At 43.3% G+C, this 69239-nt stretch overlaps 4 protein-coding genes and 1 long non-coding RNA gene across 13 annotated transcripts; 2 read left to right on the top strand and 3 right to left on the bottom strand.

Annotated features, from left to right (window-relative positions):
* Positions 1–11149: 11149 nt before the first annotated feature.
* Positions 11150–13950, bottom strand: vgll3 (vestigial-like family member 3). The gene is given in 5 exon segments (XM_040202510.2): positions 11150–11735; positions 11832–12377; positions 12517–12853; positions 13587–13714; positions 13717–13950. Coding segments are annotated over 5 exon segments (1137 nt in total). The 5' UTR covers positions 13802–13950; the 3' UTR covers positions 11150–11694.
* Positions 13951–19815: 5865 nt separating this feature from the next.
* Positions 19816–24327, bottom strand: LOC120833973 (uncharacterized). Its single transcript, XR_005714409.2, has 3 exons — positions 24165–24327; positions 21195–21233; positions 19816–20672 (listed from the first exon to the last, which is right to left on the bottom strand). It is a non-coding gene; the product is annotated as an uncharacterized LOC120833973 (long non-coding RNA).
* Positions 22743–31958, top strand: chmp2ba (charged multivesicular body protein 2Ba). The gene is made up of 6 exons (XM_040201664.2): positions 22743–23068; positions 25448–25539; positions 27481–27675; positions 28591–28693; positions 29001–29107; positions 30272–31958. The coding sequence occupies exons 1-6, from the start codon at positions 23035–23037 to the stop codon at positions 30383–30385; spliced, it is 645 nt and encodes a 214-aa protein (XP_040057598.1). The 5' UTR covers positions 22743–23034; the 3' UTR covers positions 30386–31958.
* Positions 31959–33114: 1156 nt separating this feature from the next.
* Positions 33115–39736, bottom strand: pou1f1 (POU class 1 homeobox 1). The gene is made up of 7 exons (XM_040201663.2): positions 39396–39736; positions 38299–38460; positions 37485–37583; positions 35393–35656; positions 35093–35257; positions 34807–34867; positions 33115–34163 (listed from the first exon to the last, which is right to left on the bottom strand). Exons 1-7 carry the CDS (start codon positions 39529–39531, stop codon positions 33923–33925), a joined length of 1128 nt encoding a protein of 375 aa, XP_040057597.1. The 5' UTR covers positions 39532–39736; the 3' UTR covers positions 33115–33922.
* Positions 39737–49572: 9836 nt separating this feature from the next.
* LOC144388873 (uncharacterized) lies at positions 49573–56922 on the top strand. 9 transcript variants are annotated; one of them, XR_013453135.1, is made up of 4 exons: positions 49573–53203; positions 53400–53497; positions 54199–54640; positions 55274–56922. XR_013453135.1 is itself a non-coding variant. In XM_078091440.1 (4 exons), exons 2-4 carry the CDS (start codon positions 54272–54274, stop codon positions 56000–56002), a joined length of 1017 nt encoding a protein of 338 aa, XP_077947566.1. In that variant the 5' UTR covers positions 49573–53497; positions 54199–54271; the 3' UTR covers positions 56003–56922. The 9 variants fall into 9 exon arrangements, 7 of the variants coding, with proteins under 7 accessions (XP_077947566.1, XP_077947562.1, XP_077947563.1 ...); XM_078091440.1 differs by having other exon boundaries at positions 49573–53497; positions 54199–54280; positions 54362–54640; XR_013453133.1 differs by having other exon boundaries at positions 49573–54640; positions 55274–56291; positions 56384–56922.
* Positions 56923–69239: the final 12317 nt, after the last annotated feature.

The following is a 69239-nucleotide window of genomic DNA, read 5'->3' on the forward strand; positions in this document are numbered from 1 at the left end:
GCTGGAGAAGCCAGAAGGACAGCAACGGAGAGAGGAGAGGAGTTGAATAGAGACGCAGAGGACCTTCATCAGCGACCCTCGCGCTGCTGTCATTCCTGCAGCGTTGAGTCATGTGGGATGTTTCTGGGTAGTCTCAAGGCCCAGCAGCCCTTTTTTGGGAATGTCATGTTTTAACAACTCCGATGCCTTTTAATTCCCGCTTCTGAAAGTCTGCCTGGAAGTATCGGAATGTGTGTGAGGCCGCAGGCCAGACGCTCGTGTTTGGAAATAAACTGTCTGTCCAATCTGATTGGCCTTATTCTCAGGGACGTGGGAGCAGCATGTCTGAGAATACACAACACACTTACCCATGCATGCATAAACATGGACCAGCACGCTTCCAAACACACCTTACACAAATTGATCATCCACAAATGTTTTTACCAAACATGCACATGCACCATCCACTCATTTTAATATAGATGAAAGTATGATAAAGTACTAATAGTGGGCAAAAACAAAACTGCTCATGACTACAGATACAAGTTACACACATTGCTACAGACCAAGCAGAAATCTTGTGTGTTCAGAGGGAAAGAGAAAGGCTAATTCTTTTTTTTATACTATTCTTTTTTTTGATATTACCCCCACAGAGGTGCTGATGAGTCCGATGGAATGGCTTCCATTCAACTGCAGGAGGCTCCTCAGAGACTGGTAGAGTTAATGGACCATGTGAGTTCATATTATCATCTGTTTCCGTGCGACGGTGTGTGTGTGTGTCAGTGAGAGAGAGTAGTTCAGTCTAAAAAAGGAGGACCATCAGGGGAGGGTGATGAAATAAGCTCCAACAACATAAAAGGAATCAAATTGTTCCCTGAGGGAAATGTTAGAAAAGTGACAGGAGTAACGGTAACCTCCCACATCCCAGCAGAAACACTGGCAACAACTTGGATTGAGGATTGCTGTTTTTTTTCTTCTTTTTGTGTCTTTGAAAAAAGAAAAACATGAGTGAAAAATGGCTTGAGGTCAAGTATGTGGGAGAATTTGTGAATTATGGTAAATGAGATAAGAAATGGGCAAAGTTCCTATTGAACCATTACTGTTCTATCAAGTTCCAGCTTTGATTTCTGTTCTTCTGAGCTCACCACAGACTTTGGACCCTTTAGCCTCACTTTGCTGATGTTGTCAGCTCGAAGCCCTCCGACCAGCTGTCACCTTCTGACTTCACAACCTCCGTCGTTATGTGTCTTGGGTGTATCAAGCTTGTCTGATGGCCTCCCCCTTCAATCTGATCCATCTCACCACAAGATGAAGATGAGCTCCAGGCCCAATCTGGTCAGTCAGTTGCGAGATGACCCCATGTCTGATGAAACAGCTGCGCAGTGGCCCAGGGGGCTTATGGACACTTTAGGTTTAGGGTCCTCCTTGAGTTCAACATGGTGTCTACAGCCGGCAGTAAGTGGAACACCTCACCACTGAGGGTCACATCAGGGAGGTCATTTCACACTCAGATATTCATGTATACAATATCAGCAAAATGTCGGCTAATGATAAACCACCGTTTCAGCTGAGATTGTATAACTACAGGATTAATCTTATGGTGTACAGTATGAATCTGGAATTTAGGCGTGTATATTTGCGTGTCCATGTGTTGGCACCATACAGACTCAGTTAGGTATCAGACCTCTTCTATCAGCCTGCATGAAGAGGTTAGGCTTGCAAAGTCAGTACCGGTTCTCTAATAGCTGCTTAAAAACTGATATTCATAGATTGGCATTGAACAGGAGCAGCCAGAGTCGCCCACCAGCCCAAGTGGTCCTGTGTCCCTGAAGTTGCAAACAAGGCTGTTAACGGTCATAAAGAACAGAGCTTCTGAACCACATTCCAATGGAGTTTAACCAGAGATATCTGCATCTTATCAGTATCCAAGGAGTTATGTTCATATTTGAGATTGGGGATCGCTGCCTTTTTACATAAAAACACATTCTGTCTTAAGTTGCTTAAGACTATCCTTAACCCATGACAAATATTAAAGAAAGTGAGGTTTTAATGAAAGTTGACTTTGCTCCTACAAGTCTTTGTACTCATGAATATGCAGAATGGAGAACAGGGCAGAGCTGACAGATTTCTTTTCTCTCCAATGAAGAAAGGCAAACATTTTGGAGTATAGATTTAAATGACTATGAAGGTAAAAGTAAACCATAATACTTGCATCATACAGCTTTTTTTTCTGAACATACAAGAGAAAGTAGCTCTTCTTCATTAAAAAAGCTGATAATGTGAAATTGAATGAATGATTTGTTTGGCAGTAGAGAAATAAGCGGGAAGGAGATTTATGCATCAAAGTGGAGCATTTATTTTATTGGGGAAATGGTCCCATCCTCTCTTTCTTTATCAGATGGGACGTTATTATACGGCTAAACTCAGATCAACAAAACTCATCAAATCATCCACACAGCTACTTGAAATTGTATAAAATGTGGCAGCCAAAGTGATCCATTTAGGTAGAAACATGTAAGCAAACAGAGGGTCTATTCAACTCCGGAGCTCATTTGCATTATCCTTGGTGTGAGCAGCTCACTGCCTCACAAACTCTTTCCCCCACTTACATATGCAGACACACACACACTCATAGTGAGGGGTGTGCGTGGGCAGATGGAGAGGAATCCATGATAAGCCAGCAGCCTGGCGGAGGGCATAGAGAAAGGAATGGCAGCTATGTCGGGCATTCACAACACTGTGTGGTGTCACCAAACAAAGCCTTCCCTTCTCCCGCCTGTCAAAGACACCATTGTGGCGTGAGGAGAGAGCCTTTATATCACACACACATTCCGCACATGCTGCCCCCCTCCACCACGTACACACACACACACACACACACACCGGCAGAAAAAAAAATACCATGTAAACATTTTTACAGATAAAGATGCAAACCATTTATCATTTATATATTTCTCCTTACGATGTAAAGGATTTGTCCACAGTACATGCATGCACAGACACAACCTTCACATGAACAGCTTTGCAAAGCGGGAAAACTGTCGCCCCGCACAAACGGAGGCAAACACTCTCCCACAAGAGCCGCGTGTTGACAGGATGGAGACCTCCAGCAGAGAGGCTGGCATTCCCAGCATGCAGCCCCCGGTGAGAGTCACCTGTGAGTGGGTGGGAGCGAGGGGGGAAGCTTCCCCGCACACCGGAAGTCTGGGAAGTTAATGACAGCTGACAAACTCCCGGGGGGGTTGACGGCGAGAGTGTATGAGGGTTGTTCCTGTAAAAGAGAGGGGGAATCTGTCTGTGTGCGTGAGAGAGAGAGAGAGAGAGAGAGAGAGAGAGAGAGAGCGTGGTAGCCTCTTCCTGCTGCTCCGACAAGCTCCTGACTGCTTCTGCCACCTGCACATCAGCCACAAAGGACTCATGGGAAGGTGGACATGACAGGAGGGCGGGTCTCACATATGTCTCGCGTCCGACTTTGCAGAGTGACTCTGCAAACACCTGTCAATCACTGTCGGGAGCTACAGTACAGCTGGAATGTGTGTGCCTCTATGAGATTTAACAGTGGGATAATGGAGCGGGATCAAGCTTTGAGGACTTGAAGATTGGAGTGTGAGGGCATTAAAGTGTGTCGTGTGGCGGGAGAGAACATCTGGAAAAGAAGAGCCATTGTTTTGATGCTGCGAACCTCCGCCTTTATCGGTCCCTGCTTATTTTATTTTCAGATTTCATCGGAAGTATGTTTAGCGTTCAGTAGCCCTTTCTGACATTACATCAGTTAGGTAGATTTGACAATTGATCAGGGCGAGACATGTAGGTGGACAACGCTGTATCCCATTAAAAGATATTGGCAAAAGAATCTGCCTGATCGTAATTATTTTTCCCACTCTACTTTGTGTAGTTAGCCGTTGTGCGGAGAGGGGTGGGTGGGCAGCAGTTGCTGACAGGTTGAGATTGTTTGGGGCTGGCTCTCCTGTCAGCCTCGTGGAGGCTTCCCAGCATGAGGATAACCATCACAGAGGAAGCTCCCAACTTCACTTCCCCATGTTACTGTGACGGGGCCTACCAGGGCTCCGGGCCTGGACAAGAAGTCCTGCTGGGTGGGGGGGCTTACTGTCTGCAGGGTGCCTGGTTAGATTGGTGGATAAAGACCCAGACAGTAGGGGCTGGGTACACGGACAATAGAGGGACAGTAGGGGAGATGGGAATTACCTGCCAATTAGGCAAAGTTAATGTGAGGAATGATGGATGTCAACCTGTCAGAACCCGGGAGGTGGGGGGATCAGTTGGATAAGCGCCATGTTATCCCTCAGATTACACTCTCCACGGACATGATCACACACACTAACACACGCACAGGCACACTTTCACTTTATACACCAGTAAAAAATGCCGTTGCCAGTCTTATTTACATTAGCGAATACGTCCATTTAAAATAATATAAAGTTGCAGCACATGAGCAAATTCATCTGGAGTTTGGCATACAGTTTTTTATACCATACCATTTTTATTCGGAATATATTAAATTCTGTAGAGCAATCTGAAAAAGAGGCCTAGAATAATTGTTATGTCCCTTCCCTCTGTTTTTGGTTTTTCTCACTGCTTGTCACCTAATGCATGCTGGTATGGATGTATTTTCATAAACTCGTGATTTCAGTTGTGGGTTTTATGGTCAAATCGAACATATGAGGAAACCTTCAATCTTGATAAGCTTGGGAAGTTTATATTACGTTTTTGACATGACTAAAGATAAACAGAGAAATCATAATCAAAATGTCAGCCGGGCTCTTGTTTACACACAGTCACTCTGCTGTCTGCAGTCTTTGTCAAGCTGCACAGCTGGCGACTCCACATTTCCCTCAAGACGCAATCCTTTCAACGTCTCAATCATCAGTGGAGACCTGGTTTCACTGACAGCTTTAAAGTAAAAAACAAAACACGAAGCAATCTGGGTCAGTGGTTCAGGAATGTGCCTCGGTGGCTCTGGTATGTGTGGTATGGTCATTATGGGCAGCCTGGGACAGTAGCAGCAGGTAGGGTCAGTTAACACAGGCCAGGATGAGTGACAAGCAGATGTCAGACCAAGAGAATCCCCACTGCTGAGGAACTGTGTTTTCAGCTTCTTTTTAACCAATTTTCTTTGTAACCAACATAAGGTTTTACAAGGATATTATTGACATTTTAGAAATTGTAATAATAATTGCTTCGTACATTTAATGTTATTCGGTACATTCATTGGAAGAAGATGTACCTCTTTTCCTACAGATTGATTACTCATCATCATGAGAGAGATCCAGGGGGATTAAAACCTGCAGCTGTGTCCTTGAGAAATCCCATCATCTCAACACCGCTGCACCCTGACCTCTCCATGGGTTGAAGAGAGAGAGGCTCAAAAAAAGAACACACAACTTAAATCAGTTTACCATTTCTTCGGCTCCTTATACATGTTCTCAAAACAATATAATGAGTGGAAAGGAAAAGCTGATTGATTAGTTTAATCAGCAGATGGAGGCCTTACTGAAGAATTCCTCTTTGTCCAGTTGTAGTGCCTGTGTTTTCATAGACCTAATACCAATTTATGCTAACAGATAACATCCATAACATACTGCGTGTTGAGGAACATTTTTTAAAACCTACATCACCCTGCTTCATGAGCTTGTTTTCTAATTACACTGTTATTACATGACCCTGACTTACCAAAGCAACTGCTTCTGCTGCTAAGCGACTTGGCTAAGATTTGCTTATATAGGCTACTAGATTATACACTGACCTTCCCCTTTAAGGAGTCGCTGAATCACCCCCTAAATGTCATCCAGCTCTCAAGTTCAACATGTTATACAATTTGTTGTGATGGCTTGGAGTATAATATACCAATAGGCCTATAAGCTGAGTATAAAAAAAAGTCCATTAACTGCATTCCAGAAATAGCGCTCTGGGCCCACGACAGAGTCATAGGAGTTGAACCCCCCACTGACGGATGCAGGCAGAGCTGTGACGAAGCAGCGGACAGTGGAGACTGAGCAGGGGAAACAGGTGTTGGTTGCTTAATGTGCTTTCAGTGAGCAGAGGAATGACAGCTATGTACTGGCCTCTGTGGTTACTGGCACGTTACCCAGAGTGGAGCCAGCAGGGAAAAAAAAACCTTCTGCTGCTGCAGCTACTCGGGCCTTTATGAATGGAGCGCCTTTCCCTCGGATGGGGAGAACAGATTGTAGGTTAGTAAATGGACTGGTTTTATTATCTCTCTTTCCCCCCCCGACTTTGAATCAATCATTCATTGTTGTTAACAGTGTCAAGTGTAATCTGGATGTGGGATATTTGGAGTCGGACCTTTTTAAAACGAAGAACTCAAAATCCATCCTCAGAGATGTGTTGAAGGGAGGGGCCGCTCAGTGTGTGGGCAGGCTGAGGAATGTCGCTGGCTTGTGCTACTGGTGGATGTTTCTTGCTGTACATTGTAAACAGGCGTACAATGTTGATCCCTTCCTGTAGTGTGCACGTGTACTGAATTTGGGATTGAACGGCCCGCTCGCGGCTCTCTGGGATCCAACACGCCCGATCCTCGCCACGCTCGGGATCGTGGACCTGTGCAGATCTGGCCTCCCTCGTGCCAAATGAAATCCCCTCGAGCGAGCGAAGCGGGCGAACCAAGTAGTGAATGTTGGCTCGCTGTCCCGTCAAACCAACAGTATCGGACATTTTACATATTCACCTGTGCTGGAGCAGCTGAAATAGAGCGGCAAGTAAATAATGGAGGAAAGAAAGATGGAAGCAAAGCAAGCAAATCAGTAAAGATTTAAAAAGCAATTTAAAAATTTCTTTCACATTACATCAATTGATGTGTGATGAGAAGGGGGTAAAAGATCACCTGATAGAACATCGAACAATTTCAATTTTATGGCCTTTACGGTGAAAGGATGAAACAAATATTTCATATCTTTAAATTTTCTAATCCTTTTGTTAACTTTGGGGGACCCATCATCTGCTCGATATTTCTATTTGTACTGACAAATAGGTTACTGCAGACTTTAGAAAAATCCATGATATTTTCAATATAACGGCAAGCACATTTATCAGCTGAAAAAGAGCACCAATGCATCATCAATGCATCCCTGTCAATCATCACCCCTTTACATAAGTGACTTCTGGCCTCAGTTGATCAAACAAAAAAAAGCCTCTACAGACATATATGAGTCTTAAGTAAAGAAAAGGAAATAGACCTTTAAGGAAAGTGGCTACTAGACTAGAATATACTAACATAATCACCACTGCTTTTACATTTAGCTGTAATGTACCTGCATCACATGATTTGTTCACTGGCCCTGCAGCATTAGGTGGCAAATTGGTTAGAAAACAGGAAATTTGGGGCAATAATATACAACTATTATAGTTTGAATTCACATAATACTGATGTTAAACTGGCATCTCCTCTCCCTGGCTGTTCACTTTGCAATAAGCAACCAGGTATCATTTAACAAAGAAGACGTTAAAGAATCAGGCCTAATCAGCAGGACAAGTGTTCTCTGACGCTCCCAGCGCGCTTCATTAGGCCGCCCTGTTGACACAAACAGCGGTGAAAGCTGAGCCTCTCACTAATACCCCTAGTAACCCTAATACTCGCACGAGGAGGGCAAATTAGCTCTAATTACCAGAATGATTTGTAGGCGGGAAGCGGGCTCTCGAAAGTAAGAGGAAAATGGGGAAGAAAGGGGAGTGAGGTTGTGATTGCCGTGCGCCTCTTTAACTTGCCTTTGCAGTATTTTCTCCTCTAATTTGCCCTCCTTCTCCTCTCCGTCCCGATCTGTGTTTTCATATAGTTTTGTGTTCAGACAGCTGGTGTTGTGTTGCTGATTGTGAGACTAATCATCCGCTCAATTACTCTGGAATGCGTTGCTGCGCCGTGTTATGACTGATCAGCTTTCCCTCTCGCTCCCACTCTTTCTTTTCATCTTTTTGGGGGGGAAGCGGACTCTTTCCAATTTGGAACTCTCTCTCTCTCTCAGCATCAGTGTTTCTGTTTAAAGGTCTCTCGCTGTTTCTTCAGCATTCAGTTCAATTCCATTTGGTTCCGTTCAATTTGATTCAGTTCATTTAAATCCATTTCAGTTCAGTGGCTGGCTTGTCACAAATTATCTCAATACTCCCACGGGACTTATCAAAGGGAATTTTGAATCAAATTCATGCAACATCAGCATCTGTCATTTCGAACTCACCCCATGTGAGAAAGCAAGATGTTGCTGTTTTTGTAGGTAAAATTAAGGCTCATTTAAAGTTATTTCTCGCTTTTCTTTTTGTTTCCCTCCTAATGTCTAGCAACTAAAAATAAACTTAGGTTAGGTTTTGTTCTAAGTAAGCACAGTTAGTTACATCACAACTAAATCAACAAACCTCAGATGTTTAACTTGGGTAAGAGAAGGCATGGGAACCCCCCCCCCCCCCCTGCAGCTTTCCTCTAGCCTTCCTTTGCCTGAGAAAAAATGACACTAAACTATAAAACCACGCAGAGGGGTTTAGAGGATCATGAAAGGTTCAAACAGGGCCGGTCAGGTCAGAAGGAAATTTGAATTCCGAGTAAATAAAAGAGAAAATAAAACTCTCCTTACAATTCATGGAAGTAATGCCATTTCCTGTTACAGAGATGGAAACATATTGGTTACAAAAGAGCCAATCATGGCACTGAAGAGATGAGGACACTAAGTACCAGATTGGCCTGGGGCTCATCCTTTTTTCATTTGGTGTCTTTTGTGCATGGAAACATGGTTGTTTGTGTGTGTGTGTGTGTGTGTGTGTGTGTGTGTGTGTGTGTGTGTGTGTGTGTGTGTGTGTGTGTGTGTGTGTGCGGATCTGTTTATGACCATGTGTGTCTGGGCTTTTACGTGGCTTCTTCTGTCGTTTCGGATTGAAACAGATGAAATCTATTCATTTGGAAAGATGAACCAGACTGGTACAACATAACATAACCAACATAACAATACTTTGATCAGTGCCTTATATTATCAATTAGTAAGAATTGCTGAATACAAATCAAGGACACAATTATTGCTTTGAAGATCTTCAAATCAGCACAAAGCAACTGCTATTTAAAATGTAATTAAGAGCAAATGTTACATATGCAACATTTCCTAAATGTCTGACTTACCCTGTTTTTACATCATTGAAATATGAATTCCCTTTTTTCAAGTTTCCAGCTCCATGCTCCGTATGTTCTTCCTGCAGTGGAAGTGCCTGTGGTGATTTTCCAGTGGGAGGCCTGTTAGTTAGCATATAAGAAACACTACATGCTGATGCAAAAGCTATATGCTAATGCTAATAAGGAGCTCTGGAGGACAGGAGAGCAGAGGAAAGGGAAAGGATATACTTAAACCTTCTAAAATCTCCTTTTTTCCTCTGGCCTGGTATTGTTTTTCCCTGTAGACTCTTTTTCTGAGCTCCAATGATCTCTGATGCCGGATGTTTTAAATACCCCAATGAGTGATTAACAGAATTTACAGTAAATTAATCATAATACACCATTTTCTAAATGAATGTGTGACAAGTCTACTGTTTTACTGCTGAAATGAACGCAGACAGGGCAAAAAGGGCAGTGTCTTCACACAAAAACTAGACACAGACATAACTGGAGGATTTTTAGGAAGAGGTGCAGGTATTTTGTACCATCATAGAAATCCTATATTATTTTAATGTCAAAATATACAGAAATAAATAATCCATTAATTGCCCAATGGGTGTTCTGTTCTCTACTATGGTCAGCTAATGCTTTCAATAAGAGTGCTGGCTATTGATCCATACAAATAATAAAGAAATAGCAAGCAACTTAAATATCTGAAAATACACATTAAGACCCCTAAATACATAATACTGTTCAACGTTGCATCAAATCGAGTCTTGAGTGTGAGCCTCCAACAATATCAAAATTCACAAAACTCTAGTGATCTAAGAATGAGCCAAACCTATAACTATATTAAATATATAGGACTCTTGTATATCTGCTTATACCAGTTATAGTGCTATTTGTTGATGATAATCTGTATTATTAAGTGAAACCCTCTCCAGCTTGTCCTCGGGGATGGGGCGGCCCTTTATTGTTAGATAGCATTGAAATCTTCTAGTCGGCCCGACCCACCTTAAAACTCTCATAAATTCTGAGTGTTGGGTTAGCCTTTTCCATTTAGGCTTTTCATATTGATGCACTGCCATTTGTTGATACTTTGAATGGAAATGCAGCTGCTGAGGTCCAGATTTGAAATCCTGCTATTTGGCAGAGAATGGAAGACATGGAAGATCCACCTGGTCAGACTGCTCACCCCACACACACACACAAACACACACACACACACACACGCAGACGCACGATGGCGCAGGCTCAACCAGCTGTGGATTATGTCCGAATGGTTACGAATGTTATTTGTCCTGGCTGTGGAGCGAGCCTGAAGTATGTTTTTTAAAAGAGCAGCAACAAGCTTGTACCAGTTAACAATGTCATCCCTTCTCAAATTCTCTAGAATGAAGACTCAAACACTGATCTCCTGTCTCACTGCATCATTTAAATATCCATGAGATCTTTTACAACACAATAAAATCCAACCGGCATTAACTGCTGTACCTGAAATCGTTTTTTTTTTTCGGATTGCGTGTTGTTTTGGGAGTCCTCCACTGTGACAAACTTCCTGTCCAGACAGGAAGTGCATTCCTTGATGTGTGTTTCTGAGTCTGGGAGCGTGTGTTTTTTTGTGTTTGTGTGGAGACAGACAACAGACATGTCATGGTATCTTACAATAACTGTCTGTGGAATGTAACCCATTTCCCTGCATTACAACTCCGCTCCCGGCTGGTTAGTTCTTACAATAAGAGACGGTAAAACCTTTTTGTAAAACACATTTTAAAGAATCAGAATGGTACTTTGGGCTGAGGTTACAATTTCCTTCTTTTTAGGTGAATGCCAAAATTGTGTCTGCCGAAATGCCATTTGTGTTGTTTGGTACCTTATTCATTTTGTTTCAGATTTTATGTCACGTAAAAGTTACGTGTGATGATTTACACAATGATGAATGAATGAATTGAACAAATGTTTGAGTGATGTGCTCAATACACTCAAGAAAATAGAAGATTCGCTTGGAAGTGAATGTTTTTCTTGGATTCTACATGTGATTTTTGAAAAAGAACCTTCAAATGCAAATACAGTTCAACAATTTATTACTTAAACATAGAGTAACAATATTTACACTACATAATCCTTTAAGGCAAAAAGGTAAAGAAGCATTTAGCCAAGAATTTTTCAAAAGTCATCCAGCAAAAAAACAACTAGCATTGCAAAACTGTACACACAAAAACGTTAAGAGTCATCAACAAACATTTACTGTACAAAACAACATGTGGATCAAAAGCGAGCTCTTGAAACAGAACCACTTGGTCTCACATTGCGTAAAAGAGAAATGGGGTTTTGTGCCATCACAGAAGAGGCCTTCCATTCTTAAAGCTAGTAGTCCATTTTTTACCATTCTTTGCAACCCTTGACCTGCAGACAAAGCAGTCACTTAAGTCCAAAGCCTGAGTTCGTCACCATATTAAATTGTGTGCACAGTGCAATACTCATAGTCTAAGCTACATTAAGCCATCTCTCTACATTGTACATTACAGTGCTGGTTTTGCAGCCATACATTGATAGAGCCACATAGTAGGTCGTTTTTGGCGTGAATTGATTCTTTTTTTTCTCAACGTCAGTCAGAACCACATCGACGTCTTTGCTTTGGCCTGATCAAGAGCTGCAGGACAGAAAGAAACAAGGGGGGATTACCAAATGGAATGGGTGTCCCTTACTGGGCAACTAAGATGACGCGTGCATTGTTTTTTGTGTCTACCTGAGTCATACACCTCCAAGGATCCATGGTGGGCCGAGGGATTCCAGGTGACAGAGGTAGCCGTTGCACCGCCGCCGTTGCTGCCGGGGTCCATCTCCGTCTTCACCCCCTCGCTGAGTGGGGAGCTCCCCGCGCTGGCGGACGACTGGGTGTGGTTCCTGACCCCGGGTAGCAGCAGAGGATTGAACCTGTGATCCAACGCCGAGCCGTGGGTTGGGAATGAATGGAGCATAGGGTGGTGGTGCCGGGTGTGGATGTGGGGGTGGGGGTGAGCGTGGTAGACGTTGTGGACGTTGGGGAAGCCGCTTGAACTCGGCGGGTTCAGGCTGTAGGCCCAGCTGTCGTGGAGCGCAGCCGGAGGGGGGAGGCTGGCCTGGGAGAGCATGTGGTCGGCCCACAGAGCTCCGTCGGGGTGGTTGAAGGAAACGGGGCTGGAAGTGAAGTCTGGGTGGACTGAGACAGAGACAGATGGAAGGCAAGGACTGGCCTGGGAGGGATAGGTGCTGTTCCACACTGAGCTGCTCTGACCCTCAGAGAGGGAGCCGTCTGAAACAATCACAGAACAAAGACTTCAGCACACTGCAAACTTATAACTCTAGTGTCATAATCTAACGGACTACAGAGTCTCCATCATCTGTGTATTTGGCTTTTAAAGAAGCGTTTCAATTCGCTGACCCCCCCTCACCTTTCCATAAGCCAGCAGGCTGAGTCACTCTGATGGGCTTGGTCTCGCCGTTGAAGGTGCTGGACTGACTAAGAGCCCGGGAGAAATGCTCGTCGACCACGTCACCAATGTCGCCTTGGAAGTAGGTGAACAAAACACAGCGGGAGCTCAAGTACTCGGCCTCCGCTGGTTGAGCACCATCCTTCAGGTCGGAATCGGACGCGGATCCGCAGCCCGACTCGGATTCTGGTGCTGCAGGGGCCTGCCGAAGGACTTGATCCCTGGAAAGCGGCACTTTTCCCCCTCCCTGCTGCTGCTCCATACACTCCTGCATCTTACTGTAAACACTTAGTCTCCTCTGCAGGAAGAGACAGAGCAAGAGATTGATATGCAGCGATTAGGACAGAAAAATAACTTGATTTAAACAGAATCAGCAATCATTTGTACACTTTAGTAGAGCCCCAACGGTTTCAGAGCAAACGCTTTGTTTTTTTTAGATGGACAACAAGGAGTCAAATCTGATTATACTAAATAGTGATGCTGCCGTCTAGTTTTTTCTGCAGAAAAAAAACCCTCAAACTATTTCTAAATATCATAATCATGGGCTTGGGAGTTACTTTTCACCACATAATGCTTTCCAACTATTTGTAAAGCGCAGTGTGCCCCATCCACATTCCTGAGTCACTGACCGGCTGTCATTACATCACCAGTTGACCGCAGGATTAATAGTTCTGTGTCATTACGCCTGACCTGAGGTGAATACCAAACATCAGGCCAGAATGTATTCATTGAAAGTCAAGAGGGGTGTGTGAGAGGTGCAATGGAAGCTTTGAGGTGGTGTCCTAAGGACAAGTCAGGCAATAAAGTTAAACAATTCAAGTTTTTACCGTGTGAAAAGGTTAAAAAAACATTTCTTTAGGGGAGGACACATTATCTTAACTTCATGTCGGCCTAACTTAACTGAACTTGTGTCTTCAGCAGTCTATTATAATAGTCGCCCTTAGAGAGCTAATGAAAAATCCAGAGCTCAAAACGTAAAAAAAAAATAAAAAAGTAGGCTTGTGTCAAAAGTTGCCTGAGGAACTTCTCACCTGTTGCTGCTGCTGCTGCTGCTGCTGCTGGTTGTAGTACGTCGCCTTGTAAGCCGCTGCGGGGAGGTAGTGCGCTCCATAGCTTTGGTGGTACATCACATCCAGACAACTCATAGCGACGGACCCGAGCTGTTAGTGGGGAGAGAAACGCGCTGAGACGTCAGACGGGCTGTATCCCCCGAGCAATCGGTGCCTCCATATATGCCTGAACGCATACAATGGCCATGCCGTCCAGTTTGCGTACAGACAATGCGCGTCCCGCTGCGCGCTCCACCAGCACCACCCGGGGCCACAAATGGATCAAAACGTTATAAGACACACAGTGTAAAAAAGAAAAAAGAAACACTTATTAGGCAGCCTCTGATTGGGTGAGTTATTCCTTCCCTCCTGCTCCGCTCTTTCCCTTTTGGAGAGGAGTTATATTTAGAGAGGGCTGGGGCCATTTACTCACGCCCACCGAGGATGAGCGCGTGCATGGCGCAGTGGAGTTACGCAAGGCACTAATAAAGTCAAAAACAATACAAGTTCAAATCCGTCTGGTGGACGCTCATTCATAAAAGTTTCACACTGCTGTTTTTAAAGATTTTTAAAGCGTGTCGGACAGAACTTTGGAAATTATGAACTGCGCGTATTTTTCAACCTGGACTCTACTTTTTTCTGCTTTGTGTTTCTGGGTGACTGATGGGGACAACAATTAACATGGTGTAGTCTAACTACGCTAAATATAGTGAAATAATAGGGTGGTTTAATTCCCTTTCTGTCACATGACCTGTGACGGAGTACAATGGAGGGCACGTCAGTGACAGAGTAAGTGAGAGGAGGTCCGCCGTACGTCAGCTTCTGTTGTTAGAGATGGTGTGTCGAAACCCGTATATCGGTTTATCTAAATATGTTCAGAATCAAGGCTGAACATATGATTTAGCTAAATATATAATAACAAACTGACCGGGGATCAAGAACAATGTGAAGAAACAGGTGTATTTCTCTGGAGTCGCCTATGGAATCGTCAGAGATCGAGGTGGAAAAAGATGAAATCCAACTTTTCATTGAAAAGTTGTCCGACAGGACACCATGAGGACCAGTGCCACATATTGACCTTTCCTCAGTTCTCCCCTTTTGAATGAAGCTTCATGACTAAATTGAGCTTTTTGCTGCCACCTGTTGGCGAGGCCGATGACACAACATGATTGTCAGTTTGACCCTTTATGAGCCTGAAGGCCCTAAAAAGAACACTCTGATGTCAACAAGAAAACACAAATTAATCTTTTGCAGAATATTACATCGAATGCACAGAATGAGAGAATCATGCACAGGCAAACTATTGTAATTGTTAGAAATCATTTAAAAATGCATCAATCCATCAAACCTTTTCTGCCCATGTTCACCTTTTTGTCTCTATTTCGTCTGTTGTTGAGATCCAAGAACAGTCAGGGTGACTCCAGCTAACCGCAATGGTGCAGGTACATCACATCTCAAAGAGGAGGTCATTAGTGTGGCTGACTTAAAGATATGCAAAATTTGGGCATGATTACAATTAAATATTAATCACAAGAGCCAATTTCCATTATTTTTTACATTTGAGGCAGCCGGTTTCTGCAGAGGCAGGCAGTGATACGACTACCGACACCCGGATACCAAGACCAAACATGATTAGTTTGTGGACTAACTTATGGCCCATCTGAGCTGCAATTGGTATTGTCTAACCACACACACACACACACACACACACACACACACACACACACACACACACACACACACACTCACATGGCTTTTCGGTCACTAAATGTTCCTGGTTTATTCGATTTTTCCCAACATGCAGATGTGTGGGGCTCCTTACATCTAAATGGACGAAATGCAGCCATTAAATAAATGTTTAGCCAAGAGATCCATCAACACAATAGTTCTTTTTGTGTTTGCATATGAAAGGCAAAACAGTAAAGAAAAAGAAAAAGTTTAATTATTCATGGCTGCTTCAGTGTCTGCATCAGAGATACGTTTTCTCTCAATGAGCTGTTTGCTTTTTTCTTGTCATTCTTACCTTCATCCAAAGCGAATATTCCCCTCTGTGCCATCTGGTGAGATTCAAATGTTTAACGAAAACAACAGAAACATTTATTATTTACTCACCGCAGGTGTGGCGTCTGATGATGAGACCTGGGAGAGGTCTGTGCTCTGTCTCATCACTTTCACTCATGTTTCATTCACCTTGATTTTACAAAGGGAGTGTGAATTATTCAGTCTCAGGCTGATGATCCCATCCGACATTAAAAAATAGGGACATTTTTGGAAAGAACAGCACTTTTGCAGTACTAACACAAGAGTGTTATTCTTTTTTTTTCAGAGGACCTCAGCCATGCCCATGATAATAAACTTTTTAAATTTAAAGGAGGGAGGGAATTTTGTGGTTCCTTTTAAAATTTATTTTTAAAAAAAGCAAGTGCTCATTGTGTCCTCCTGAATTGAAATTATACTTAAAGAATATATACCTGCATGTCTTGACTGACAGATTGCTCATTGTGACAACACCAACAGACAAAGAGAAGTGATTCTAAATTTGTGCAGAGATGGCAGAGTTGGTCCACGTCTCCATCTAGTGTTTTCACAGAGGGAATCGTGTCCCCCGCTGCCTTTGCCTGCTGTGGAAGTGGGGCAGTAGAACACAAAGTGATGCCCGGAGACAGTGCAGGAAGTATCAGACACCCAGATTTACGGAGGTGTCACACACACACACACACACACACACACACACACACACATCCGTAATCATGCACACTTAATGTGCGTATTACAACAGACAGATACACATGAGCTTTCTGACACAGACACCGGACCTCAGGGGCTTTCCACCAAACATCTGGAGCAGCCTGTGCCTCCACTCCTCTCCTTCCTAATGAGGCACAGAGATGATTATTAGTGGCTGTTTAAGAGGGGGAAACGGAGGGAGGAGACGGGAAGGGGCAGAAATGAAAGTGGAGTTGGAGAATTGTTTGCTTTTTCTGCTGGTTTAAACCCTTCAAAGAACGAAGGGCACCTCCAGTGTTTTAGATCTAAAGAATTTTCTCATAGAAGATAAACTTCCACTACTTTAGATCACAGGGACATTTCAGAGGAGCATTACTCTCTCTGGATGGAAGGATGTTTTGAGGATATATATACCAAAAAAAAAAAGCAGGTCACAAGCGTTGTGTCCCAGATCTGAGTCTCAGAGGGAAAGAAAAGTTTGGCCCTCCAGGTTTTTAGGCACAGATGATGACATTCAAAACATAAGTTACAGATTTTACTTTTAAAAAAGCAGCATTTCGCCATCATGTGAGGATCTACCTTTTTCAACCTTACCTTGCACTCCGGCTGGGGCAGGTGTGAGATTACGCTGAGTGCTGTTGATGATGATGCCTCACATTAAGCAGACTGCTGCATCATGAGTTTTGTGGTGCCGTTGCTATCGTTCTTCGGCCCCGTGGAGGGTCCACGGCAATGCACACCTGCCTGAGCGGACTCTCTGGGCGACCTGACGATGATGATGGTTGTAATGACGATGTTGATGATGTCTCGGGCTCGTAAATGAACATCGGCCATGCAGGCTCTCTCTCTCATCTGGAAACTCTTTGGCTTCCACCATCGTGGAGGTCATTGACATGCGATATATTATAGTCTTTAAAATCCTACAAAATAACACCACTATTTTTGGTGTAAAATTGTGAATCATATTTTTCAGATTCCAGCGCCATAAATCTCTGAATAAATTAGGAGAAACATAAAAAGGGTAATGACCGGTATAATTATCAGATGCTTCCATTTTTTCACTCATACAGACTTACTAAAGGATATTTGCGTACTTGTACGTTCCGTGGAAGATTTAATGTCCATTGCTACTTAAGTGTTGAGGGGTGGGGGAGGGGTGCAAACGATAGAGTCTAATTAAAGAACCATTAGTGTATTTTCAAGGGGTTGGAGTGATGCAATACCAGAGGATTTCAATCTTATTAAAAAACACTATTTTCCATCTATACAATAGGATTTTTGCCTCTAATTCAAAATTAGGACGTGTGCTGTAATACAGCTTAGATGAGACATAAAACAACATGTTGAGATCATTAGCAATGAACCAATGTGCTTTCTAATGAACAAAAGACATTTGTAAGTTAATGGAAATGGAATTTTGATGTTAAGACAAAGGGAGAAAAAAAAACAGTTTTTTTGTCAAACAAAAGCGCCACGGTTTGCCGTTTCATTATCTCAATGATCTCACATATTCAGTTTTAATTGCTCGAGCTATTATGGCTTTTCTTACAAATGGAGATGGGAGTTATAATTGCAAAGACTAGACAAATACTTGACAAAGAAAAGAACTTTACAGCGTGCAGGCCTGTGTCTGACAGCGTGTGCCCCGCCTGTCTGTCTGTTACCAAGTGACCGGAGGATATTAACTTACCTCAAGACACCACGCTGACCTTGCTTAAGAAGCAGATAATTACTTATACCCGGCCCTCCAGTTTGAAATCATATTCTGCTTGAATAAAGATAAATGAAACTGCACAGGCTGCCCAGCAGAAGTTAATGACATGGTGGAGACTCAAAGACAGGGTCGTGTTGATGGAGAGGCAATCCACTTGACAGATGTGTGCACCCCTTTGGAGAGTGGAAATGGCTGGAATTTGACTTTTAAACAAAAGCTGCACATCTATTTAAATACTAAATCGGAAAAAAACACAGTTAATTGGAAAAGAAAAACCTGACTGTTTTGGACTTTTGGCTTCATGCTGGAAATGTGTGAAATTAAGCACAGTTCACCGGTTCCTTTTCATATTAATTGTCTCTATTACTTTTTGGAGCTACATTTTGATGTCTGGTCTAAACACTGATATCGAGAAGAATGATTTTATTCATATTATCTGTGACAATAGTGTTATGCTCTCCAGTAGAGTAGAGACACGGCATGAATAAAACAACACAAAGGAATAACTGCAGACACAGGAAGCCTTTCTGCATACTGAGCAGAAATGTGGGACACAGCCAGTTTCAGGCTTTATTTTGCTCGTGGGGCCGCCCCTCCATATAACACTACCGATATCACAATGATTACTGCTTTAAAACACAATGAGATTTCTCTTTTTGTAAGTGAAGATTTGAGAACATTTCAGATTAAATCTTCCTCTCTTTTAATGAGCCATTTATTAACAGACAGAAATACAATCCAATGAACAAGTTTGCCTTCAATGTCAAAATCACCAAAGACTCATGACTTTATTTCAAGTTAAAAACATTCAAAGTAATACATGTTCTCTGGAGCATGTCCTGTGTATTTTTGAAAAGAAAAGCACTTTATTCTGGCGTTTGACATTCAGAATCAGAACGATCTATAGCGTCTTTGTGTGTTCTTATTTACACAAAACAGTGATATATTACAAATCTGACTAAAAAAGCCTCTTACTTTTGTCTCTTTCCTCCCTCCCTCACACAACTCAACACAACCTCTTCACACTCGTCCTCCGTTGCCCTTCCAGTTGCAATAACCCTAATTCCCCCATGCTAATGGTGTGTCTGTCCCTCGACTCCTGCTGGGACCACCAGCCTGTACTTCTTGTGGTCGCAGCCTGGCCCCCGGGCAAGGAGGACCACGGACTGGAGAGACAGAGGAGGGAGAGGGTTCTGGTTTGATGCGCGTATATAGGATCTACCCACAGACAGATTGTCCTCCTCAGGCCACACGGACTTGTGGGTAAAAGAGGGTGTCATTGAACCGTGTGTGCGCCTCACTGAGTGTGACGTCCAAAATTGGTGCCAGCAGCAGATTTAAACAATAACACCTCGCTGTTTGACCTTACTCACAAAACCAGGAGCATGTTTAAGGTGTGTGTGTGTGTGTGTGTGTGTGTGTGTGTGTGTGTGTGTGTGTGTGTGTGTGTGTGCGTGTTTATGTGTCTGCACATGTTTGTATTTATACCCCACACCTGCATCCACATGCTGAATCTGCCCAGTGCTAAAGGTTTGTGTGTGTGCTTGTGTGTGTGTGTGTGTGTGTGTGTGTGTGCTCCGTTGGAGGCTGGGGAGGTGGTGAGGGGCAATGATGATGAGCAAACACTACAGGGGGGAATAATCCCTCATTACCCATAATTCCCCGATGCTGCACTGCGCCGGCGAGCGCGACTGCATTCGTCCCACGGGCAGAAACGGGTGGAGGCACTCACTCGATTTATTAGACCATCCCAAACTCCCCGCCCCCCTGCCTCCTCGCTGATTAACATCTCCTCGTCTCTTCCAGCTCTTCTAGCCACCTGCGTCTTCCATATGTCCTAAATAGTCCCAACTATCTATAACACTTTGTTTCTAAACCGATCAAAGATGTCATTTAGTAGAATGAATTCCTTGATAGTGTGGTTGGCATGAATATTATCGTCAAAGGAAAATGCAAACATTTTGGTGAGTAAAATGATTGGCTTTCCTGCAGTCAGGTGAGAATGTTGCTATAGCCAATAATTAATTCATTTATTCACACAAAAAAACATAGAATTAATATGGCAAGTTGCGCTGTGGCCACCAAGTGTCTTGTCATCCGGTTGCTAGGCGACCAGACATACCATTGTTCTGTAACTGTCTCCAGGAATTAGCACCAAACTCAATTAACTACAACGGTTTAAGCTAACAAACACTTATACTGAGTCAAGATAATGGACTCTTGACTGCGGCTTGATTGAAGAAAGTGAAAAAGGCAATTTCATGAAACGTCACGCTGTTTCTTCATAAAAGAGACAATGAACAGCATCTGGTATGGTGCAGAGTCCACGGTGTTCGAACAAGTTGTCAAAGTGATTCCACACTTTCTGACCATTTTATAAACTATAACTCCTCTCCTTATCCCTTCTTTACTCTATCGTTGATTGTTTCATTGATCGTCCCTCTCTTCCACTTCCACTGAATTTGCCCTCCATTCTCCTCTTCCTTTAATCCCTCTGGTACTCTCCGTGTCCTTGTTGCATCCTTCTATCCATCGCTCTCCATCTGGGTAGCGGGGAAGTATCCATCCATCACAGAGAAGAACTAGTGTTGAAATCCCGCGCCTCCCATCACAGCCTCACGTCACGTCTGTGTTTACATAAAAACATATTTCAGCCAGCTTGTCAGAGACACAAGGAACCATGCAGTATATTTTCTAGCCTATTATGATTTGTGTTTTACGCTGTATAGATAGAGGGAATAAAATATACATCCTTAAGAGGCCCGAGGGAGCTTTGTTAGAATTCTATTTCAAATGATAAAAGAGCAAAAAAGTAATGCAATCTGTGGTTTGGACATATGTGGCATATAGTGGTTGTATATTACTTTAAAAATGTCACATTATTAAGTCAGTATTCTCTGTGTCTGGTGTCTCTGTGGTGGATATTACTATAAATTTTATTCCTGAGGAGACTTTTTGTTTTGTTTTGTATTCCTGGAAGCAGTGTACACTATATTAAATGCACTATAAGGTAACAGGAAAAAAATAACTCTTACAATGTATATATTTAATAACAATTGCCAAATTGTTATTAAGTGTGAAAAATCAGTCAGCTCTTTTCTATTTTATCCCCCCCCTCCCCACAAAGGACCCCTCGTCACCGGACCCACCACTTGGCTTCACCTTTGGATGTCCATGAATGGGTTTATCTGTGAAGAGGAGACAAACACATTTGTTGCAAGAAGAATTCCACAGTCATCAAGTGAAAGGATCTGTGAGATTTGTTCGATGATACCTTAAAGCTGGGGAGCTAGCTGCGCTTTATGGCTGCAACTCCCACTGATGGTGCAGAGATCTCATTTCACACATGAATGTCCCTCTCTGCTGTGTGTGTGTGTCCCTACACTCAGTAGTTAGTGCCTTAACATTACATGTATTCTTTCCCCAGGCTATGTTTCATAGAGAAGGAGGAGGAGGAGAATGGGAGAGAAAGGTAGTAGAGAAAAAAATGGGAGAATGTGACAGTGAAAGACAACGAAAATGAGAAGACTAACTTTTTCTTTGCATTGTCCATATTTAATGTTGTATGCCGAAATGCATCATGTGCTCCTACTACCAGAGACCAGCGACTGGCACAAGCTTTGTACCTGCAGGCCCTCTGGGTGCTTGGGGCTAGATTTATCACCACTGGGGCCCTCTGATGATGAGGCCGTTTAGTGGGGGGTCCCCGTAGTCCTCCACTGATTAGCGCCAAACACCTTCCCTAATAACCTTAACAAGAACAACGCCTCAGGACAACATGCTGATGCACACGGGCTAGTGCACACACACACACACACACACACACATACACACACACACACGCACCTCTTTCGAGATATAGAAAAGAGCTAAAGGCCACCCATCCTCCCCTCCTTCTCCTCAAAGTCACCCCTCTCTCCTTTGCGCCACCAAAACTTGGCACCTCTTACTATTTCTGGGTTGAGACCCCCCCCGGTTTATATCTTCTGTGCTACCCCCAGCCACCACTTCCAATACAGACACACATGCATGTACCAAATTGGGTTGGTTATGGTTCAAGAGTCCCACCACAGCATATAAAGTTGCTCTCAGCATCAACATGAAATAAAACAATATGAATAAATGAATACATGCCAGAGTGCAAGAAAACCCTCGCCTCTGGTATAAAGAGATGAGGAAGGAAATTGAGAAGAACAGAATTTATGATGATGCAGTAGGAGTAGCTCTGGGGGCGGTTTATACACAGAAACTCCCTTCCGTGGATTTTTTCCTTACAACCCATTTCACGTGAGTGTACCATGACCAGTGCATATAACAATGCCATGTCCACATGCATGGCCTGCTTACATTCAAATTCCCACTTCAAAAATAACACATCTGATCTGATTAACTATCCTCTAAATGTAAAAACTAAAATCCATTCACACTAAATATGACTTTCTTACTAAGCAGTAGTATTAAACAGTATTAGCAAACGTCTTTGTTGCCAATAAACATTTTACTAGTTTGATTGTCTGCAATGATACCTTCATAGACTGCAAGAAATATTACAATTCTATTCTCAAAAAAATACATTAAACTCTAGTATTGACTGCGTGCAATCATGCAACCTATCATTTAGATGAAATCCTTCAATAGGTCAGATATTTATATGGCTTAACTGTTCAACGAAACATTCAGGGTAAATGCGTTGACATTTTTCATTATTCGGCTTCGTGTTGACGTGTGAGACACACTATTCTAACTAGAGTGAGATATTTTACGAGGTACACGTGAAAGCAGCATGAGAGTCCCGCCGTGACGTCACGGGGAGCCGTTGAGTCAGTCAGCTGAGGGAGGAACTCCGGCAACAGAAAGTCAACCAGGAAACCGAAGCTACTAAACTGACACGCCGCCTCGGTTCGACGGCTTAACGGCGGTTAAGAATCACACTGTCTAACATTACAGTATTCGTTCTTTTTATATTTCAGTCGATACAAAGCAGCAAAAATGGCTTCCCTTTTCAAGAAGAAGACTGTCGATGGTAAGTTTGTTCTGTGTGAAAAGCTAGCTAACTTGTTTTTAGCCCGGGTGTTGATTCATCATTGAGTTAACTCGACGCGAGCTATTCCCTTTCAACGCAAACTTGTCCCACCTGTTCTGGCTCGGGCTGAGTCACCGGTCACACTGCGGGCTGAAGGCTAAAAACAGCGTCAAAGCGCCGCCGAACTTAACGTAGCTAATTGGGACATGCTAACGTTAAAACTTAACGTTAAATGGCTGTGTTACAATGTAACGTTACCGTGAGGTCGACGTACAATATGTGGCAGTATTAAATGGTCCATCATGCTATTTGTTAGCCTCGAGTCCGTGAAGGAAGAAGGTGACTTCATGGCTCCACAATAGGTGAGGTTTAGGAAATGCCTGAACACACACCGGTTACATAAACCCCAATTTTCATAAAATGTGTGTTTAAACGTTTAATATGTAGTAAATGTTAAATAGGTGTTAGCATTTTTTTTAAAGCAAATTTACCATTTCATCATTGGATTTTGGTTATTAAAATTATTCCAAATGTTACTCAACCCACACATTTCCTGTCTGCTGACAGTAATAAAGATAACTTTACATTAATGTCCATTTGTGTGACCCAATAAACATCTGCCAGTAAAAACAACCTTATAACCAGCTGTGTGATACAATTCTGTAAAATTGAAATATGACATAATATCGTGATGTCTTTGCCATTGGACGTTGACGTTCTAATCTGTATTACAGTGATTTCCAAACGCCTTTTCCATTTAAATATTTCCTTATTTTTCTCCAGGCGAGCTAATCAGCCTCACAAGGTCAAAATGGAAAAACCGCCTCTCCTTAATCACATTTAATGAATCCATTATTCTATTTCAACCGGTGATTATATGGACTCAGGGCTGGAGTTCCAGAAGAAGGGGGGGCACATTAAAGTTACTCTCCTCAGGACCCCGCACCTACTTAGTGTGTGTGTGGAGAATTCCATAAATATGGTTTACTCTATACTGTTGTTTAAGGAAAACCCTTTTCACAGAACCACCTACCTGCTCCTCCCACCATTGTCATTCCAGTTTCCCCCACACCGATCATCTGCATACCGTACTCACTGTGCCGCGTTGCCTGCCCTCCGTTGTCGAGGCTTTGTCAGGTCTTCTCGTTGACGTTTCGTATTATTGAGTCCTCTCATCTCTCCCGCTCTGGACATATTTTTTTGTTGGGTCGTAGCCCCAAGTAGGGTCGGCTGAAGTGTTTTCTGGTTATTCGGCGAATGTATGGGTGGGGGGGGGGTTATAGCACAGTTATTTGTAGGACGATATCCCTCCCACTTTGAAACGTTGGCGCGACGTCAACGTGTACGTCTACACGCTTGGATCCCGCAAGTGGTCCAACGCGATGACGTGTTCTGACCAAGTTTATGCTGCCTGAACTTTTCAAACAGAAAAGACAACGGTTCTTATTATTATTATTTTCTTACCTATTCATTTGCAGCTTGTGAATATTGAACCGTATCAGTTGTTTAGAATACTTTTTTTCGGTTTGTCCTTTTTAAATTTCATTTAATTTTTCAACTAATATACTACCTAAACACTTCTGTTACTATCTATTGACCTCTGTTTGTCCTGTAAGTGGGACTCCTCTTGTTTGGTATTTTAAGTGAAAGATTCTAGAAGCTTATTTGACCCGGTAAAAGATATTTTTCGGAGTTTTATTAATGCTGATTCTTAATTTAATGCAAGATCATTTGTTATGGATTAAACATTTTCCACTGAATCTTGTTTAGGGTATTTCCTGTCATTATTGATACATTTGAAAACTATTTTTACTGTCATTGACAAGGCTACAATAGAACATTTCCTGACATTGTCCCTCACTCTGACGTCGTGGATGAGTGTGTGAAGGTCATGCATTATCTCACATGATGCCACTCGCGGTTGGTTGGGAGCTGACTCAATATGTCAGCATGCATTCTCAACATGCCGCATCTTACTCCGGTGTCTCACGTGCATGTGGAAACTCAAAAATGCTCCACTGTATTGATGTTTAGGATTTCTTCCAAAGTCCTTCTGCTCACTCCCGTCTCTAAATTCACAGATTATCTTCAATCCATTCTTTACCCCTTCAGTTACCCTCTCTTGGCAATAATTATGACCCATAATCGATACAAGATTGTACTCTACATTCTTGTGCATCTTCTTCGGCTTTCAACCTCTGATTATTTTGTCTTGACCATAAATAGTGACACTGTACATGTACGCGTAATACGTAATCAATCAACTCCGAGCTGAATTTACATGTTGACATCTGAAAGGGGCACCTCTGTGTTCTAAATGTTTAGTTATTGTAGCTTTCGCAAAGAGTCACCTGTCTTCACTTCTGTCCTTCTCCTAAGACATAATCAAGGAACAGTCCAAGGAGCTGCGTGGCACTCAGAGACAGATCACCAGGGACCGAACAGCGCTGGAGAAACAAGAGAAACAAATGGTGAGAGCACACGTACACAGACAAAAGTCTGGGGAACAAAAGTATCATTTAATATAGATTTAATAAAAGAGGTCTTAATTTAAGACCTCCCCTTTCTATTCCTTTCCTTCCAATTCCTTGCTATTCCTAGACTCAAGATGCATATTACATCTCCGTTCATACAATCTGGGAATAAGCCGTAATAGGGAACGAGCCTAAATTAATAGCAGGAATGATCTGGTGTGGTGGGTTTGCGCTTCAGGCAATTCAGGCTCCTCTCTCTCTCTCTCTCTCACACACACACACAGAATTACATTCTAGCGCTATATCTATGGACACACACAACATTTCCCCTTTCTTGTAGATGAAAGAATCTGTCTCTCCCCCTCTATTGTTTTAAGTAAATATCATACAGGACATAATTACCTCCCCGGGGAACCAGATGTTTTATTCCTCATTAATGCTTTCCACAAATTAGCAGTGTTTTTTTTCCTTCTTTTTTAAGCTGTGTTGCACGTTTTAAATTAAAGACTCTTACCCTAAGAAATGCAAATGACCTATATTAGCACTTTAGCACAATCGTCGGTTGTCCCCCACCATGTGCACTGCAATTGATACTGCATAATAGTGGCATAGGGCAGAAGTTTTCCCCCAAAATGACATTCCTCTTTGGTCAAATTTTCATCATTTCAAATATTCCTTTTGTACTTTTGTAAATGTTTTTAGGTTTATTTTAGACCAGGCAGAAAACATAGCGTTTGTGAAATGTAACTTCCTGTTGTTATAAAAAAAAAAAAGACATTCAAAATTTTATTAGAAGTTAATTAAAAAAACGTTTTCCTTCAGGTGTAAAACTCCCAGGGGAGTGTGATTAAAGCTGCTGATGCAATGCATTGTCCATCACAGCAGTAAGCTGCATTCCTTCAAGTCTTTGAGAGCCCTCTTTATCCGTCACGTCCCTCCATCGCATCGCTCCTTTTCTGACAGGGCAGTAAATAAGACATTATACGGCTCACGTCAGTCCCACGGCTCTCACTGGCATATTTTCCCCTTGAAAGCATTCATAGTTTGTCAGATGACAGTGCAGTTGACGTTATTATTTTCCTTTTTTTCATGCAACAGCATCTTTTCCACTCCACGGCATTAATTAGAATGTTTACTCCTCAAAGCAAGTAAAAACAGAACAGTGTGCGAGAGCAACTGATAGACACTGAGCCGAGAGAACGGGGAATGCCTTCTGCCGCATCAGACATTCACGATTGATTGTTGTTTCCCGAAGATGCTTTTAGCTTAGACACGAGCCACAAGGAACCCGTGGTGCGGCTGTTGTTCGTACTGTAGCTGTGCTGAGAGGCCTGGCTGAGCCTGCTGGCTGAGCCACGTCTCCTGGGATGCTCTCACACACACACACACACACACACACACACACACACACACACACACAAACACAGACTTGTGCCCACACACACACACACACACACACACAGGTTCCCCGTGGGCATGAGTGTGTTTTCTGATGTTTACCGAAGCTAAAGCCTGATCCAAATGACGTTATATAATACTTCTACATTTGCAAACACATTGGTCTCTCGGGAGCATCGTGGATATACTTCTGTTTGTTTATCAATGTTTGTGTGTAGTAATGTTGCTTTGGACATGGTTAAGCATGTTTTTTTTTTGCTTCAACAGATGGAGAATCGGTGGCACTCCCTGACACTGTAAACATTACTTTGATGAGAAATGTATTTGCTGTTCTGCTAAACGGCAAATCTGCAACATGCACAGCCAGAAACAATCTATTTTTCCCACTGTATATGATTCCGTCAATAACTTCAGCAGTTTGTGTTCCAGATATCTGCAATATAGTATAATTACAATTTTGTGCTGTTAGTGGCTGCTCCATCTGCTTCTTTTCCTCCACGCCTTTGCACAAACTAAATTGGACTCGCTATTCCCCTGCAGGAGGCTGAAATCAAGAAAATGGCCAAAAGTGGTAACAGGGAGGCATGTAAGATTCTCGCCAAGCAGCTGGTCCAGCTGAGGAAGCAGAAGAACCGCACGTACGCCGTCAGCTCCAAGGTCACCTCCATGTCCACGCAGACGAAGGTCATGAACTCCCAAATGAAGATGGCCGGCGCCATGTCCACCTCAGCAAAGGTAAAATCCTTCTCCTCCAACGCACCTGGTCTGACATCCACTACGTTCGCCTCACTGTTGGCTGTGTCTATTTCGCACACAAACTGGTCTCAGTGTTTAGTCGTACCACGTCAGTGATGTGATTCAAGTTTTTTTTGTCTGGGATCTGTTCATGTCTAAAGCCAAGTCCGGTGGCGTAGTTGCTAATGAAGTGTGAAAAGTGGTAGATGGCCGTGAGCGACGTACTGTTCAGACTTCACAAACACACACGGGTCAGATATAATTAGGCTTTAGATTAATGGAGTGTTATGAGGTGTGTGTGAGGTTTTCATGGCACAAAAGAGAGAATGTGTTAATTGTTTGTATATGTGCACATTTTGCTAGATAATCCAATAATGAAGTGAGTAGTTCAGCACTAGCCTCACCTAGCTGTGAGTTAGCATGCTTTCAGGCTGTGTGCCACCCAATGGTAAGTGAATACAGGGATTTAATGATGGGCTGTGTCACGCTAAGCTAAGGGAAATAACGCCATGTTTATGTTGAGCTCTCATAGGAAGGAAGGAGATGGATAATTTAGAGTCCTGAGTTTTTCTTTGTGCTTCTATTATCTTTCCTCTAAATCCTTAATTCATAAATCGTCTCAAGTTTACTCTTTGGAAACTGCCATGTCTGTAAAACGTGAACTGTGAACGTTAAGATTCGCGACATGACAAATATGCGCTTAAATTCCTTTTCAGCCTAATTAAATCTTTTTGCACATATTTTATAAACTGCTTATGCTGAAAGGAAAGGCAGTGTGAGTAAGTCCAGCATGGGATTCTTGATTATTGGCCGCGTTTATTCCATCAACTGTCCTTCTGTTTGTCTGCTCGAGAGCAGATCTTCAGCGCGCTGCCTCCCTTCAGTCTCCACTTAACCTGTCTATCATGTACTCAGACAATGCAGGCCGTAAACAAGAAGATGGATCCACAGAAGACCTTGAAGACCATGCAGGACTTCCAGAAGGAGAACATGAAGATGGGCATGACCGAGGATATGAGTAAGGACTCTCAGTACACACCTGCGCATGCAAAGAACTGAAATGGAATGAATCCAGATGGATCAGTGTGAACGGTGTTAAAGGTTACGTGTGTGTGCCACTCTGTGTTCTGATGAGGGAAAGGTGAAAGTGTGATTGTGACAATGACACAGAGAGGCTCCACCATTTATGTTGTAGGGTTGCTAGCACGCAAGTATTCACACACTTTTACTAGTTTGGAGCACAGTTGTAAGCTTTCTCACTCTAAAGTTGAGACTCACTGAATAATGTGTTTGGTTTAATTTACCCTTCTTTTCTCACTGTCCAGTCAACGACACTTTAGATGAAATCTTTGATGCGTCTGGGGATGAAGAGGAATCTGAGGACATTGTTAACCAGGTTCTGGATGAGATCGGCATTGAGATCAGTGGAAAGGTAAGAAAGTCAAAGAGCGAGCGAGCGAGCGAGCCGTAACTTTATACTGTCTTCTGTTTGACAAACTTTGAGCCCGTGAGGCCTTTTTAATTTATTTATTTTTATCTGTTCTGCGTATAAAACCACATTTTACACACGTAAATGATCCCCCAGCAACATGAGCTCAGCCATAATTGTTTCACATGGCTTTTACTGGACTGTTAGATGCATTCCAGCTGCCACATGGTGGGGCTAGCCTTCAGCTCTTCTAGCTCTGAACTTCTTAAGTCTGTAGAGGCGCCAGGCTGCCCATCTGCTGTGTGTCTGGCTCCCCCTGGGGGGCTTCATGAGTTGTTACCGCTCATAGCCCACTACACAAATCCACAAATTGGCCTATAAACAAGCCCACAGCTGGAGAGAACAAACAGACAACAATCATAAACCCCCCGGGAAGGTTTTCTTTTATTTAGCGGGGTAGTTCTCTTACTTGCTTAATCAAAATAAAAGAATGAGCAGATGATTCTTATTTTGTGGATTTTCTGGAAAAAGCTAAAAAATAAAGCTTTCTCGATCAACTTGAAAGCTGAAAGAAGTTACAATAAACTCCTAAACTATGGATCCGGAGTAACGTATGTCAGTAAATAAGCAATCATATGTCTTATTGTTGTAATCAGGGGAATTTTAATGGCATGACAAACAACAGCTTTTTTTCCAGCAAAGGCAATTTAGTATCTATCTAAATTATGATCCACTACATTTAACTATGCCTGTTAGGGTAGTGAGTGGCATGTTGTTGTTGTTTAAGTTAAGAAGATACTGCTACGTGGATGATAATCAACCATAAAGAAGATAAGTGATTTCTCCTTTCTGTTTTTCATGCAAGCAAAGTCTATGATTGATGCTACAAAAAACAATGCTTGCATAATTGACGCCCACTTGCATCAACGCTGTGGTGGGCACAAGTCATTTCATGGGACATCACAAGTATTCAATCTTTTTGTGGAGTTAATAGTTTTCCAATATGTAATTGTCAATAATTGCGATTTAAAAACAGCCTTTTACATTGGTCTTTTGGAGTGGTAGTCAGCAGCCAATCTTCCAGCATGTGCGTGTGTGTCTGTGTGTGTCAAGTTTGAGTTGAGTGTGCCTGCTAATGGGAGATTTTCTGTCCCTGTGTGTTTCCAGATGGTGAGAGCTCCAGCTGCAGGGAAGAGCCTCCCCAGTGCCGCCTCCTCCAAACAGGCCACCATCTCCGACGACGAGATAGAGAGACAGCTCCGAGCTCTGGGAGTGGACTAATTGTCCCCGCTGCATTAGTGCTCACATTATACACCTGTGACATTAATCCTTATCAATACAGACCTTTAGGCGCACGTTGAGACATTCTAAGACATGCAGGCAGACAAGTTTATTAACGCATAACCTTTCAGATCAATAGGGCAGAACATCTGATCTATTAATGCAGACATATATATATATATATATATATATTAAACAAACTGGAGTGGCAACATCCTAAAGGTTGAGCAGTAATAGATGTTTGACTTAAAGTGTTCTGTTTACTGTAATACCCCTCTCCATCACTCCAAGGGCTACAGCGTGGACACCACGCAACTGGCTTTTCCTTCCTTATCTGTGAGCCATATAATCTCCCAGTTTACACCTGGCTGAAGATGGATGGTCTTTCCCCAGCACGTTATAATAAGTAAAACAACACAATTAAAAAGAGCTTAGGTGTCGTCAGTAAGCAGATGGAACTTGTATTCGGCGACTCGCGTTATCCTCTTCTTAATGTGCACGTTGTTTGGGTAAAATGTGCCCGGCTTCAGTGGGACACAGTTGTTGTCCCACGGAAGTGAGAGGGATAAAAAGCCTCAAAAACTGTGCACGTCCTCTACAAATATGAAGCATCTGTTCTACTAGCTGATTATTGATCCATTTTTGTAAAACCCTCAGCTACCATAGTTACCAGAGATGACCTAACTGAGAAATATGCATGTAAAGTGTATGACTAGGGTAAAGTTTTTCACTTACATAATGGAACATTATTATCATAATGCATGGAAGGGTGAGATGGACTTATCTGAGAGCAAGCCTTTAATTTAATTTGCAAAGATGTGCTGCTGTACAGATAATGTGGGAAACCTTAATCAAACACAATTTAGGACTTATATAGGACTGGCAAATCAAAAAGATTCAAATCGGTGGTTTGATGCTACTTAGTGATCAAATTAGTAATTTTTGTTTTCGGTTATTATTTTTGGTGAGTGTTTCTTCTATTGGACATGGGGTTCACAGTGATTATGGGATAGTACTGATCCTGCGGTCCCTCCTCTCTTTCAGCTGCTGTGCAGTTACTGTCATATATTATTTAAGCTGCTTCTCGTTCTTTCTCACACAGACACAAACACACTACCCTATACCATTAAAATGGCAGAAGAGTTTTCTACAATTACACTGTGATCCGAGAGACGTTTTCTCTCTGGCTCTCCTCTGCATTGATTTGTTGAGCGTCAAGAGAAAGAAACTCGTGTGTGAAGTGACATCGACTCTATGTCTGTCTTTCTGGCCTTTTTCTTCCCACATTGACCTCCATTGCAAAAACAATTTGCATGCATCTGACGTGTGCAATACACAAATCATTCATTTTTCTTTTGTAAATCATTATTTCCCCTTTTTAACATCTTTTGTTTTTTGTGATTGTAAGCAGAAATAATGTTTTAACAGATTTAAACATTGTTTGAGTGCAGTTTAATGCTTAGGAAATTTCCACACTTTTTTAAAGGTGTATGTATAATCTATTTGTTTTGTTATTGTTAAGTGACTGTAAAAGGTTGATGGCTTTTATAAATGAATAAAGTTTCTTCAGGTACAGGTTGGTTAACCTTTATTGTGTTTTCCCTTGAAGCACTAACCATACATAAACAAGTGGTATGAAATTCATGCTATAGTCTTTGTAGGGGGCACGGTGGTGTAAAAACATTTTAATGAAATCACTGAATATTTTGTAAAATGAAGTCATAAAATTCATACTATTTGTTATCTCTGAAGACCATTTTATTTGTTTATTTGCTATACTAGCTTCTTCAAATGTTAAAGAAATGTTAGACGTTTCGATCTATTTTTACTACCATTACAGATACACATTGATTCCAATTAATTCATTTTTATGCTAGCTTGCATGTTTTAAATCAAAGTATCAATCTGCTATTAGAGAATTACAGAATTATCATGACGTCAAAAGGTGGCTCTAAATGTATATGAAGGCACGCAAAGGGACTTTAATTTGTGTTATATAAAATACAAACAATCTGCATTTATTGATGCAGATCTTTCCACTAGTAGTGCATCGGCTGTATCAATTTCAACATTTAAGGATTACACCAGCTCTATGGAACCAATGTTCTCTGATCACATAAAACCTAAAGACATAATTTAAGACTATATTGAATACAACCGGTGTACCTAAAAAAGTGCTGCCGTGTCAAAACATCCCGTCCCCTAGAACCTTAATAGCTTTATCTCATTCAGCGTATCATGCCTGGGACTTTTCGACGTGAGGCCTCAGAAATTCGCCGGCAGTTGACGACCCTGCTGCATATGTTTCCCCTGACGGCGCTCCGTGGGGACAGCTGCACATGACTCACAGCGGAAACTGCTGCTCGCAGAAAACGTCTTCATTAATGAACCACCGCTGGCACAACCATGAATTATTGCCGTGCTGTACACATAACTTGACTCTCTCTTCCAATGTAATGGCATTAGTAAAAGTGAGAAACGCAGCACGTAGCTCAGTTCTCCTTTATTATCAGAAATAAATTAAACTAAAACTACTTTTCAGTGCCTGCGAACGGAAAGACAATAGCTCAGCTCACGTATAATAAGCTATGTTTACTGGCTGTTATCAATCAAGTTGAACAAATGCATTTTCACATCCATCTGCCTGCAGTAAAAACCTACATGGCTGTTGCAGTCAGATTTCTGCAGGCACCAATGAATAGTACCTGATGTGAAGTGAACATTAAGGCTTGTGTTGGCTTGTCACTTTATTAAGGCGCTTCACACAAGCGGTCCTCCCAACCAGGTCAGAGCTTCTTTTTATGACACTTCGTCAAACAACAACAAAAGCGTAACGTCAGCAAACGTGAAAAATCATGTCAGCGTGACAACAGGCGAACGGAGTCCAGATCCTCACTGACAAGAAAAAATGCTACAAAGTCTTTCCATTAATCCGAGAGGTCGTACTCAGAAAAGTAGTCCAACATTATGTATTAGGTGACAAATAAATAGGTTGTTGGTAAACTTTCAATATATTACTTTTTGACCGTGGCTATATTACTTTAAATAAAACCAACATGTTCCATATAAGACAGGTGATTAACGCATCAGATCACACAAATCACAAGTTCACAAACAAATACAACAACAACACGAGGGGTCCAGCTGTCAAACGTCGAGGGAAATGTTGAACGTGTCTTCAACAATAAAGCTTCTCCTCTTTCTCGACAATAAAAGGACGATCGAAGGCACAGGGCTGATCTCCATGAATGTTCATCTGCACTCGGCTGCTTATAGATTACGTTGTGTTGGGTTTTTGTACGTAACTTTTAGCTACGGCTCAGTACATTAAAACATCAGGTCACGGAAGCTATGAAACTGGCGGATGAGGAAAATGAAAAAGTTTAATCCTCAATGTTTCAACTCACAGAATATTGGACCGACTCACCTAAATAAATTATTATCTGAATTGATTTGGATTCCTGTCAGACATTTGACTTCACAATAAAACTTTTTTTGAGCAAGAGGTGAACAAAAACCTGATGCTGAACCGTGCAACTATGTCATCGGTCTCTGAGCTTTGCTCATCTGTGCGATGCAGTGTGGGCTGAGTTTGTTCAAACAGGAGCTGAGGTTCAGACTGGTTTTGACCCGTTTCTCTCTTTGCCGTCTGTTGCAGAACCAGACTCTGACGACCTCCTTTTCCAGATGGAGGACTTTGGCTATCCGGGCTATTTCCTGCGACGATGGCTTGTTTTTTTCTACAAAGCTGTGCTCCAGAGCCTCCTTGGCGCCAAGGCTGCAGTGGGGAACAAGGGAGAGGGAGGCAAAAGGTGAACACTCAAAAAGTCCCCGTGTGGTACGCACTGTATCTTTGCCCTTTATAGTTTAGAGGTCCCACACATGTAGGTGACGAGGGACTTGTTAGAGGTTGAAAGATTATGTCCATATTCTCAAACTCACTTTGTAAGCCTGTTTTTTTTTCTTTTTTCTATCCAATCGAACTCACAGACGTCCCGCCCCCCGACAAGAACAAGCATCAGCAAAAAATCTAAAAAGGAAGGTGTCAAAGACCGCTGCTGTACTGCGTGATTGAATAAGTAGAATCCACATTTGGCAAACCTCCCTGTTTAGACACCATTTAAACTCACCAAGCAGTGTGGCTGCTTAGCAACGGCCGAGTGGTGGTGCTGAGAACAGAGGCTTTGTTCAGTGGCGCACGTCCAAACAGAACACAAAAAGACCCACACCTGTCCCCTTTGTGTCCCCTGTGTGTCCCCTGTGTGTCCCCTGTATGTCGGGATTGTAACGGGAGGCAATGACCGCAGCGGACCATGAAAGTAAGACAGCATGTGTGCGTTCGGCGATGTAAAACTCACTCACTAAATGAGCTGTAGGAGGAAAAAAAAGGTCAAAGACCCCTGTTGGGGCTGATACAGTACCTGATGGTTGTTCTCCTTTTCCTCTTGCGCTCATTCATTCCTATTTTATCGTTGTACAAGGCTGCAGGAAGAAGAAAAAAGTGTTGTTAGTATCACTAAAGGGAAAACCCCCCACAATGCTCACGGCTCACTGCATGTATGTAAAGCCAAAAGGGGGTTAACTGTTGTCCCAGTGTTAGATGTGCACAATCATGCAAGAAAAGCGTGGTGATACAACAGTAATGTGTAGCTGACCGTTTACAATTGACTCAAATCTGGATTCATGCGGCGCGTGTGTGTGACTCACCACCGGCCAGCTCAGCTTCATCAAGCCACTTAGCCAGAATGGCCTTCAGTTTGCAGGCATTCTTAAAGCTCAGCTGCAAATTTTCAAAGCGGCATATGGTGGTCTGGCTGAACTCTGAGCCGTGCACGGCAGCAAGAGCCTCGCCTACATTGGTCTGTGTGTACCCTGCAGGTCAAAAACAAAAGGGAAACACTTGATTGAATAACCCGGAGCACAGAAGCAGCGAGGTCACCAACGGGTGCAGTTGGCTTGTGGGCTAAATCTCAGGTATGATCATCATCATCGCTCGATGATACTCACCCAGTTTGATCCTCCGTATTTTGAAGTCGTTGGCAAACATCTCCAGCTCTCGTATCTGCGGCGAGTCCATGGCAGGGGCGTCCTCCGGGTGCCGCATGGTCTTCCTTTGGCCGTCACTTTTCATCTCTCCAATGCTCTGGCCCCCGGGGGCCTCATCAGTGGAGAGCAGCGCCGGGGGCAGTGAGGAGAAACCGTGGCTTAACGCGCAGGAACCGCTACCCAGACCATGATCCGGAAACTTGTACAAGCAAGGAGTAAGAGACCCTAAGAGAGAGGGAGAAAGGGAGAGAACGTTTTTGAGAGGAATGTTTGTTGGAAAAGTGTCTCAGGGGAGACAGATTTAAGTCTGGCAGCAAGCAAATGTTGTCCGGTCCGACCGGCTTTCGATGGTATCAACATTGCTGGGACAGAATCTAAGGTGAGGTGTGCAACACTTCCCTCTTGTGTTTTGGGGATTGTAGTGCAGGGAAAAGTGTTGAGATTGACTGAAATTTCAATTACACACAACCGCATTTACAAATTGAATGATACGGGAGATAAGAGACAGACGTCTGCAGTGTTTTGGCTCAAACTAAAAGTGTCTCCCGTGCGACGGAGCCTAGCCGAAGGTTGTAATGTTCCATTTTTAGCGGCTGTGTGAAAGCTCCCCACAAGCCTTTGGAGCAGCTACAATTTGCTGCAACATGTGCACCGCCCAAAGGGCGTAGCAGAATCAGCAGATTTACGCTCAGCAAAAATAGAATGTTGTATCCCTCTCTGAAGCTGCCCGACGTCTTAGCAATGACATGTGTTTCTACAGATCCAGCAGAAAGCGAGTGCCATGTGCAATCGTTAAGGAGTTGTGCCTCACGCCTCCTGATTAATGTATATCCTTTGTGCTCGGTCTGTCTGGGCTCCCACAAAGACTAGAAAGAACAGCATCCGGCTGTGGAAGTGAAACCAAATGCTGCCCTCGCCCACTAGGTATTTGTCACACAGAGTCTTGTTTAATGGTATTACCTGACATATGTGTTACTACTCTTTACTCTCAAGGATCCCTCTGCTAAGAGCGGGTTTTCGACCACTTTTAGCAATTTTTATTTAAAATTGACCTCCTGACGGCAATCCTAAATCTGGCCCGCGTCCAATGTGGAAACAGCCGACCGGACGCTTTTATTACACCATATGGATTAATGGGTAGATGTCTCAGAGTCTACACTCAAGTGCTTCAAATCCTATCAAGCTTTCCGTTGAACGACGAGCAGCAACCGTATTTCCTCTGAAAATGTTAATTGTTCTGTGCCAGCAGAGTTGCATTTAATGTGTCTTTAATGTGCATTTAATGTCTTTTGAAAGGAACAACCAAAACTTGGCATTCATTAAACTAACATCCTATTTTCTCGGTGAAAATAACACTGAGAAATAAGGATTTTAGTGCAAGTTGTGCAGGTCTGTTTTAAAATGTCCAAGTATTCGACAGCAGCATACATGGGTATCATCATCTTTTCATTTAAATGTTCTTATTTCCTGAATCGTGCTTAGAGGTATGTTACAATCCCGAAAAAAGAACATCGTCTCAAACGAAAGGTTGGACCCCATCGCTTATAGTAACACGTTGGGATTTTTTTTCCAGTGCCTTTAAAATCCATCACAACCTGCTTACGTTGGCGAGCTTTGCTTCTTTTCTCTGCTTCTCAGACGTGTGAGCTTTTGTATGTAATGCTGAAGCAATACAAAAAAAGGCATCGTCCGATTATTCTTTATGGAGCTTCATGTTGACAGAAAAATATTTTCTGGCAGGAATAGAAAAAACCTATGTTTGACTTAAAATTGGCAAGAAATGTGGCATGAGACAAATAAAATAGTTTTCTTCTGAATTGACGTTTCTGCCTTTTCTGCAGCATTAGGAAGTCGTCTTTGAGGCCGTGTTGAACAAGTGCGCTAAAGGGCTCAGGCGTTAGGCGGAGTAATCAAGTCTGAAATTGATTTTAACGCGTGGCAAAAATTTCAATTCAATTGAAATAAACAAATTGCTCAATTTAATGGATTTAACTGCAAGTCTGGGACTGATTATGTTTGTGTAAGTGTGTGCGTTTGTGTATCTGATCGTTACCTTGCAATGGATTTCCACTGCCCACCATGTTGGGGTGCGGTACGCCACATGTCTGCAGGATGCGAGTCTGAGAGATGCTGGCAGAGAGCATCTCCTGAGCTACAGAGAGAGACAGAGAAAGATTATATTCCTTTATTATCGTCTGCACGATGATCATCCTTCTCATCCAAATCATCCATCCATCCATCCATTGTCAAACCGCTTATCCTGCACACAGGGTCGCGGGGGGGCTGGAGTCCATCCCAGCCAACTTCGGGCGATAGACAGGGTACATCCTGGATTGGTCGCCAGCCAATCGCAGGACTACACAGAGACACACAACCATTCACACTCACATTCACATTCACACATCTACGGGCAATTTAGAGTCCCCAATTAACCTGATCCCCAGAGCATGTCTTTGGACTGTGGGAGGAAGCCGGAGAACCCGGAGAGAACCCACACAGACACGGGGAGAACATGCAGACTCCACACAGAAAGGCCACTGGGCGGAATCGAACCCAGGACCTTCTTGCTGTGAGGCAACGGTGCTAACCACCACGCCACCGTGCCGCTCATCCAAATCAGAACCAGAATAAATAGCGAATTAGTCAACAAATTCATTTTCTCTGCCATCATCACATCTATGTCACCTTCACCGTGAGGCCACCACTTCATTTCCAGCGCAGCGTCATTTGTTTAGTACATAATTAAAGGGCTCAACTGACCAAATTCAGATTCTTGGTGATTCATCGTTTGTTGACTGACTAATATCATAGTTACGATTAATATAATTGTGACACATGTTGTCACACGCACAATCACCACCACTCACCTGCCATCATGCCATAGGTGGCCTGCTGGTTGCTGTAGTGACAGGGGGCGACCGGGTAATGCAGGCCCGGGGGGGCATTGCCGAGCGCGTTGCCGAGGGTGGAGGTGGACAGGTGCATGTGGGAGCGCTTGGAAGGCTGACCCAGGGACAGCCCAGACGATACTGATGGAGAAACACACAACAGATGCACATGTATTCTTTAAACTGAGAGCGTTAACTACCATCAAGTTGAAAGTGCTCAATAAATACAACCAAACATGTGACATAGGTCTCGCCCACACAAAAAAGAGGGATTTGGAATGAACCTATGATGGGTAATGGGCAGCCAGAACATACGCTTCTAAAACAGCGAATGTGTCATCATTTATTTATTGCTATTTTATTGTCGGATAACTTTATTTCACTGTAGCTGAAAACTGGTCTGTTCGTGTGAAATTTGACTTATTCTACACATTGTACTTCTCTAGCAATTTACATCAGATGACCCATTCAGCTCATGGACTGTAAAGACAAACGTGGGCCACTAAAATCGATTGGCAAGATATACTAGACTTAGTGCTATAGTAGATACATTAAGATGTTCCGCACGACCTAATCCAGTTTATTCAGAGCTTTGACAATCAGCAGGCACTAAAACCTGCAGGAAGTCTTATCCACGATGCTCCGCGGGAAGGAAAAAGACCTTGAGGAGTTTGCTGTACTGATAACAGAGCAATTATCCACTGAGGAGAGACAGCTGGGCCAAAGCAGATGATTAGATACATTTACATAATTTAGGTTGCCGTTGAATAAATCTATTTTTCAATCTAATTCATCTGCATTCATGCTCAGCTTGGGTAAAGTAAAAGGCCTATAGGATCAACCTGTAGCCTGACATGAGACATCACTTCCCTGCAGCACCTGTGAGACTTAATAACTCAACAACAAGAACAACCAGAAACTCCACAGTGACAACATCCTTTTCTTCGTATAGCTACTAAAGTAGTACAGGGCTGCCCTGTCGCACCTGGGATTTTAATTTAAAAAAAGCCCACTATGACCACAGAACACGACGGCATGAAAGGGAATATAATTAGCGTCCCGGCACACAGTTTTACCTGCAGAAACCATGCTGTGAGCATGGGAGCCGCTTGGCAGGCAGTCACCGGCTGAGGCGTGGTGCATGAGGATCGGCAAGGGGGAATCTCCTGCCAGTGGGTTGAAAGAGTCGGCGCTGAATACCTGGCATGCCATTCTTCTGTGGCCTCCTTCCAGGTGCTCGCTGAAGTTTGATCCTCGAAGTGGTCCCTCCTCGCTGTGCTTCGCCTTCACTTGTTTTCCACGTCCCGGGTCTTTTCTTGTCCTCTTGAAATCCCGTCCTTTCCTCCTCCTTCTTTGGGCCTTTTGTCCTCCTCTTGTCTTCTTCGGCCCTGTCTCTGTTTTCTCGCTGTCCTCCCTGATTCAGCCCAGCTCAGCTCTCAAAACTTGCGAGGGTTACCTTTTTTTATTTCTCTCTCTCAGAGGGGAAATGGGTGTGAGTCTGAACAGTTTGCGGGAACATCTGCAGCCTCAGCCGAGACTCTCGGCGAATTATTATGGATGAGCTGAACTTACCATCACAGAAATATCTGCTCAAAGGTGTCACTCAACCAGCGAGTCTCCTCTCAGTAAGGACTCTGCAGAACATGTCCCCCGTCCCCCTTGTCACAGATGCACCAGCGTCTCTCGTACCCTCAGCATTTCGCCGACCTTGTCTACTGCAGGTATTTATAAGTCAGCCACCTACTACTAACCACCCCTCTCCCTACCTGTGAGGCCCCCTATCTCCTATGGAGCTGCCCCCCCCCCCACCGCCGCCGTCCCCCCACCTCCCAATCCCATGTCAGTGTTGTTATTACTTGTGTTTGTCCTTACCTGCATTCTGCTCATCTCGTTTCCAAATCCAGGATTAAGGTGCGGAGCGGCTGAGAAACCCGATCCTCTGCCCTCCTCTCCCCCCTTCTAACCATCTCCCCCCATTCCTCCCTCCCCCCCCACTGCAGGGTTGTGTTATAGTTGCAGCCGGAAAAATAAAGCGAACACTTAAAGACAACAGAAAACAAAGGCTAGTTTAATGTGATGACACAGATGACGGCGTGGCCACCGATTGTCTCAAACCGATTGCAAAACTTGGGAAAAACACCCTTTTTTTTATCACAGACATTTAATTGCCTGGCAGGAACTCCTGAGGTGAGATCTTGGAGGCTTTTCTCCGTGTGAGCGGAAGAAATTGTGCTGAATGCAGAAGCGCTGGAGGTAAAAACAACAGGCCTCGTCTGAGAGGATAAAGGTTAATCTGAAGAGCGTGGCCACTGTGTGCACTCTGTTGTGTCTGTTTGCGTGTTTGTCCCGGAAACTCGGCTTCGCTATTGTTAATGTAGGTGGGCAGCAGGTGGAAAATAGCTTGTGGGTGGCGGGCGCGATTCAACTAGTTTAAGCATGCAGTGTAAATTCTGTCTGGATGCACTTAGTCCTTTGGACAATAACTCGTCTCAAAGCATCTTATTTTATTAGAACTTCTCCGGTTATTTGTGTTGAAAAGGTAAAGCAGTTTCTCACATTCCCTTTTTAATGTGTTTGATTAAACTAAAAGCAACAATAATGAGCGTTGCTATTTGAGAGCTTTGTGATGAATTGCAAATCGAACCAAAACAGACTTGAAAAAATTCTGTTTCCCCACACAAAGTTTGAAATAGATACACAGCGAGGCAACCAACAACAACAAACAACAATACTGAATGTAATGCTGTCTGACAATGTATAAAAAAAATCTCCAGCAGTGCTTTATCATCCTTAAAATACTTCTCTCTCTCTTTCATTCCAGCCAATGTCTCCCACTCAGGGTAAAGACCATCTTCCCAGCTGGTGAAAGCAGGTTTATTTTTGCACATAGAGACTCAACGCCTCTGTTTTATATCAATATGTGCGCTGTTGTGTGAATCTCTCATAATGCACAGGTGGATAATTGTAACGATTCTTCACTTCAATGATCAATGATTAAAAAAAATCTAATTAATAATTCAAAACAATCACAGATTAGCTTTATATACAGTGCAAGCAGCTGGTGTAAAAGGCTGCTGAGATGAAACGAGGATGACACCAAAGTACGAGTCACACCTCATCAGGTCAGTGTCGTCTTCCCCTGATATGAAGTGTAGATACGTGTTATATTGTAAACGTCCAGCAATTGAAGCTTTATTAAAAAGCTGAGGAAGTGGAGAAGGCAAAGCTTTCCCATGGATAGATGAACACACGCACAGACCCACACACACACTCACACACACACACACACACACACACACACACACACACACACACACGGACACACACATGCATATGCACATAAAGAGCCTAAACTTAATTAGTGAAAAGACCATGAGTCAAAGGGTTTTCTTAAAGCACCTGTCCTAGATCCCCTTCCTCATCCTCCCTCCCCTCTCCTTCAGAAACTCACACACACACACACACACACACACACACACACACACACACACACACACACACACACACACAACACAAACATACACGACTAACACGGACGTAAATATAATGGAGACATTTTTATAATTAGTAAAGACATATTCCCCCTCTCCACATATATATAACGCATATGTAAAAATAGGACGTGTGCGTATATACATGTACATTTATACACACACACACACACACACACACACACACACACACACACCTACACATACACACCTACAAACACACCCTCCAAAGACCACTGATCCATCCACTGGAGACAGTGGGAACACAGTGTGGTGACACATTCTCACAGGTATCACATCCGTCCTCGTTCTGTGTACCAGGTGTTTGTGTGTGTGAAAAAGGAGATGGTCCATGAGGGGGTTCATTCTGTGTAGCAGTAGTAGTGCACCCAGTCAACCATGTTGAGCACGAGGAAAAATATTATTTTCACACACTATGTCACATTGTTAAACACATTATGAAAAGACCCCCCCCAACAAAAGTAATTTAAGTAAGTTTTTCCATCAACAGGCGTAAAGCGAATAAACTCGACTGCAGCCATGCAAAGTTGGCACATTCAGCGAGTGGCTGTAATCCGCCACAGCAGAGGAAGCACAGTGTGCACACCAGAAAAGAAAAAAGAGATGTTTCCAGGAATTACTTTCAATTACATTGTTACTAGTTTGTTTGTTATTGTTTCATGCTGCCTGGTGACGAAGATCCACATTCACATTTACGGTAATATCCATGAAGCCGCCGACAGCTGATCAGCTGATCAGCACTTCAACACTTTTTCTAAAAATATGGGAAAAACTAAATAAAAATGCCCATTCGAATATCTGTCAGTGAACATTGTACATGCATGTAAAACTGAGACAAGGATCAAATGTTTATCCAATTTCTATAAAAATGTACTGTGCATAAAGCTGATAAAATGATTAGTTGCATACATTAATATAATTGATTTATGCAGTTTATTATTGTGTTACCATAACATTTCTATAAATCTCACAACTTTATAATGCTCATTAAGGATTATAAAAACAGCATTAAAAGGGCATTATTGAGTCGCACTATTCACAATCAGTGTTTAGGTTTTAATTAAATAATTCTGTGTGAAGCAGAATGCGTTTTGTCACATGTCAAAGATCTCTGTCAAACTTATGTTTTCTGAGATTGATACTTGGGAAATAATTTCACGGGCTAAGTGTGGGCGGGTGCGTTGTCTTGATTAATACAGACTGGACTTGGACTGGATGTTGATTGACCGAGCAGCACCTCAGCAGATTCTTCATATGATCGTATACCTGAAGGACGAAATCAGCACCAGAGTTAGTTCTCCAATTCTAAACAAACATTGAGAGAACATTTGTACAAAATATCCTTGTTTTTAGCCAACCAGACGATCAGAAAGGGCAAGTGAGTGTGAAGCTAACCGCTGCAAATGGCTTTTGTCTTGTTTTTGAATGTCTGCACCCATTCATTATGCAGGGATGAACTCCGGGTGAGGTTTGTTGGATGCTTGAATGCATCATGGCAGAGGTCAGCGCTCCTAATGAATATCAAGCCTCGTGCACCACTCCAACCACCATCTGCCCGGTGCTGCGCCTGACTCACCGACCACGGCACAAACACCGCCCGGCCCGCCAGGCTAATTTCATCAACATATTCAACGCACCCCGTTGGATCAGTAAAGGTTAACCGTCCAGAGAAGGAAACAAGAAGGGCTCCTAAATCGGCTGTGCTCTTCTCCAGCAGATTACCATCTCTCTTCATTAAGTAAATGTAACGCCAAATATTGGTTGGTTTAATGACATTATCCCCAAATTAACTTAGAGCTCACAGTTTAGTATAGATGGACCACATCACCTTGTTTGCGGTACTTTTCTGAAATGCTGTTTCGTAGGAAATGTGTTTTTTTGTTTAAGTTAGAGCAGATCCACTTATGCGAAGATCAAGGGACATTTGTCTTTCGTCTAGAACACTTAATTTTGCTTTGCTCTCTGTCGCTCTTTTAAACAGGTTGAATGACTAAAATGCCACGGGCTTTCACTCACACAAAGTCCTCAATAATAACCCAACAGCCCCATTTAAACAAAGCGAACGTTTCAAAACAAGCAGCTAATCCTTTGACTGAAAAAGAAATTAAAAAAATCGTAAACCTACTGTAAAATTCTCATTTGTCCTGAATCCAGCAGCCACATTTCCGCAACTGAGCATCTTGCCTTGAGCTCCCGCTCTCCCTTCCTTCCTTCCTTCCTCCTGAAAAACACACCAACATTATTGGACTTGCTTAATATGTTTATGGCACGGGACGCTGAATGTTTAAAGACGCTTTTATTTTACAATCCATATGCGAATGCGGCAGCAGACGGGTTGGGCCCTCGGTCTCCACAGAGTCCACAGTGCTGCCGGCTCACTGCTCTTTGTGACTCTTTCCTCGTCTCTTTGAACAAACGACACCGTGTTGCAGAAGGACAACTAAATCTAACAGACCACTGACAGGACACATTTGACACAAAGATTCACAATGTACCAGATGATATGATAATAAATAAATAAGTGGTGCCTGTATGCAGGTAAGACTGCTCTACATTCAAGGCATATTTGAAAGCACTTGTTTTTGTCCTTGACTCTGAAGAGGTAGTTGAATCCTTAAGTAATCCCGGGCTGCTGCTTACTTTTTGTAATGGTTCTACACTGAGATAAACAACTGTCTCAATGCGTTTCAAATGATTAGCCTCATGTGTCGTGCAACATTCAGTGGTCCTTTATATCCCTGATGCATGAGGACATCTTGATCTTAGGGTTGTGATGCTTAACGTTAAAATAAAGCGCACAGCGGAACCAAGGGTTGTAAATGAACGGATAGAATAAAATACAATGTGAGCAGCGCACGCTGATGTGCACGTGATGTAACACGCTTCATTCAGGTCTTTTCTCCGCACTGATGAAACATTTGAAAAAAAGAGCGAAATAAGACAACAATGACACGGGATGGATGAAGGCGGTAGCTAGGCAACTGGCACCAAGGCAGGGCTGCTCATGTGGCCTGTAAGTCTACGGGCTTTATTACCGTCTATCCCCTCTTTTTCTAAACAAGGCGCCTGCCCTCACATAAAAGCTTATGGGGGTGAAGAACCATGTGGATCCGCATGGCTGGCTCGGTCTGCTATCAGAATGTTATATTGTTCTGGTGACGGGGGATGACTGCTGAAAACATTCTGAACTTTTCCTTTGCCGTGACGAGCAGTGATTTTGTGTGAGCTTCAGTGTCCTAAGAAGGGTTACTCTTGTTATCAATGGAATGGGAACAGATGAAAAGCAAATATCCGGTCCAAAATTTGGTATTTCGGCACAGTATAAAGTTATCCATACGAGCCAAAAGACTAAAACCTTTGCTTTGTATCTTGACAACTAATTGTTAATTGTTGTATCTTGACGATTCCTTGTGCCTTGACAAATAAAACCACACGTGTGTTCAAAACGTATACAATCTAAGGGCCATTTATGCAACATCATTGGATAGTGAACGTTAGATAATCAAATCCACACTCAAAGCAAGACAGGCTGCATCTCAAATCTATCCAACTCACTCAGACGATACATTTTTTGCATTGAATGCAATCAGAGGCCTGAAGTCGGAAATCTATAAAAATCCCGAGTAAAGGAACTTTAAGGACAGTAGTTTTTCCTCTTGAACTTGTGAATATTCTCCACCTATAGAGACCTGCTGAAGCACTTTTCTACTTTTGCTAATCTAATATTCGTGGCTGTCTGTGGGCCAAGTGTTTCTCAGGGAAATGAACTTTACCGTACACTTGACTCCACTCTATTCGTTAGATCAAACAGCTTAACTGTTAACCTGCACTCGGCCTCTAAAGTATAATAACTTTATAAACCATTACAAAATAATGAACCCTGTGCATTCAGCCCAAAAAAAAAAAATCGACGTTGTGCTTTTGCCTCCCCAGACCACAAGGAGGCTACAGAACAACGAGCACTGACGCCATCACAAAGGTCCTGGCTGCGACCTCGGCGGCACGTTCTGCCTCGTCCCTCGGGGACCCTGTCCTCACGGCGGACATTTCTCCCTCCACAGGCTCCCTGTGCACAGTTCATTACGCAGCGATATCCGTGAACCTGGTCGGCGTTTCAGGGGAAGAGTCGTTACACAGGATCGGGGTGTGGGATGATGACTGGCTCCTCGCTGGGGAGCCAGTCATCATCCTACGGGGGCTTGTTTATTCATCCAGATCCACTCAAGCTTGTTACTTATTGACAGCTGTACACGTACAATAAAAGGCGTGATGTGATACGTGCAGGTAGGACCTCATCAAGCTCTCTCGCCGTGCTCATCCCTGCGCCGTGGACATTGTTTCGTACTGTTCATTCTGTCACGCTACAAAGCAGTGTGTAAATGTGTGAATGACGGCGCTGTAGTGTTAACAAATGTAAGATGCCTTCACGGATGACGTTTGCACAGCAACATCTGTTATGTGACAACATTTTTGTGATGTAATATCTGCAATAACGTATTTCATTGTTTTTGCCATGGACCAGTTTCAAACACATCATTTATAAATCATCACCTATTATTTAGATGTATTGAGCTTTGTTCATATGCACAGCAGATCTAGAGCGATGGAAGTTCACTCAGTTCTTTAAGCTCCGTTTTGGTATCAATCAAGTCCAGACCAGTTTCTCTTAAGTATCTCTTAAGTTGCTGAAGTTACACCTCTATATGTTTATCAGATGCACACTGACCAGGTGGCTTTATTGAGATTTGGGGTGAAAAACGTTGCAGACTATGAACAAGGCTTTGGAGGAGGTGAGCGACCAACCATTACAATGTGGACGGGACAGTGAAAGATTGATCCGGAAGGCAACACATTTCACACCGTAATGTGGTTTTCATGTTGTTGTCTAATACATTGCTATTCAAAGTTCATTTTCATAGGTGCTTTAAACGTGTAGTAATCACTATTTATTTTATCAACAGTGATTTAAATGACTGTGTGAGAAAGATTGATCACATCGACAATCTGACAGGAAGAATTATGATGATTATAATTACAGGAACTGCACAGTCGGCTCATGTCCACTTACATGTCCCTGAATGATACAAAATGACAAAAAGAAAAAACACAAACAATGTATTTAGCCCTTGATGTTACTTCTGCGTAATGGGGTGATATTACACAAATAGAAAACCTTTTATAATTTCTGTTTCCACAAATTAAAACCAAGTCTCAAAGATCACAAAACAAAGAGTTGTTTGTCGTTCCTGTTGTCATGTAAACAGTTTCACTGATGTCTTTTTTATAATGGTTAGCGGTAATGCGGTATTGTATGATATTTTATATCTTATCTTCTTGGTTCCATTGGCCAAAAATATATTTTAATACCGTTTAACTTAAGCTTTTGTGCCTTTTTTTATTTTTCAAAGGTTAAATGAGCATTTCATATTTGATTTCTTTCTTTACTCTTATATGTTCATAAAATCAATAGTAATTATCTAATTTAAAAGGTCAATCCTCACCAAGCAATAAACAAAGCCAATAATGATGTTCCCTGAAAAGTCCAAATTCTGTGCCTCGAGCTTTTTAATATAAGAACCAGCCGGGGGTTCAAAAGAAAACGCTCCCTCGGCCATCGCACATCTGGTGTGTGTGTGTGTGTGTGTGTATGAAAAGCACCCACTCGTGGCACGACAGGCACAGCGAGTAACAAAGTGTGAATAGCAAGAGAATCCACCCGGGGCGGAGAGGGGTCAACACACACAGAACTTCCACCCAGAAACCACTTCCTGTTCTCGTTCAGGCGAAGCGGAATATGAACATTGATGTTTCGTGATGTCGGTCCTCAGTCACGTCAGTCGTCAGTGTGTTTGGTGTCGTGGTTTTGATGCGTATTGACACGTTGTCATTGACTATTTAAAGCCTGGTCCCACTACCCAATGCTTTGGTGTGAGTTACATCTCTGCACGGCTGTGTTTGATAAACCATTGGGGTGGAGTAACCATGAGAAGGATGAGACTGACAGGGACTGGGGGTCCCACTGGTGTGTAAATGGGCTCCAGGCAAGACAGACTGGTGGAACAGCTGTGGGTTTAAGAGGCTGGGTCAAAGGATGACATGATGCTAAAGCGTTACGTTTCAGTGTGTCAGTGGGGATGTTTTTTTCTCTCCTAAATTCAAAGAGCTTTTATGATAAAAGCAACACGGCAAGGAAATTAAGAGGAGTAATAATTACACGAATATTGCAATACAATTCGAAGACAATGTGTCTTCTCTCCCCTTTTGTCAGCGTCCTGCGTTGTAAAGACCAGAGCTCAGAGGTTCAGATCAAACGGTCGCCACGATGAAAAGAGCAGGTCTCAGATGGCTGGGAGAGAAGGGAAGTGACCAGGCACACAGATCACAGGGACGGGACCAAATGAAGGCTAATTTGTCCTGATGATCCATAGTGTAACTAAAAAGCTTCAAAGCGTAGCTGCACAACCTCAAGATCATTGGTGGCGTTACGCGATTGTGTACGGAGATCATCCGAGAGGGGCCTGCTCAGTGCAACGGGTCTTATGCCTCATCATTTTACCTTTGAAGATGTTTTCTTACAGTAGTCACAGCCTCAGACGCTCAAATTCTGATGCTGTGGCCGACTTGAAGGCCACGTCTAAAACAGCAGCGGACTGGTCTGCATGTTATCCATCTGCTTCAACAGACATTGTGCGAGAAGAGACAAACTAATTGCTAAAAGCATGTGGAATGCTTTGCATGTTGTGCAGAATTGTTGCTTTAGAAAAGTGCTGTTTTACTTGGACAAGCCTGAATGCACAGAGCTAAATAGTTTTCATAGTTTCCCCCCACGGCTGAGGACAAGCAGGATAGACAGTGTCTTTTTTAAAGGGTTGGTTTTGGGACAGGCGAGCAAGAGACAAAAAAGACGAGGAACGGAGAGCAACTGCAGTGATCGTTTTACACCTTCTCCACACATCGTGCGTTAGAAGACATGGTACCAAGGTGTTTGTGTGGTCATGTTTCCAATTTACAATATAATGTTGTCAGGTATGGCTTCATCCCCTTGTCGCACTCACATCCCCAACCCATCTACCTTGACCTCCTCCTCAAGAGGTCTTTGTCCTTTCTAGATCACTTTTCAAGAAGATATCACCATTGGACAGCTGACGCCTTTTGGACCACTGCTGTAGATTTTCTCGCCATGAAAGTAGCTGTTTGAGCTTTTCAATGAGTTGCAGTCACTTACCTGTATTCCACGGCAGGAACAGACTGTCACAAAAAACATGTTTTGATGCTTTCAGGAGCTTTGAATCTCAGCTAACACACCTCTGTGCAGGCATTTCCCAGATGTAACATTTGCCCAGTTGACCAATAAAATGATTTAGTGTGGTGAAATAAGTGTGGGAAAAAAATGTGTTGTTGCCATGGCAACAACAGATAGCACAGCAGAAGATTACTTGTCAATCAAAACATCTAACGGAGAGACGTGTGTGGGTCTACGGGAGAGCCCCGTGAGACCCTACAGGCTAAAATAATAGGATTTAATGGATTAAAAAAACCCTGATATCGACATATATGTCTCTGCAAGATCACAGTTCACGAGCAAGATCACGATTTTAATCATAATGTAGAGATAACGCTCCTAGATTCTAGCTTCTCCAAGATTGTCATCTGTGCAGAGCACAGTTATCCTGTTGAAGTATGAAGAAGATGTTGCTCCTGCCTTCAAGTATCTACACTTGAAGGAGAAGCGTGCACGTGTGATGGGTAGAGCTCTCCCCTCCCCCCCCTGCCTGTTTGGCCACACCACCTTAATTGGTGATGCCTAACAGGTGTGACCAGGTGCTCTTTAAATGGGAGCTTTTGCCCCACTAGAGCTAGAGGGGGGCTTGCTGTAGGTCTCCCACGGCATAGGCACAGCACTCGCCACGTGCGGATGGGTTTGAGCGGAATCTAGAGGTATGTCAGGGGTTTTCTGTTTCATGTTTTAATATGCTTTTTAGCAGTGAAATGTTTATTGGCGTTATTTACCTTTTCTTTCTTTTATACAGGAAATGATCAGGTGGTGCAACGCTGAGCCTGGTCACTGCTGTTTTTGCCTTTGATTTAAAATAGATTATGGTTACCCGGTTTATATAGTATCTTTGATTATGAATTGCGAATTTGTTTTCTTTCTGGGTTAGTGTCTTTGTTTTGTCCTACATGAACAACCATTACTGCGCCCTATACTGGGGGTCCCTTTAATGCCAGTGCAGGTGGGCATATAGTAGGCCTACAGGGGGTGGCTCACGAGGTGGAAGGCCCTTTCGGTTTATTTTGTTTGTTTGCTGTGTTTTAATTCCTTTTGATTTGCTGTGTTTTCTTCCCTTTGACCTGGTGGTGGCCCCCTTGTCCCCTTTCACTCCCCCGCCCCGGTGGGCCTCAAGTAGTCACCTTATACTGGTAGGGTACCCCAGTATAGTAATCTTTTTTTTAAAGCATAGATTATATCTTGCCATAAAACCGACCAATGTTTCTGGATTGATTATTCCTTTTCTTTTAAATATTAAACCTACTTGTAAATAAAAAAAACATTGTTACAAAACTGGAACTTCACCTCTCTGCTCCCCTTTCTTTTTCATTACAACTGATATACTTTGGGTGAGAGCCCCAAAGTGACGTTGTCACCCTTGTGACCAGGCGAACGGCCGCCCCGGTTACAAATTGGCGTTGCTGGCAGGACTCTTTTTATTTTTTTATTTTATTATTATTTTTTTTTTAGAGCAGAGACGTGTCCTTCTAGTTCACTTTTCTGACAGTTGCTTTATGTAGGACCCCCCCCATGTGTATATTTTTCGGATAGCTTACTATTTATTTCTTTTTGGGCAAAAACAGCAGTTGGCCAAAGGTTCTTCTTAAAGAGGAAGAGGAACCTGTATCCCTGTTGGCTCCCAGGTGCCAAAACCACCCACGTCTATAGAAATGGAGGAAGGCCAGCTGGACTTACGGGACTTGGTGATTCAACTCCGGGCTCAAAATGAACAACTTTCACAAGAACTTTCAGCAACGCAAGCACGTCCAGCAAGCTTGACTCCTGGCTCTTCTGAACTCCCTGGCCCCTCTGGATCTGCTGGTCTCCCAGGGGCAGCGCCTGAACGCCTACTCTACATCCCCAGAGAAAGGAAGTGCCCCATGTTTAGGGGGAATGTGGGTATAGGAGTGGTAGAATGGGTCGAAGAGGTCCGTGCTAGCATGCGGGCCAGGCATTTAACTCGCATAGATCAGGCCTATTTCATTTACGATCATTTGGAGGGGTCTGCCAAAGATGAGATCAAGTATAGGCCCCAGCAAGATCGTGAGGATCCAGAGAAGGTTTTGACTATACTACAGGAAGTGTATGGATGTTCACTGTCTTATGTTGCTTTACAAAAGGATTTCTTCTCCAGAAAACAGCTAGAGGGTGAGTCGTTGCAGGACTACTCTCATGCGTTATTTGAGCTTATGGAAAAAATCATGAGGAATGCTCCTCAGGCTATACCTAACTCTGCCATTCTATTGAGAGATCAGTTTGTGGAACATGTTAATGATTCAGATCTCCGCAGAGCTTTAAAACAAGTTGTACGTGCTAAGCCATTAGTTACCCTCTTGGATGTGCGAGGGGAGGCAGTCAGATGGGAGAGGGAAGGTAGACAGCTGGAAAGTAGGCCCCGCAGTTTTTCCGTCCCCTCCATCTGTGCTACCCACCTTTCAAGGGTGTCTGAGCAGACGAGTACCTCATCTCAAAGTGAAATGGCGGAGATAAAAGAGATGCTTAAAGCACAACAAGAACAAATTAACCAGCTTTCCACCCACCTCTTGCAATTACAGAACCCCTCCAAATGGTCTCGGCCTTCGAATACAGGCCCTGTTCTCTGTAGACGCTGCCAGCAGCCAGGGCATTTTGCTCGTAATTGCGATAATGCAAGGGTCCCTTTTCAGCAACAGCGCCCCCAGGCGCATCCTATGCAAAGGGCAACTGCTCAAAATCAGCAGTCGGAAAACTAATGCCCTCTGTTTTGCAGAACCACGATTCAGAAGGGGCCATTACAGGTTCATGTTATCCAGTGGATGAACAGTGTCTCTCTCAACTTGTTAGTCCTTGTCCACATGTTGCAGTGGTCATTGGTGGGGTTGAGGTAGACTGTCTACTGGATACGGGGTCAATGGTCTCCACCATTAAGGAGTCCTTTTTCCACCAGCATTTTGACAACTCTCCCCAGGCATGCCAGTGGCTACAACTTACAGCAGCTAATGGACTTAGCATTCCATATGTGGGGTATGTAGAGCTCGATGTTTCTGTAATGGGTACAGTTATTCCCAAAAGGGGGATCCTAGTGGTTAAGGATCCTCCTGGTTCTTTGCCCGAATCTGACGTTCCTGGTGTCTTAGGCATGAATGTATTACGTGAATGTTATGCAGAGTTGTTCGGGCAACAGGCCTCACCCCTTTTTGATGTCTCACTTGTGAAAGAGGCCCCTGAGGCATGGAAGAAAGCTTTCCAAAAGTGTCACGAGAGCCGGGCCAGACCTGCAACAGGTGCCAGTGGAGTTGCTAGGGTGAGGGGGAAACATCCAGTCTACATACCCGGGGGGACAGTTAAATTGGTGGCCGCGACCTGTCCGCAGAGGTGTCTTCCACCTTTCCAGGCTTTGTTTGAACCTTTTGCCAACCAAGAAGCTCTTCCTGGTGGTTTGTTAGTATCTCTTGCGATGGTCACAGTGCATCATGGTACTGCTTACATCCCAGTTGTGAATGTTGGTGACACTGATGTTAAACTTTACCCCCGCTGTGCCCTAGGGATGCTAAACCAGGCCCAGATAGTGAGTTTACCTACAGGCATCAACGAGGTTCCCAGGAAGCCAGCAGGAATGGGTACCCTGGCGACCATGAGTTCTCAGACGGGGCAGGTGAAAAACATCTCTGATACACTAGCTTCTCTTGATCTTAGCAATGTTCCAGAGACAGAGCAGGCTGGGATACGGTCCATGTTTGAGAAACATCATGCTGTTTTTTCGGCATTTGAAGGGGATCTGGGATGTACTAACCTTATAGAGCATGAAATCCCATTGCTAGATGATGTGCCTGTGCGACAGAGGTTTAGGAGAATCCCCCCCTCAGATTACGATTCTGTTAAAAATCATATCAACCAGCTCTTAGAGACCCAGATAATCCGAGAAAGTTGCAGTCCATACGCGTCCCCAATAGTCCTCGTCAAAAAGAAGGATGGAAGCCTACGGATGTGTGTGGATTATCGTCAACTCAACAGCAAGACACGCAGGGATGCCTTTCCTTTACCTCGGATAGAGGAGTCCCTCGATGCCCTGGCAGGAGCACGTTGGTTCTCAACTATGGATTTGGCAAGCGGCTATAACCAGGTACCGGTCGCAAAGAAAGATAGGGCAAAAACAGCCTTTTGTACACCTTTCGGCTTGTTTGAGTTTAACCGCATGCCCTTCGGCCTCTGTAATGCGCCTGGTACATTTCAAAGGTTAATGGAACGGATCTTTGGTGCACAGCATTTTCAGACACTGTTACTATACCTGGATGACGTGATTGTCTTCTCTTCCACAGTAGATGAGCACTTAAAGCGCCTCGATGCCGTGCTGTCTCGCTTGCAACAGGAGAAACTGAAAGTAAAGTTCGAGAAATGCTGCTTCTTTCGCACGGAGGTAAACTATCTTGGTCATGTGATTACCGAAGATGGCGTGGCCACAGACCCAGGAAAATTATCAGCTGTGGCAAATTGGCCGAGACCAACAAATGCAACGGAGTTAAGGTCATTTTTAGGTTTCTGTAGCTACTATCGACGTTTTGTGGAGGGTTTTGCAAAAATCGCAGCCCCCCTACATCGCCTTGTAGCCAACATGATAGACGCTCGCACAAAAAAAGCCTCTCGGAAGATAATTGGGGAGCTTTGGACTGAACAATGTGAGAAGAGCTTCCAGGACCTTAAATCCAGATTAATTAGTGCCCCTGTGTTGGCGTATGCTGATTTTTCTCTGCCTTTCATTCTAGAGGTGGACGCTAGCCTCAGTGGATTAGGGGCAGTGCTTTCTCAGGAGCAGGATGGAAAAGTGAGGCCGGTAGCATATGCCAGCAGAACCCTGACGCCAGCAGAGCGGAACATGCCCAATTACAGCTCCATGAGGCTTGAGTTTTTGGGCCTAAAATGGGCAATGGCTGAAAAATTTCGGGACTATTTGTTGGGTCAAAAATGTGTTGTATGGACTGATAACAACCCACTTAGCCATTTGAGCACTGCAAAGCTGGGGGCAACAGAACAGCGGTGGGCGGCTCAACTAGCAGCTTTTGACTTCTCCATTAGGTATCGCTCGGGTCGCTCTAATGTTAATGCTGACTCCCTTTCCAGGCAGCCTCACCATGGCAATACACCGCCAGATCTGGGGACATTCCTTCCAGGAACCGCCCTCCCAGAATTCCTGATGAACAAGGTTGACCCTTCAGTACAGGTAACCCAGATGTCAGTGTTTGCCCTTCCGTCTCACACCCCAGATTACCTTGCCACCCTCCAGCATGCAGATCCAGTGTTGAGAAGCTTCCTTCAGTTTTGGCGCTGCAAACACCCCCCAGACAAGAAGGAACGCCAGGCTCTTTCGAAACCAGTAAAGGAACTGGTGCGACAGTGGAATAGGATGGTGGAGAGAGATGGGCTCCTATATCGTCGCATTCACCGTCCGGATGGTGGAGAAGAAATTCATCAGCTGCTGCTGCCAGCCTCCCTGCGGGAGGAGGTGCTTCAACAACTGCATCAGGGTCATGGACATCAAGGAGTGGAGAGAACTACTAATCTGGTAAGGCAGCGGTGCTACTGGCCAGGTCTGTATAAGGATGTCAGGGACTGGTGTCAAAAATGTGAACGATGCACCCTGGCCAAACCCGTATACCCTGCTGTGAGAACACCCATGGGCCATCTGGTAGCTTCCCGACCGAATCAAATTTTAGCCATTGACTTTTCTCTGCTGGAACGTGGTCGCGATGGAAGAGAACAAGTTCTCATTATGACCGATGTCTTCTCCAAATTCACTCAAGCTGTCCCGACCCGTGATCAAAGGGCCTCCACTGTGGCAGGGGTACTGGTCCGGGAATGGTTTTATAGGTTTGGGGTGCCAGCCCGAATACATTCGGATCAAGGCCGGAACTTTGAGAGCTTGTTAATCCAGCAGCTGTGCAGTTTCTATGGCATAAAAAAAACACGCACCACGCCATACCACCCCCAGGGGAATGGCCAATGTGAGAGGTTTAATAGGACCTTACATGGCCTATTACAGGCCCTTCCACCTGTCAAGAAGCCAGATTGGCCCAGCTACCTCCCACATGTTACCTTCTCCTACAACACAACCACCCATCAAACCACTGGTGAGTCACCTTACCTTCTAATGTTTGGCCAAGAACCCCAACTTCCTGTTGATTTTCTCCTTGGCAAGATTCAGGAACCAATTGGAGGTACTATCGGTGATTGGTTGCAAGAACACCAAATGCGCCTCCAGACTGCCTTTGATGGGGCCAAGGAAAGGATCCAAGCAGCAGCTCGCCTCAGGAAGGAACGACATGACCAGCATGTGGCTGGTGGCAATCTGACAGAGGGTGAAATGGTCTACTTGAAAGACAACAGTGCTCGAGGCAGAGTGAAGATCCAGGACATTTGGGGTCCCCGGAGGTACAAAGTTGTCAAGACCCCTTCTGATGGTGGAGCAGTGTATTCTATCGCACCCCTGGATGACGCAGGAAAAATCAAGCATGTCCATAGAACTCTCCTGCGACCAATCCCACTAACCATCCCTATAAGTGAGCCAGACTCTGAGGAGCAAGGGAGATCACCTACCAATGAAGGAGATTGCGAACCGAATGGTGAATGGTGGATTGTCCCCCAACCAGTGACAGCTACGCTAGAGCCCTTGGTTTCCTGCCCTCAACCACCTGCACCAGCCAAATCTATTGCTGGCACCATATCCCCAGTGGATGTGGATAATGATGACCCTATGGAAGGATCCAGTACAGTGCCTCTTCGTCGAAGCCAGCGTGAGACAGCAGGGAGACACCCAAACCCCCATAATCTCCCTGTGCCAGCATGGAGAAGCGGGAGAGAGGCTGCAACTTCTCGGGTAACTGGGTCGGGTAATATGCTCTCTGCCACTCCTAGGCTGTGGAAGTAGCTTTCCTTAAAACCGTGTTTTATATTTTTGTTTGCTTGTTGCTTGTTTTTTATTATCGGCGGGTCGCCGACAGAAAATGGGGGGTAGATTGTGATGGGTAGAGCTCTCCCCTCCCCCCCCTGCCTGTTTGGCCACACCACCTTAATTGGTGATGCCTAACAGGTGTGACCAGGTGCTCTTTAAATGGGAGCTTTTGCCCCACTAGAGCTAGAGGGGGGCTTGCTGTAGGTCTCCCACGGCATAGGCACAGCACTCGCCACGTGCGGATGGGTTTGAGCGGAATCTAGAGGTATGTCAGGGGTTTTCTGTTTCATGTTTTAATATGCTTTTTAGCAGTGAAATGTTTATTGGCGTTATTTACCTTTTCTTTCTTTTATACAGGAAATGATCAGGTGGTGCAACGCTGAGCCTGGTCACTGCTGTTTTTGCCTTTGATTTAAAATAGATTATGGTTACCCGGTTTATATAGTATCTTTGATTATGAATTGCGAATTTGTTTTCTTTCTGGGTTAGTGTCTTTGTTTTGTCCTACATGAACAACCATTACTGCGCCCTATACTGGGGGTCCCTTTAATGCCAGTGCAGGTGGGCATATAGTAGGCCTACAGGGGGTGGCTCACGAGGTGGAAGGCCCTTTCGGTTTATTTTGTTTGTTTGCTGTGTTTTAATTCCTTTTGATTTGCTGTGTTTTCTTCCCTTTGACCTGGTGGTGGCCCCCTTGTCCCCTTTCACTCCCCCGCCCCGGTGGGCCTCAAGTAGTCACCTTATACTGGTAGGGTACCCCAGTATAGTAATCTTTTTTTTAAAGCATAGATTATATCTTGCCATAAAACCGACCAATGTTTCTGGATTGATTATTCCTTTTCTTTTAAATATTAAACCTACTTGTAAATAAAAAAAACATTGTTACAAAACTGGAACTTCACCTCTCTGCTCCCCTTTCTTTTTCATTACAACTGATATACTTTGGGTGAGAGCCCCAAAGTGACGTTGTCACCCTTGTGACCAGGCGAACGGCCGCCCCGGTTACACACGGTTTGGGATGTAATGAGGGCGTGTTAAACATTCCACTAGATTTATTAAGGTCGGTGTACTTTATGATGTTCCGTTGTGTGTGGAACATTTTGTACTTCTGAATAGCAGGTGTAATCCCAGGGAAATTAAAAAAGGTGATTAAAGTGGGGTTCATGAGCTGCAATGAAAGAACATTGTAGTATCTGAGCCCTTAACAGCACACATAGAGAGGAATTACAGATTTCTTCTCATCACATTCATTGTTCTGCACAGGTGAACGTTGTCTTCATGTAAACTAGCACCTGCTCTTTTGATAAAACACAAGACTTAACAGGCAATTCGATCCTATTTTTGGCACATCACAGGTCACGATACATTTGAACCCTTTGAATTACTGCTGCAAATTGAATGGAAATAATTCCCTTTTTGCGTATTTTAATACGGTTAAGTGGCTGATAGACTCAACTAGACTGACTGTGACCAGGCGTTGTTTTGTCTAGCTTGTCTTTGGCTCCGGCAAGGGTCACTTGAGAGCACTTGATTTAGAAATGAGAACGAGCTCATGGCGAAGAGAGCAGGACGCTTTGAAGTGTAAACGAGGAGTGGGAGAGGAAGAGGAAGAGGAGAGATCATTTGAAGTTGCACTAAATTGCAACACAAATAAATAAATAAAGAACGAGGAGACGCGAGCTGATGTAACGTGAAGAGGAAGGAATCTAAGAGCAGATAATGGGAGCAATGGACTGAGCAAAATTGAAGAATCAAATCCACCAGCAGAAATGAAAACCTATAGTCACTTGTGCATTGTCCTGTCAATACAACCAACATGTTTTCTTAGGTTTCCACAGAAACCACACTGCCAGCATCTAGAATCAAGCACGTGTTGGATGTACAATTTCTAATTTGCAGCAGGACCGTCACCTGCGCAGAAGCTGCCGGCACAGCGTACAGTGTGGTTGACGGCTGCCACATTTCCCAAAGTGTTCCGGGTACAGTGCTGAAGTGTGTCAGCGATGAAAGGACATTTCACAAACAGCTGTCCTTCGCAGCAGCACTCGCCACCAGATGTGATCTTGAGAAGCGGTTGTTCCTGCTGCTGTGCTGTGACATAATGTCACTCACTCACTCGGTTATCGTCCTGTAAGTGAAAACAGGATGCAGGACGGGACGAGGGACGAGGGATGATGATCCAATTAAGGCTTTCTGTATTTGGTGATGCTGGGAAATACGATACCTGGAGTTACATAAATATACATGTTTAATTTGGTAATATTTTTGAAAATGTGTGAGATTTCCATGATTCTTTTTTTAAACAGCCTATTTTGAAAGCTGCATTGTTTATATCAATATTCCCTGGATGGCAATCTCCTTCTCCAGCGCCGCAGCCAGACATTGCAGCTCATTACTATGCCGCAAGCAACTGTCAATCAGTAGAGCTGTGCAGGAGGAACGTGCGTCCCTGCTGGTGCACAAACAGGGTACTTTAAACCGTACAATTTTACAGATAAAGCTAGTAAACTTAAAAAACGTTGCTGGTGGTTTGACCTCATGCTGATGTCACGCGGCCGAAAATGATCACAGTTTTTTTTTTTTTTTACTGGAAACAGAGTCAGTTGCTGTCGATCTCCAGCAGCGCAGATACAGCACACAGTGACCCTCCTCTATTCAGGGCACAGCTTGAAGATGAACACACGTTTAAAAACACGCACTGGCTGCGGTGCTATTTGCCACAACAGAACAGTGAGGTTGAGGAAGACAAACTCTTCTCCTTACATAGACACATTTTAAATGTATGCGTCTCCTTCTTTTCACCCCTATCTACAGTATGCGTCATTTCCTCACATCACTTTATTAAAGGCGTCCACCATCTGCCTTAGTCCATCTGTAAGAAGGCTGGATCACTAGAACATACATCTGATTCACATTTGGGTGTGAAAATCCACACACAATGCTTATTATCCCACGGAGAAACTTCCCAAATCCACTTCTTCCTACGCTGCATGGGGATAGATATTAACTGCATCTGCTTGTTGTAACAAGCCGTTTCTTTTCTCTTAGCATTCATACATATTTCACATCTTTTCAGTCACGTTACTACTGCAATTCATCCAATACATTTGGAATCCGGGGATTTCTCCCACTGTGCTCTGGATTGAAAGTTAAATTGATCTTGTGTTTCCATTTTGCTGCAGATTGCTTTATCAATCGGCTTACTCCCTTGACTGCTGTTACAGCAAAACAGCCCAAGTGAGTAAGAAAGAGCTGGTGTACCACGATGTACCGCTTTCTGCACTACATTGCATTAGGTAGACTGGCACAATTAAATGTGGCTTTCTATATTACTGATTTTTCACAAGGTGTCATATTGAGCATTAGTCAATATTGTGTTACGGTTGTGTGGATGCAGATATTTCACTCATCTTGGTGTCATAATTTAATTTTTTTTTAATATTACCCACGCAGTGTTTACATAAAGTATTTGCATATGAAATGGCATCTGGTACATTTATTTCACATGATCTCGTAACAGTCTAGAGAGCACATATTGCAGGAGTTTTAAAGTAGAGACAAAAATAATTTAGATGATATACTTGTGGACCTATTGAGCAACGCATATACAAAAAAATATAATTCTTTGATTTAAATCCAATCATCCTTTTCATCCTTTGTGAGATGACACCTTGAAAACAAAAAGTGTATTGCTTATGTACAAACCAATTTCAACCCATATTATGACTCACATCCATCAATCTATCTGCGAGGACAGTCCTCCATAGCTACGCATTGTGCCACATTATAAAAATAAAAAGGCTCCAGTCAAATGTAAAGGTCTTGATTTGAATTTGTTTGAATCCCTGTCATAACTGCGCCGCTCAAATAATCGGTTTCACTTATACAGCACAGAAGCTAATCTGACTTCTTTTTTTCGTGGGAGCGTTAAATGGTCTCTCCCTCATACGCCACCCACATATTCACGTTTCTCAAGATCCCACATTGAGTCTTCTTCTATCTGGTTAAAAAGGAACACTTCAGCTGCCATTATTTATACTTGATGGATTTGTTTTTCATTGCAAAATGAGTTGACCCGGTTCGGACGGTATCTTTGCAATTCCCCATACTTAAAATCCACATGACAAATCTCTGTCGGCGAAATTAGAATTTGGATGGCGAAAAATGAGGTCATGAGCCAGAAAAGACTGGGAAACTGTTCAAGTGTTTAATATGGAGCCTTGTCACACCAAAGTCGACTGTTAGCATCACAGCCCTATTTTACACAGTAAATATGAGTGAACTTTAACTACCCCTCTGCTTTTCATAATGGTTAACTTCCATTTATTGTCATGAACACTATATTTGCCTATTTTGAATTCTCTTCTCCTTAAGCCGTCGACAGTTCTTATTCCGACCATGAATGCCCAAATTGTCGGTGCATGAGGCTACAAATCCATGGCAACAAGACTCCACGAGCAGCACAGCCTCAGATGAGACGTATGGACGAGCAGCGCACTGCTCCATTCTGCGTCTTCTGCATCCTCCAGAGTTACATTTAGAAGTCAGTGTATAGAGTATTAGATCCAAATATCACATCAGGTCAGAGTGGTGCTGACTTACTCTGACAGCAAGCCGCTGCTCTCTCTGATGTGTTTTTTTTAAGCAGCAGATTCAACAAATCGAAAAATGTGGGAAAACCAAATAAAGGGAATAGAGTGCCGCAACGACAGGCCGTGCAAGAGCAGCCGAGGCCTGCACCAAATACACTCTTTCGTTTTACTGAAACAGATTTCTTGTAGGCTGTTGAGCAAATTAAATCCTTTACAGCTTGACCTCGTTCCCGACAGAGTCGTGGCAAAAGCAACATGAGTCCAAAAAGTGATTCGTCGTTCAGAAGTCTCCAATAGAGCGGAACAAATGTATAAACAGGGTTTCTAAGGTTACAATTTTGGCAGTAGAGTTGCTTTTAAGTTGGAAAGTAAAAATGCAGGATATTCAGCTGCACGTGCAGAGGTCACGGTGGTGACCTCATATCTAAAATGTATGCGTATTTAGATCTACCAAAGTTAGCATCCTTACCGAGCAGTGCCTGGTGGCCCCGACTTGCACACGTTACCCCCTTCAGCTCATGAGGCGACGCGAGTCACCGTTAAAAGTTGCGAGCGTTATTTTCTCTCTTCAGCAGTTTGGTAGTGATTTAAATAATAGTTTTTGATAATTGACCTATTCTTTTTAGTTCGCATTAGATGAATGTGAGAAAAAAAGGTGAAATGGTCTTTTTTTAATACTGGACTTTTAATGAAAAATGACGGAGGCCGGTTTTGCCGTTTGGTGCTGTGTGTGATCAAAGACCACTTTTGGGAGACTGAACATTTGAGAATGTTCAGCCGTGATGTAACTTAGTTTTTGATTTAGTTTGCCTGGAATATTCTGCCCCAGCTTTCTAACGAGCTGAGCAGAGTGTTGGAGCTAACAACGCTTCAGCGCGGCGATCCTTCATGCTCGCTCTTGCAAACACTCAGCGTGTTTGGCCAATTAGAGAAAGAGCCTTCTGTGTGTTAGAAACCAAAAGGATTCTGGGTTGTTGTCTTCAAATGCCTCTTTGAGAAAAAAAGACAATAACACACACACACACACACACACATTTGTACTTTTCTTTATTATAATGATTTGATTAAAAAAAAGGGTCTGCTAATTTCTAAAGGCATCTGTTTAGTGTAAAAAGTTGTATTAATGTTCCAATGATGCAAATTTGATTCCGCGTTTTCGTTACATATCAGTGTCACTCAAAAATCACGAAATGCCATCCGACATCAGCACCTTTCCCTTGACATTCAGACCCACGGCAGACAATGTATTCATGTTTCTGCTTCTGTTGTTGAAGGACGGATCTAATACAAAATAAGAGCTTCAGTATATTGTGTACTGGAAACCCCCAGTGCAACTGTTTGCAAGAAATCATAGCATTCTTTTAAAAGTAGTGACACAACAACTAGGCCACTTTCACTGCTGCATGGCTACACAGCGTATGGCAATTTGGGGAATGAAAAAGTCTAAAGCGTTGTATTTCCCTGGATAAAAGTAGACAAAATAATCTTTTTTCTTAGAGAAACTTACTCCGTGTGCCTTGAAGCTTTTTTTTCTTCCTGTAATTGTTAGTTGTTTCATTCCTTTTCTAGGTAATAGGCACCGCGGCAATGAATCCAGGTCCTATTGAGGTGAGACTGGAGCAAGAAGTCACTCAGGCAAAGATAATCCTGCAGCGGCGTGAATGAAGAATTACTCTCTCACTCTCAGTTCGGGGCCACGCCGATAATCACGGCTTAGTGTATCCCGCGACATTTCACAGCGGAGTGATCACCATGTTCATCTCATGTCCCTTTCTGGATTCCAAAACCTCGGACTGTGAAGTAGGTTTTCATGCATGGCAATATTCAATGTAGCAAGTTTATGAGAGTGTATCCTCTTGCATACTGCGTGCTATTTTTAAGCACGTCTTCAGATTACTTTACTCCGACAAAGAGGAAGACGTATGTCTGTTTCTTTTGGGGAGGTTAATCCGGAAACATGTGGCTCTCCACATTGGGGACGACGGGACAGAAATTGGGAGACAGTGAATGCGTCATCCCTCACAGCGGTAAGAATATATTTGACCCTGAACTGTGACAGACTCGATGCATTCAGGACAGTTTTGAAAGCCGGGCGCTTCTGGTAGGCTGAGCGGCGATAATCATCATACAAGAGTAGAAAGAGAAAAGAGTGAGTCAAAGGCAAAGAAAAATGATAGATGAGGGATCTGAAGTGTAATGTAAACACCCCAACAAAAGGGGCCACGGCTAAGAGACTTTATCATAGTATTTATAATAATTGACTGTAAGGCAGACAAATGCTTCACCCAACCATTTCAACTGGACCTCAATCTGAAACATTTATTCTTTTATTCACATCCTCAAAGGACAACCTTGTCCACAATCAAGCAAATTCACTTTTCCATGCTTTCACACAGTGGCATTTTCAGGGGGACAATGTGGGACATTTGAGTCACATCTTCAGGTATTGTTTTACACCCTCGGCTGTCTTGACAGGAGGTTCTGAATCACTTGGCAAAACACTTCCTTCACCTCCAGCTGCTCCTCAAAAGAACAACCTACCAGCAAGATTAAAACATTAAGAGCAGATATCTCCAATAATATCTAAATCATGCACTCGCAATGTTAAAAGAAAAACAAGGAAAAACACCACTGACAAAAAAATAAACAGATCACTAGGCATTGTCTCTGCATCCATTATTTAATAGCAAATGATCTGATTAAAGCTGGAGAGCAGAATATCATCTCGGTGCAATGTTGCCATTACCCAGCCTCTTTTTACAGATCCTTGCACAAACCGAGGAACAAAGTAAGCACAGACCTCATCCAAGAAACAAAACCCTGCTGGGATGCTTCCATTTGATCCCGTCTGCAAACAGAGCCAAAGCTGTAACGAGTGAAACAGGACCGTCAGATATCTGAATTTATTTTTGGTTATGAATGAATTTGATCCACCGATATTGCACTTTAAAGGAATAGTTTGGGGAATACACCTTTTTGTTTTCCCAAGCAAAACACACTGAAACTGAAAACGCCGTGTTTTATTTGTGTGCAGCCTAACTAATTCAAATATTACTCCCCTTTCTTATGTCAAATAAAATCTGACATCAGACGGAGTATCTGGAAGGAATGTCAAGGTAAGGTAAATAGAAAACACGCCTTGGGAAAAGGTCAGTCAGTCGTTGCTTATAAAGTGTTGGTGTATTGAGTTACAATTTAAAAAATGATCAACTCTCCCTAATTCAATGACAAGCTCCAATGAACAACTTGATCCCTCCTGCCTCAGAAGGAGATGGGTTCAAAAGACCAATGGAAGTTTGGCTACGACCTCAAGGACAAGGAGCTGCTGGGAATACAAACCACTAGAGCCCATAGCCACGTTGAACAAGAAAGAAGGCCAGGTGGTGCTGAATAGCTGTAAAGGCTTGAGAAATATTTATTTTTCCTGCAGAAAAAAAACACTCCCACCTCCTTCCAAAACCCTCGCCTCCAATCACTGCAACGCTGTGTGTTACTGTGCCCATTATGAGACGTCGATGATGGACGGTGGCCTCGTTTCTCCATCCAGTGAGTAGGTGAGTGCATCAGTGCCGTTCATCAGATGGGTATTATGCACGTTGCTTTGTAGCACGCATGCGAGAGGGAGGGCAATTCCAAGATTGATCCTTCTCAACTTGGTGTTTCTATGTGTGGCAGCAGCAGCAGCAGCAGCAGCCACCCCTGTTATCCTGTTTGTGAACCCACCAGTCAGATGTTTCACTCTCAGGTCGCTGTCTTTGCCCGGACTGAGGGAGCACACGAGTTATTCTATTCACCAGCTCCCTTAAACACGAGGATGCATGAAACAGCTTGTGGACCATCAAAGGACACTTGAACATGCCAGTGAAAGGCAGACTAATGAAGGCACACAGCCCCATAAGGCACAGTGACACAGGTTGCATCTAAGCCTCCCACACCGCTAATTGTTGGTGATAACAAAATGAAAACTGTGATTCAGAGTGTATTTTAAGTAGTTGAACTTCACTCGGGGAATCGTACTTTCGCAGACAAGGACGAGAAAGTCTGCCGACATGTGCGATAAATGCAAAGTGATTCTTGGCATTGTCGTCGCACAGAATGCTCAAAACACCCTTCCTTTGACGGTGTGACGTCAGCTTAGCTTGGAGCATTTCCCAGCACAGTATTATATAAAGAACCTCAAACCCTGCTAGCAACATCTATTGGATGGATGGCCGTGCAATTTGGACCATACGGTCAAGGTCCTGTTATCCATTACGCCATCAATAGGTCAGAACACACATTTCCCCCTATGTGCGTTGTCATTAAATAATACCTTCACTAATTCGGATTACTCACAGCCTCAGCTGTACTTTGTGTTTAGTGGACCATCATGACCACAACCTAAAAGGGTTTGGTGAACAATTACTCATGGCCATTTAAGGATTACTTTACGGTTCATTTTCAATGTCACCTCTGTGACTTACAAGCAACCAAACTACAAATACCAGTCGAGGAGCCCCTTTTACCCAAATAAAAAACAGCACCTCTTGATCCGGCTACAATAGTGTAGAAATGTTGGTGTGAGTGGATGCCTGCAGAGTGGGCTGTAATGTGATCAAAATGCAATTGCACTGCACTATAAAGCATTTAATGTTCGATTTTTGTTGGGACCGAGTCTGAGTGCTGGTTATTCAGCTTGTTGGTGGCGGTGGCACCGTCGTGTAATGTTTTCCTGAATATAAAAGCTACTCGTGCAAGAACGTTCTCGTTGAAATATTTCGTAACAGACCTTCAGCTCTTGAAACAAACGCTGAGAGTTACAGTAAAACAGCAGGTCGCGATGCAATTTAAAAATGCCTCTATTCTATTAATGTATTATATTCCGTTATAGCCTGTTTTACCACAACAGAGAGCTGGACATCGGCAGGGAATAATCACGTCGCGATGCCGCTAATAAGCCGTGTGACCGGATCTGTCTCTCCTACACAGTCTCACTCCCAACTCGTCACGTTGTAACGCTGGGTCAGTGTCCTTAAGCTTCAATCCAGGTGCCCCTCTAGTCAGTGTGTCAGGGACAATTCATGCTAGAGGTTTACTCCATGCAGTGCTGAGTGCCAACGTGTCGGCCTCTCTTCATGACTAATAGCCGACGACGGAGAACGCGGCGCTCTCACGTATATACAAGTGTGACCCAAGGTTGTCCTTCACTACTGTTCCCACTCTATGGAAAGAACATTTGGTGAAATGATTTGTGTTGCATTTGATTCACAGTTGTGTAGGTGGTGAAATAGCTGATTTTTTCTTGTGGAAGTAACGGAAGGCAGTTAACGGTCTAAATGCTTGTATATCTAAAGGCTCTTTTAGCAAATTATCTTGTGCAGTGGGAGTTTAGGAGACACAAAAGAAGATTTTAAACACCTCTAAGTTCAGAGAATGGGTGTCCCGCAGACTTTTTTTTCTTTTTGAATCAGTGAGTGGATCAGATTTGACACAAAGCATACTCTCGCTGTCACACTGATGATTCACAATGAGCCCTAATCAGAGCTGTGTTGTGACACATAAGAGGCCGGTATCTCTGCAGGGGTGTCATCACGGCTAAGGCATCTTTTACTGATCTGATACTATGCATCCTCCCAACTCCAACTCTGAGTCAAATACCTGCAAACCCGGAGGAATGAGGATAAATGCACACTTTGATGAAAGTGATTTTAAAGTACAGAGCGTCCTCCCTTGGTGCACTTAGCGTTTCTTAGAGGTTGCGTCAAATCTCCAAATTGTGTTGAATTCGTGGTTCACAGAGACAAGTTCCGAGGTTCAACATGTTAGTGTTCTCTTTGCAAGCGTGTTCTCCTGTTGTCTGATATGCAATTCACAACAAAAGGAGTAGTACTTTATGTGCTTATATTTCAAGTTTGATGGGTTTCCTCAGCATTCATTTTACTCCGTCTACAGTGGTATGAACGCAAAGTTCATCACACTGTCTGTTGTTTAAGTGGTGAGTGGACAAGAATGTGTTTTTCTGTCTCTTATAAAAGCAGATGTTTGGGGTTTCAAGCTCGCAATAATCTCTATTACATCCAATAGCTTTTTCATTTTGAGAAAATCCCTCCGTCTCTCTTTCAAAGCTTTGCAACAACACAATGGCGTAGTGTGGCCAGAAAAACAGCACTGAATGAAGCATCGGATTCTCGGTGAGACGGCCACATTGATGTGACTGCCTATCATCTGAGCCATCTGAATGCCATTTTAACAGACAACCCAGCATACGTTTTCAGAATAGCTGCAGATTTTTGTGCGGCAAACCTATTGACTTAGTTGCATAACTTGCGTGATGGCGTGGAGGAGTGGGTAAAATAAGGATATACGGTTAAAGGTTTTGCTGTTGCAAGCTAATTGGAAGCCTTTTACGTGCCGTTTACTACCATTTTGAAATAGTCTTGCAATGTGTCTTGCGATGTGTAATTGTTGATAAGTCGGTCAGCATTTCACCGGCTCATTATGGAGTGGAAGGCAGTGACAAGCACACATGCTTGACTAAACTGTGATCATCGTTCATTAATTCATTTGGCTGTTTTATCTTGTAAAAGTGACAAGATGGGAGAAAAAAAACTGTCATTGCTAATTAGCAACAAAGATGGTGACAGTCATCAACGCATCCGGGGAAACCCGAGCGTGAGTATGAAGCTCCAGCACGACCGAGCGACGAGTCGCATAAGACGGAAAGATGATCTGAGGTTCGGTGATGTTCGGTGCAGACGTTTGGTTCCCTGCACCGACAAACGGGACTGCCGTCTTTGAAGGTGACAGGAAAATCGGTGTGGCTTGGCATTAATTCGATGACGGATCAAGATCCCGCTCCCAAGTGCCTGGCAGGGAGTTCAGACCGCTCACGGAAAGTCCCTCTTTCCATTCCATGAAGTCGTGGAGCATGATATTAATGTTTTTCTCCTGACAGCTGCATGTTGGAGATCTCAGGAGAGCTTGATAAGCCCACTCAGATATCTTTGACTTTATCAGCCGGCAAGGAGCGGCATGCAGGTGCTGGTGGGGGAGTTGTATCCAAAAGTCTTTTACTACACCTTTTCTTACAGAAGGATGTATTTGTCATTTAATACACTGCTTTTTGCACAACTTCACAAAGATATCTACATTTTAAGGCTTCTTTTAGTTTGCCTAGATTTCATTATCATATTGAATTTGGTTTTATTGAAACATAAAGTTCCATCACCATGAAGAGATACATGCTTCGTCGGTTGATGACAGATTCAATATTTTAACACGCATAAAGCTATCGTAATGGATTAAAGTGCAAAACAAAAAGCATTTGGTGAAACAATAGTTGGTCCCCCTCTGATCTTCTCCACGCTTCATGAACACAGTCCCACATGAGACTGAGCTACTATTTCATATTGTCTCCCCACGATGTGTTATTTTGTGTACCAACATTGTATGTAAGACGTGATGAAATGCATAGTCATTATTTCAGCTCCAGTCTGTATGTTTTCAGGGACAGAGGGATGTATATCGCTGTGCATAAAAGAACGGCGTACATGACTTTTGCCCCACGGGATCGTTTGGGTTAAAACAACGGTGGAATAAATTGACTTTGTGTGCGGCTATTATCGTTTTATTTAAAAAAAAATGCACTGATGATTGTGTTGTGTGTTCCCAGAGTTACTCAAGCACAATCCTCCAAGAGAGCAGAAGGGCTCTTATCCGCCCACCGTGGCTGGATGAGGAGCCCGAGAGCAACGGTAGATTTATTTTAGGACGGAAGACTCCATTATTTTCTTTTCTTTTCTTAATTAACTGGGGTTTGTTTGAAGCTTGTGGACTGTTGTAATGATTCGGCGTTGCTGCATTTATTTTGAGGGACAGACCTTGTCTTTCTATATAATTGACTTTAGAACCGCAGTCCTCAAAGAGTCGCTCACACTTTGCAGATTAATATTAGCACTTATCCGTCAATAAATGGGAGGTTTGTCCAAGATTCAACTGATCTCATGGTAGAATATTTGACTCTGTCAATGCTTGATTCCATTTAGGTTTTCTTTAATCATTTGGCTGCAGCGTTTGTGTTTTTCGTGACTAATGTGAGCTTCACTGAAGTGTTATTGTAGGCAGCAGCCGTCATACTTCTTTATTACTGTTGCCAAGAGTCTGCAGTGCAGAAAGCGCACGGCTTAATAATCTATTCATTATATGATTCATCCGTATGATGTTACTTTTTTTTAAACAAATTAAAATCGGCAAATCAACACAATATGAGAAAATCCGACATTTCTCATCACGGTTGAAAAAGAACAACGGATTATTACAAGTAAAACAGAAGGTTCTCTTTAGCACAGTATAAGTCAGTTAGTGTCGGCTGGATCAGTTTTTGGCAGTTTGGCATCTCTCCTGTCGATTCTCAATGCATAACGAACATGTTGAATATCGAACCACAAGTCCAACCCAACTTTCCTTATTTCTACTTCCATAGCCCACTACAAAAAACAATTTCCAGTACATGCAGTCAGCAGAGGGAATTTGGACATCAGTCAATGATTTCTAAGATGAGACAAAGGGACTGCACATTTACATAATACCCAGCTAGAAGACAAGCGGAGAGCTGCGGCGCCAGAGGGAGGTGAGGGGAGCTG

The sequence above is a fragment of the Gasterosteus aculeatus genome, chromosome 16 (genome assembly GCF_964276395.1).
Source record: "Gasterosteus aculeatus chromosome 16, fGasAcu3.hap1.1, whole genome shotgun sequence".
In the NCBI taxonomy this organism is placed as follows: domain Eukaryota; kingdom Metazoa; phylum Chordata; class Actinopteri; order Perciformes; family Gasterosteidae; genus Gasterosteus; species Gasterosteus aculeatus.

Coding starts and splice junctions, on each gene's coding strand:
- LOC144388873 (XM_078091434.1), top strand. CDS start 51,833: ATGCCCTCTGTTTTGCAGAACCACGATTCAGAAGGGGCCATTACAGGT. Junction 54,641..55,273: donor TGGAGAGAACTACTAATCTG/GTAAGGCAGCGG, acceptor CTCCTTGGCAAG/ATTCAGGAACCAATTGGAGG.
- pou1f1 (XM_040201663.2), bottom strand. CDS start 39,531: ATGGCATGCCAGGTATTCAGCGCCGACTCTTTCAACCCACTGGCAGGA. Junction 37,584..38,298: donor CACCTATGGCATGATGGCAG/GTGAGTGGTGGT, acceptor CTCTCTCTGTAG/CTCAGGAGATGCTCTCTGCC. Junction 34,868..35,092: donor TGAAGCTGAGCTGGCCGGTG/GTGAGTCACACA, acceptor TTCTTCCTGCAG/CCTTGTACAACGATAAAATA.
- chmp2ba (XM_040201664.2), top strand. CDS start 23,035: ATGGCTTCCCTTTTCAAGAAGAAGACTGTCGATG. Junction 23,069..25,447: donor CAAGAAGAAGACTGTCGATG/GTAAGTTTGTTC, acceptor CCTTCTCCTAAG/ACATAATCAAGGAACAGTCC. Junction 27,676..28,590: donor CCATGTCCACCTCAGCAAAG/GTAAAATCCTTC, acceptor TCATGTACTCAG/ACAATGCAGGCCGTAAACAA.